Source organism: Rosa chinensis, chromosome 6 (assembly GCF_002994745.2).
Source record: "Rosa chinensis cultivar Old Blush chromosome 6, RchiOBHm-V2, whole genome shotgun sequence".
NCBI classification, from domain to species: domain Eukaryota; kingdom Viridiplantae; phylum Streptophyta; class Magnoliopsida; order Rosales; family Rosaceae; genus Rosa; species Rosa chinensis.
In genome coordinates, this window is record NC_037093.1 from 49,361,574 (window position 1) to 49,432,380 (window position 70,807).

Sequence of the window (70,807 nt, forward strand, 5' to 3'; positions counted from 1 at the left end):
ACATATGCATTGTTTATGAACCCAAATCAGAAGCAAAACCAAAATAGAGAAAGAAATTCTTCACCTCCTTTGCAAAAGCTCAGCTCGTCCAAGCACCAAAGAGCATTAATAGAACACTACAAAAATCACAAAGAGAGTCAATTTCTTATAACAATGTAACCTAGTTTCATCAAAAACAAAAACCCAAAAACCAACTTAATTACTATATCATTTATGGACTGATGAAATCACAAACGGTTTCAGTTCTTCTTCTCACCTTCCGAACAACTGACGAAATCTATTATCAAACCTAATAACTGAAAGGTATCCCAAGATATAAACTACAAATAACTGAAGAAGGTGAAAACCAACATACCAAATCGATTGCTTCGAGAAAGCCCTAAATCGAGTTGCTCAGAAATCCCCAAAATGAAGAACCCTAGCCTAATCCAAACCCCTTTCTCCTCCACCTTCTTCCCAATACAAACTGAGTTGAACTCTAATCAAACTAACGACAATCGAACCCAAATCGAACCCAAACCTATGAGTACAATCGAACCGACATCGATGGATAGAATCGAACTATCCATACGCAAATTAAGGAGAGGTTGGACGATTCGGTGATGGTGTTTTGATGAGAGATTACGGTGGTGAGTTGAAATTGGTGACAGTTTACTGTGAGAGGTTGCGGGGCTACTGAGAGATTATGAGTTTTTGGTTTTGCGGTAGAGATTGTGAGGTTTCCGTTTTGGTAGAAGTTATTTCTATGTCAGAAAATTGGTGTGTTATTAATTTGTCTAAGTCAAAACCCAACACTCTTTTATTTTTTATTAATGCATCACACAACAAACACATCCCATTATGTTGTCTGATTGTCTACAACTTAAATTTCAGCTTAGGTTCCAAGGAGGGAAAGTTCCCGCCCAGCCGCGCTATGTACAATGATTTTGGTGGTACGATAAACAAGTTTCATTCAGACAACAGAAATAAGGTTTTTACGTTGTAGGATCCTCAAATCATGACCTATAAGTTCTCCAAAATTGTACGTTTTGGGGTAGAAGGAGTAGCATTTGGGGGCACATCCAGAATTGTCAATAATATATAATTTTATCATACAACACAAGTCTAAAACTGTTGTATGATAAATTGCAACCTAGTATCACACAACAGGTATAACCATGATGTTGTGCAATGTAGTACATATTTGGACCCAAATTTGTGTCAACCTAGGCGGGAAATCTGCCACTCTTTTTTTAATCATTCACACAACAAAATATTCCTGCCAGTGTTGTGCAATCACCTTCTCAATGAAAACATCAAAATATTTACGGCCTTATACAACGTATGGTTCTTAGTCATGTTGTGTGATTGACTTTCCATCATCACACAACACTTTTTTTTTTTTCGTTGTGTAAAAAGTGTTGTATATTGAGGTTATTGGCCTAGTGAATTGAAAAGGAATGTAATAAAAAGAATTGAAGAATTGAGATTAGAGAAATTATATTTTTATAGTAAAAATTTTCATTAGTCGAGCTTTAACAAGCGAGCTGAGTTTTAACAAGCTCGAGCTACTCATGGAAAATATGAGCTACTCACGAGCTGGACGAGCCGAATATATCCTTGCTCAAGCTCGGCTCGTTTTTTTTGTCAAGCTTAATATTGAGCTCAAGCTCGGCTCATTTATCTTACGAGCACGAGCCGAACGAGCTAAAATCGAGCTGAATACGAGTCGAACACGAGCTGTATCGAGCCTACTTACAGCCCTACCAGGAAGTCTAGTTTTCATCTCTGTTGGAACTTGCCCAACTTGCCTTTCCAAATTCTTGATGGATTGACCATGCTCTTTGAGTTGAGATCTTGCCTCTTGTATGAAGGATGAGGTATCCTTTTGGAAGGATGCGGTGTTCAGAGCCATCTCCTTCAGTAGTTCTTCCAAGGACTTGCTTGAGGATTGTTGAGGAGGATTTTGTTGATAGACTTGTTGCTTGGCCCCTTGTTGGAATCTAGGTGGTCCATTGTAGACACCACGTTGTCATTACCGCCCCAACAGAAGTTTGGGTGATCCTTCCATCCCAGATTGTACGTGTTTGAGTAAGGGTCATATTTAGGCCTTTGTTGCCCCATATAATTCACCTGTTCCTCAGACATAGCAAACATAGGACATCTATCAGTAGTATGATCAGAATAGGAACAAATAGAGCATACCTGAGGTGTTGCCTTAATGCCATTGCCTAAGGCATTCATTAACATGTCAAGCTTTCTTTCTACAGCCACCATTTGGTTCCTTGAATCAACTTGATACACTCCACGTCCTCTTGTACGTTTATCCCTTATGTAGAATTGTCTATTGTTGTTGGCCAAATCATCAATCAGATTATATGCTTCTTGACCGGTTTTATTCATGAAAGTGCCTCCACACGCAGAATCAACGCTGCCCCTATTAGATATGTCCAACCCATCATAGAAAAATTGGACAAGGTCATTCAGACTGAAGTTGTGATGGGGACGCTTCCTTTGCAACTCTTGAAATTCCTCCCATGCCTCATATAGTGTATCTCCATCCTTTTGAGTGAAGTTTTGAATCTCCCTCCTTAGTCGTTTTGTCAGTTGAGCGGGGAAATATTGTTTCAAAAATTTCTTAACCATTTCATCCCAAGTTGTGATGATACCTGCAGGTAACGAGTACAACCAACGTTTTGCATCATCTTTTAAAGAAAAGGGAAATAGAAGTAACCTGAGTCCTTCCGGTTGGATGTTCTGAATGGTTTGCAGCTTGCAAATATCCAAGAATTCCCTAATGTGAACATTAGGATCCTCAGATGGTGTGCCCAAGTACTTAGGCAACGAGCTCAAGAGCTGCACAGGAATAGAGAAAGCCTGATTGCCCGGTGGTGTGTAAGATATGCATGAGGGGGATTCTGAAGCTGTCGGAACAAAAGCATCCTTCAATGCCATGTCGAGTCTTAATGGTGTGTTCTCCTCCTCCTCCCCTTGTGAGGAAGTAGAACTCACCGTTGTGTCGTCAATTGGCAAACTTGTTCCCTTCGTTTGCTTCCTATTCGACTTGCAAGTGCGTTGTATCTTTGAATCCAAGGGGGTAAGGTTGCCTTGAGCAGTTCTACGAGTAAGCATACACCTGAAAACACAAACAAATAAACACTGAGTAAGAAACTAAAACAAAAATTAAATTAAACAAACTAGTAGAAGCAATTAGAATAAAAGTAATCCCCGGCGACACGGCGCCAAAAATTGATAGCTAAATTTATAAGCTATTGATTTTCCTTATTCTCCTGAAAATATGTCAATTGTAATATAGGAAAATAAGGGTCTCCCGTAGAGGATTAAGTTAAACTAAAAGCTTCAACAAAAGTCACAAAACGTGACTGCAGTTCCTACTGAACAGCAGTTGAAAAATAAACTAAGAATCTAACCAAAACAATCCAGAAAAATATGAACATTTACAGAGACGTACTAGACACACAATTCGTCCAGCACACAAAATTTAGTGATTTTTAGAGTTCGTTAACTATATTAAATAAATACGGGAAAACAGAGAACAGAGCGTAAAACAAAGAAAAGCTGATTTGAGAATGGTTGAGATCAAAATGATGAAACTAGCTAGGGAAGAAGTATCCACCTCTAACAATCACACACAACACACTTTGTCCAATTTACTTCTAATTAACTTAGTTGAAGATGCTCAGATTGGCTCGGTATGCTTGAACACAACCTATTACTCTTTCTTACTTTGTTTGCTAGGCAGGAAGTGCTCTACACCTAGACTATTCCCAAGCAATGCAACCTAAAGGTATGTGTATTAGATTAAACATGCAGAGATCATTGAGTTTGAAAAGAGTTTGAGCAATCACTAGGCATCGCAAATAACTTAGCGCCTCGCTAAACCTAGGGTTTTGTATACTTGCTAGTGAAAACTACCAATTACTTCTCTAGACAATTTGAGGAATCCAACTATTGATCCAGGCATCAAACAATCAAAGTATTAGAACCCTAGCATGCATACTAAGTAGGCCTCCAAAGCACACAAACATAGAAATCATCAATGAGAAATCGGTAAGCAAAACCTCAACTTTATTAATTGGAAAACAAATTGAATGTCAAAGCATGTTATGGATCATGTCTAGGGGCTTCAACTGCCCCCTAACAACTGGAAATTTAGTTACACATGATGGGAATCAAAAACACAAAGGAGTTCATGGAGAAAGAAGACAACAAAAATCAGAAAATTGGAAAATACGAATCGGCGATCGATCTCGGAAATTCCAACGATCGATCGTTTCTGGTGTGGTTTTGCAGTCTTGCTTCTTCTTGAGCTCTGGTGCGTCTCCGCTTCTTCATATCTGAGATGATCTTGTTCTTCAACGTCCAAGGAGAGATTTTATTCAGTTTGTAACTCTTTCCTTCTTTCCTTTTGGGACTCTCACCCCTTGGCTTCAACGGTAATCCCCTTAGTTATGTTCTGATTGATTTAGGATTAATTGACATCATTCTATCCAATAGGAGCAGCCAAGAGAATTAATTGCTGAATATCTTTTTCTTCATGTTGCCTTAAGCTTCCTTGATTCATCAAGAGTCCACAATTCTCCATTATTTGCACATATCTCCTTCCTTTTGCTCTTATTTCTTTCCTTACTTCGGAAAACCTAATAAACATAAAAACAACTAAATTAACCAGAAAATAAGATAAACTAACAAAGTAAATATGAGAATTAACAACATTATTATATTATTATCGCATTATTATGCTCCTATCAATTGTGGAAGCCGACTCCAACACATTAACTGATTGTATTATGGGAAAGGCTACTGTGCCATGACAACTCAAGACGATAATTAAGGATATTATACAGATTGTACAAAGCTTACAAAATATAATATTTAGGCATGTATTTAGAGAAGCTAATTTTGTGGCTAATCATTTGGCTAGTTTGGCATATAAACATCATGAGTTTTTCTATTGGAATCTTCAAATTTACTCACTTGACCTCCTATGCTTTTAACACCTCCCATCAACTTTGCAAGTACTAAATTTACTCACTAAACCTCACTAAAGTTCCTCAAATAACCTCATTCATATAATTTGCAAACAAACTATTATGTTTAAAATAAAAAACTTAGTCATTTCAATGATTTAATTACTCTATAAATCTTAATTACATATCAATTCCTTAATCAGATAACATAAATCTCTTTTTCAGTAAAAGAAAATCAAACACAAGGTATTGAGTTTCAAAAATTAATTTCTAATCAACAAGAAAATAACATGAACTATTATGTGGCTTTTTTTTTCTTTCTGTTTTAGCTGTGCAAAAAAAAAGAAAGATTAATAATTTTTTCTTAATGTTTATTTTATTTTCTCTATTTTATGTATCTCATGATTAATTATTTAAATATTTATTTAGTTTTTAATAATTACTAGCTCATTTTTTGTTTTTAACAAATACAATGGATAGACTTGGATTTAGATCATAATATGATTTATTTTGTTTTCTCTCACCAATATGAGTTCAATACGTATATCATACATTTTTATGTCACATGATCTTAATCATAGTTTTAATTCTTATTAAATATAGATGAATACTTTAATGAGTATGTAGTGAAATTGGAAAATGAAAATAGATAAGGAAAATAATAAAGAATACAGTCTAATGTCATTGAATTGGAAAGTCTAGAGAAAATTAATATAATATTTCTTTGGTATAATTATTGTCCTTAGTAGTCATTTTATAGTAGGTTATATATGTTATTTAATAATTCAAAATAAAGTGAGGTCAAGTGAGCAAATTTGGAGGTCCCAATAGAAAAACTCAAATATCATAGTCCTAGAATTTGGTTTTCTTGTTTGCCCCTTTTCGTGTGTCTAGCGTTCCATTTGGATCAAATAGGAGGGGGTATGGTTAGAGGTTTTTGTTTTGTTGTGTACTGTATTTCTGTCATAAAAAAGAAGAAGATGATGATAATAAATCTCTAATTATTTTTAGTTAAACTTTTTTAGAACAACGCTAAGCCTAGAGTTCTGTGATAGCAGCGGCTTTTGCTTAACCATGCTCAGAGCCATTTCCTGTTAGGTGAGATTGTTGACGTCGACCTTTGGTGGTTAGCAATGATCGACATGTTAGAAAGTAGAGCAGAACTCGTAATGCTATTTCAGGCTAGTGCAGTGGTTTCGGGTCGGACTTTGGTGAAGCAGCGACGACATGATTTCGTGGTAGTTGTGGGTGTCGAAGGGATAGTCTTTGATCTCCCTGATTCTGATCGGCTCAGCATTTTTCTGAAGCAACAGTTTCAGGGGGCGAGGCGGTGAGCTTCTGTTCAACGTACATATGGTGCGACCAACAATCAAGGTAGGATCAGGTTGCTGATATATTTTGGCCGGGTGGTTTAGTCACATGGCAGACTGGGGTGGTCGGCCACTGGATCTAGAGGCTTTGATAGTGGCATAAGAGGCGGTATAAGTCAATGACCTCCTGGGCTATTGGTTTTGGGCCTTTGGTTGTGGGATGTGCGGGTTCAACTTTGTTTGGGCCCATGTGATTGGGTCTGGTTCTCTTGAGAACTGGGCTAGGCAGGAAGGTCGCTTGACACCCTTATCCATTACTTAGTATTTTGAGTTGGTCTGGCCCAAGAGTTTGACCTACTTGGGCAATTTTGGGGCCTTTTATGGTCTTTAAGGGCTAGTTTCAATTCAGATCATGATTCTGGTAGAATTGGTAATTATCTCAAGTTTGACCGGTGTCCTTTAGCGGCTTATGCATAAAGATTTGGTTCATATTTATTTACTAGGAAGCAGCATTTTGTTTCGTAGCACAATTGAGTGTAGGTGGATGGACAGCTAATCAATGATTTAGTCCTAGAAGACAAGAAGTTATTCCTTGTTTATAGGTTTTTTTGAAAAGCGAGCTCAAATAGATTTGTAATTAGTATGCAGTGCTTAGATAGGAACTTGGTTGTTATTCTGCCAATTTTTTTGTCTTTAAAAGTGTTTATATACTTTGGCCTTTTGGCTGTTGATATAATGATGTCAACTTCTATTAAAAAAAATTATTTAAGAAGATTATTATGTTACTTGAACTGTGAACTATGTAGTCACACACAGAAAAAAAAAAAAAAAAAAAAAAAAAAAAAAAAGTCCAAATTACTCTAAATTTCGTACGCCTTTTGAGAGCGAGGAAAGAAATGGTTGGCTTTGTTTGACCTCATCCATAATGCTACAAATGTTAAATTTGCAACACAGAAAATAACTGAGTCAAAATAGAATTACAGTACCAGTAAAAAAGGTAAAACATTAAAAATAAAAAAAATAGAGAGGAGAAGCCATTGCGGTGATTAACTGGGGATCCACCCTAATCCGTCGGTTACAAATTTAATGTGATTTAACTTTCAGTTACGAGAATCTTACTTAAGAAAAAATAAAAATACTATTCGCACACCCATTTTCTCTATTCACACATTCCCTTTATTTTTCCATTACTTTAATACAATTTTTTTTACAAATTACCCTAACTACCCTTTCTTGTAATTATGTTTCTTTTTCTTTTTTCTATTTGGCAAGTCAATCATGAATTAAACATCATTACACAATAAACTAATTTTTGTCTGGTGAATGTCATTGTTGATTTAGGAAAAAAAAAATGATGGGCATGACAAAGTGCAATATATCAAAAATTCTGCAATTAGTGTGGCAAAGTTTAGGGCTCAGATGAAAAATCACGATGTAACTGATATTGAGGATTTAGATATGTCATCATTGCAATACAAAACTGGAGAAATTTTTCAGTGCTACAGTAGAACCATGTGGCAATTTGACGTGGTGTGACGTCCCTATAATAATATGACACCTGTCTTCTTCTTAAAAATACCCCTCAAAACAGAGACATTTCTGGGTTTTCTTCCTTCATAGGCTCCATGGCTCCATGCAACTCTTCCTGAATAAAATTGAAAGTCTAATTATCCCAATTCGTTTTGGCAAAAATTTTATCCTACTTCCAATCGACCATCCAAATAAACAACATGTCTTGAATACAGTTGGTAGACATGAAACCTTGATCAAGGATGCGAAATCTGGACTAACTTTCAGGTGTCTATCTAGATGCATCCATGATAGGAGAAATTAATAAAGATAAATTTGAGAAGCTTTGTCCAACTTCAACTGCGATTGGTTGGGTTTTCATTAATAAGTTTCACTTCTTGATTCCAAAATTCATGAAATTAATCAATCAATAGGATTATAAATTTCAATTTCAAGAACCCAAATTGAATTTGTGAGATTCAATTACTTATTGGAGGCTTTTGAGGACGAGCTCGGTCTCCCGACGACGAACAATGGAGTTATGAGCGAGGAAAGGGAAATGGAGGCGGCCGATTTCACGGTGACTCCTCCGGCGGCTGCATTGGGGGGAATGCTTTGCAACTTCCAATTTCAGAATTGATGGATCTCTTGAAAAGTTACTCAAAGATACAACAAAACTAAGACTTATTATCCTAGGAATTGTTCCACTCGCAGAAAGCCAGAAACTATAATTGATGAATCTGCAACAAGATGAACATGCTTTAGAGCTCAGAAGCCACGGAACGAAGACCCAAAAAGGTCTTTTCTGAAAAAAAAATAAACATAATTGAATTTGTATTATATTTATTGGAAACCAGCTGTCATATTATTATAGGGACGTCACACCATGTCAGATTGCCACGTGGTTCTACTGTAGCACTGAAAAATTTCTCACAAAACTGAAGAAATTTATAAGCATATCACTTAAACTAAAGGAGATCCAAAACCTCTCATATCTGATTAACCAACGTTGATTCAAGATACCAGTCTGATTGACAAAGAATTATGCAGAGTGATGATATGACTAAAGTCAAAATGAAATCAAAGAGTCAATAATTATTAATTTCAAAATTATCAATCAATTCAAGTCAAAACCATGATTAGCAAGCAAGCCATACCAAAATCAAACTAAGACGAACAAAATGCACAAATTTAAAGCTCCCACTCCACCAAATCGTTGAGAAATTGATCTTTTTAGCGGAGAGCGATTAGTTGAAATACACCAAATAATTTTAGTAGAATATTATCAGGAATGAGGGATAGGGGCTCGAATGTTCACTAAACTCATATTTTTCTTTATGTCTCTATCGCAAATCAGATGTAAAATTTTCTCTAAAGATGGGTCTAAGATTACTTCAACTTCAAAGCATCATGTTAGAGAGATAGAATGACTATGCTAAAGAAGTTTTTGATGGAAAGAAAAGAGAAAATTGTAAAGAGTCTTGAAGTTTTTTGTGTCTGCAGGTAAATAAGGGTTTAAGATTTAGAGATGATTGACTGATTGACTTGCCCAAAAAAAAAAAAACAAAACAAAATTGCAAGGGAGATAGTTAAGGGTACTTTGTAAAAAAAAAAAAAAATTAAAATAATAAATAATAGAGAAAATGAGTGTACGGCAGCAGCAGCACCCAAAATAAAAGATGGATTTTATTATAAGCGCCAAGTTCCAAATTGCGCGCGAAAATATTATTATTAATTAAAAAAATCACACAAGTTCCAATAAACACAGACTGAGAGGCACGTGCAACCTAGGAGGATTTCCCGCTGGCTATTTATTAATTTAAATTGAACGCCCTCGAGCGGACGGTCAGGATTTATGGAGCTTTTAGCGTCATCGCAAAACGGCTTTCCTGGAGTGGGGCCCGCCTCCATTTAAAACACAGTTCGTCAGGTGGTTTCTGCATGCGACACGTCGGATTTAAAAGTCAAAAAAGCCCATTCTCGCCTTCTCGTTATTGGAAGTTATTGCGATTTTTTTTATAAAAAAAATTGATCATAAATTTTTAGGCGGTGAGGCTTCCGGGGTAAAATATCAGAAGCAGTCCCATACTTTGTGATTTATGTCCCCTGCGAGCTCTAACCCAGGGAGGTTGGTGCTATTATCTAAATTATCTTTTCTTTTCTCTTCTTTTCTTTTCTTACGTTGTCCTGACTTCCGTTCATTTGCACCAAATCCCACTCTCCCTATATTTAGCAACTTTCCATCTCTCGCTCTCTCTCTCTCTCTCTCTCTCTCTTTACTCTCCCCATATCCCAAGCACATTCCTCTTTCTTTCTCCTGAAACAATAACCATCTACAGGTACTAATCATCTTCAAATCCCCCCCTCCTTGTTTTCCATGCTTTGTTTTTCAAATAAATGCCATTCATTTTTCTTGTTGCGGTTGTAATTTTAATCTGTTGTTCATCTTCTGTTGCGGTTACGAATCATGCATGATGACGTTGCCAAATGTGAAATAGGGAATCATAAACACTTGGTCTCCCTCTCCTGCGTTATTACACTTAATGCTTTAGAAGCTGGTCACATTTTATGTTTTGCTTCCCATTGTTTGTAATTTTCAGGATATTTGTTTTGTTCATGGTATATAGGTTGGAAATTGCATGCAAATAGTGGAGTGCACGTGACGAGGAGATGAGTGTTCTGATTGTTTGAGCATATTGAGTGTTGATGTGATTCGGGTGTTTTAGGAATTGAGGAACAAGCACATTCAAGGAGAAAACCCGATTCAAAATATTTGTGTTATTTGCATTTGGGTGTTTTTGTTAGGTGGTATGTTGTACAAGTTGTGAGACATGGAAATTGGTGAAATTGGGTGAAAGCTATGCTGGTAAGCTGGGTTCTGGCCACATGTAAGCAATGGGGTGATGAAGTGTATTCGATCATTTGGTGCGTGAGCATTTACAAAGATGAGCTTAGTGTTTGAAATGGATGCAAAAGAAGATGCTGAAGGACACGAAGAAGGGGGTTTGTCCCCTATTCAGGTTATATCTGAGGAGGCATGCACAGTGGCAGGAGAAGCCCCCAATAACTTGGCCAGTCCGAATATGCCGCCATTGGCACCGGGGAATGGGCATAGGCGGACCCAAAGTGATGTTTTGACCACCAAACACAGGCGCAGTCATAGCTTTCAGAGATTGAAAAACCAAATGCAGAAGGCTTGGAGATGGGGGACCAATCATGATTCCCGGCTGGCTTTCAATCCTGAGGTTTTGGCAAACCAAAAACGCCAGTGGTATCAGCTTCACTCCAAATCAAAGGTGTTCTTTTCTACAATTTGCATTTAGCCTTTATCCATCATGCTGTTACTAGCTATAGATTCTTTAGTCATGTTTGAAAGGGGATGGCTGTGTGGCTGGCCCCTGTCACTGTTCAATACACTGTTACTTATCCAGAAAGGAAAATCTGAAGAAAGAATCATACTATTTGAGGGATTCATGCTCTTGAGTTATAGCAAGCATAGGGTTTGTTCTTAGTCTATTGTGTAGTCGAGTTAGTTTTGTTTAAGCTATTTTCTTCTTCAGAGGAAAAATCAGTTTCAACCTTTCCTTTTCAGATTTCATTTTCTTAGTTTTATATGTCAAACTTGTCAAAGGGATATATGATATATTAATTGGCTTATCAGACAATGTAGAATCTAATATTGGAAAACCCCCTCCCTCTCGTTACTGCCTGTAATGTTATTCCTTAGAGATCAATTATTTATGAAGTTATTAGCTAAAGTTTATGATGATGCCATTGTAGGGTCATGTAAATTATCAGGAGCCAACTTCACTCTTTGAGCATTTTATAATTGCGGGGCTTCATCCAGATACTAATCTTAAAAATGCCGAGGCAGCATTCATTAAAAGAAAGAGATGGGAGACGGACATGATAAGCTATGGAATTACCGACCTTAAATTACTGCAGCAGAAGGGACCTCCAGCCCCAATATTAGAACCTCAGGTTGAATGCATGACTGCTTATGAAGCTTCCTGCAAACCTCTTTCCTGTTTTGTTTTTGGTGTAAAAATCTATTTTCTATTTTCAACAGTGTATATGAATGAGTGATGGATATGTGGTATTTTCTCAGATTTAGTTGTCAACAATTATGAAATATGTAACGATTATTCTAGTACTCCTGAAAACTAATTTTTGGACCATGTATTTCAATGATTTGTGCTTGTAGATACAAAGTTTTATTTTCTTCAATGGAAAGACATTGTAAGCTAGCATGAAAAAGAAAATAGAGGATGGTTTTATTCATTTCTGAATATTTGCAAGAATTTTACATGCTACGTAAATAGACAGTCCTTTCTTGTCCTCTTCTGGTGGGAGAAGATAATATACCTATTTTTGAAATATTTCTTTTTGGGTTCACAGGTACTTTTTAAATATCCTCCCGGGAAGAGGCTAGCAATGCGTTTGAAAGATTTAGCTTCCTTTTGTTTTCCTGGAGGTGTTAAGGTTTGATATGCCTTTTTCTTTTGATACTATATTCTCCCATTAATCTTATAATCATATAACAGTTGTTATACTGATGTATGCTGTATGATCCCTTGTGTGAATTGCCATGATACAGGCACGATTAATGGAGAAGACTCCATCACTAAGTGACCTTAATCAAATTGTGTATGGACAGGTACGGCATCTCACCAAGATCTATATGTTTCATTTTGAAGTTACACAACTTATTGTCTGTTGGATTGGTACCAGTAACAAGATTGTAGTAGGGTGTGAGCTATTATCAAGTGTGTGTATCATATATAATCATGTCCACATATATATACCTTAAAGACTTTTAGCTTTTCATAGTCTTTCTCCTTTAATTACCCTTATTACTTGATTAAACAAAACCAAGTGAGCGACAAAAGAAAAATACAATGTGCAACAGTTATTCAACGATGGATATGTACAAGCTATAGATTATCTTTCTTTTTGTTTCATTGCGCTCATATACGTCGTTGTTTTAGTGCAGTGTCCATTTAAAACAGTCCAGTATGTGAGTCAGAGTTTAGTGCTCAATTTAAGATGTTTAGCAACCACTCTGTTTCTTGGAAAGTAACAACAACAAGATGTCAAAAGCTTAGATATTTATGGAATAGACACAGATTTATACTAAGCTGACACCCTTTCCATATGCAGTCCACCCTGCATGTTGAGTGGCAATTATACCTGAAAAAACAGAGAAACATACCTGCAGCCCCAACCTGCAATTCCAAACTAATAAGTTGGGGAAAAATATGAGGAGGCCTCTGATATAATGTTAAACAGGCAATATCTTCAAAATCTTAAACTGTTAAGAGAATGAGCTCACAATGTATGACAAATAACTGAGTTAAGATGATCTCGCCAAAACTGAGCCAACAATAGTTTTGAGGGTTGGTTTTTTTTGAAGCTATTTATTTTTATACTAAACAATGTTAGGAAACTGATCTTGAATTGAAATAGGTCCTAATAAGTTTCATCAATCATATATAGCTATGCAAGAGTGTTACTGTTAAGTCATACCCATTTGTAGCTTTGGAAATAGTCTTACCACTTCATGACTATATTTTATCTCATTGGTTGCTGATTAGTTAATTTATTTTCTTTATGATTATGTAACACATAATAACACTCCAATTATTTATATCCTCAACAGGAGCATTTAGGCAAAGATGATTTAGCATTTATCTTTTCACTCAAGGTATTAAGCATTTATCTTTTCTGTTTTGAAGATTTATACTATCTTCTTTGTAGCACATGTGGTTACAGAAAATAACTTTTTGTGCCTTTTGATCAGGTAGCAGACAATGCAACACTTTATGGTATTTGCCTACATGTGTTGGAAATAGTTCAGAGGCCTCCTGCTATCTTAGGCATCACATCACCTCTTCCTCATTCATCTGAAGGACTCTTCCGTTTTTTGGTTTCTGCACCTCGGTGCTACTGTCTGTTATCCAAATATCCTTTTTTTGAGTTACATTACGAGATGTTGAACAGGTAAGAAGTTATCATAACAGTTATATAACTTGTAGTTCTAGTAATTGATTTTTCAACATTGCCGTTTTAAGAAAAACATTTATAAAATTCAAAGCAATGCACCATCTTTTACTTGGATGCAGTATCATTCAACAGGAGCGCCTGAGTCGAATAACACAACTTGCTAATGGAATGAGCCTCAATGACCATGTCCCTTCAATGCCCAAAATAGATGATGAAATGAATAATAATGAGGAGTCCCCTGAGACAGAGTCTTTTGATGATTGGATGAATTCTGCAATCCCTGTTGACAGTGCAATAGCCCGTACAGCTGTTGCTGCAGGAATTACACCTGATGATGAGACTTCAACTTCTTCACTCAAGATATGGGAACCACAGTCCCCGGAAAGTGCTTCTGCTAGTGAGGCTCCAGATTTTATTCAAGTACGCTATTTAGATAAGGATGATAGAAAGGATTCACAATGTTTTGATGACTGTGGTTCCTCAGAAACTTCAGAAAGAATATATGGAAGTCACACAAATGGCCATACTTCACGCGAGAGTCTTGGGAGTTCTGAATCTCTATTTAGGTGGTAAATATACGAGTATCTTACCATCTAATATGTCAGTTTATGCTGAAAATATTATCTAATAGATTATTATCACCTTTTTTCTTTTGTTTTTTTCTTTTTCTTTTCAGAAATTGTCATACTTCTCCAGAAGTTGGGACATCTTTCTCCTCCAGGAATCGCACATTGGAGCGTTTTGGGAGTTCTGAATCTCTATTCAGGTGATTGTTCATTTGTTTCTCATTTTATGCCTAAAACATAAAATAGGAGAACCTTCTTTCTGTACTTTCAGTGTATATATGCTGTTACATGAGATCACATAGTACTTGGAAAATCTTTGCTACTCTGACATATCTCTGAATTCTTCTAGTCTTTGTTGTATCGTACTTAATAGTTCTTATCCTACTTATCATTCAAGAACAACTTCAGTAAACTATTGTTATCTGTGGCAGTCCAGCTAGAAGCATGTCAGAGGATGATGATGATGACCTTTCCTCAACTTGTGAGCAAGATTTTAGCGATGACTTGATAATGGCATGGGCTAGGGTGAGTCTATCAATGTTGTAGATTTTGATGAAATTCATGTTTTAGGTGATATTTTGATTTCCATTTGATGTTTTTTTTCCCTCCATGATAGGAGAATAAAAACGATTTGCTACAGATTGTATGTGGTTTTCATGCTCTTCCTCTTCCCGAACGAGGAAGTGAGTTAGTTTTCCAACCTCTTGAACATCTACAGGCAATCCAGTATAATCGACCTCCAATTGCTGCCCTTGGTTTTGATGAAAAAAATTTAGATTCACCTGAAGATCCGGGGGTATTGTTTGATTGCTCTTTGTTCAACTGTTGTTGGTCCTTTTTTTCTTTTCTTTTTAAATACTCACTCAATAGTTCTCGCTTTGTTAAAGGTTGATGCAAAGTTGGCTGCTGCTGAGGAAGCGCTTTCACTATCACTGTGGACAACTGCTACAATTTGCCGAGTTCTCTCTGTTGAAAGTGTAAGCTCAATTGTTCAGTCGAGTCCAGCTGTGTTAAATCATTTTACTATGTTATATTTTTCTTTCCATGGTAAGCAATATTTATTCTCATCATGTGAGGTAATGGTTTCTTTTTCACCTTCCTATGATCAATAACTTCTGAATGAAGGGTTCACAGGAATGTGCCTAAAGATCTGACTTTGAAAAGATAATCTGATAATAGGAAGCCAATAATAGAATTGATGTGAGCCTTCCTGTAGTTAAGACTCGAGTGTTCTTTTATCTTTTTCAAACTGGAAGAGCAACAAGTATGTTCTCATAGCTCCTAGGATCAGACAGCGAGGTACTTTACAAATAAAATTTCTAAACCTTTTGAGACAATACAACTCTGAAAAAAGTCCATCATCATCATCTAAATATTTAAGTCAGTGTAGTGATAGAATGGTACTGCCACTGACAGTGATGTTCACGCTTCAGTTTAAGACTTTTTGTGATTTACCTCTCAATAACTTGGTAGATAAGGTATTGAGATCCAGAAAATTTGTGGTAAACTTTGTAGCAACTGAACACTTTAACCCTTCACGTTTTACTTAAGACTCTGGGCTGACTTGTATGGTAAGCCTGCACTGAATTTCTCCCAGTTCCCCTCCCCACACCCTAAAGTAGTAAACCTTCTTGTGTACTTTTGTTAATTAGTCAATGGTGCTTTTGCCAGATTTTGGCATTGGTTGCGGGAGTACTACTGGAAAAGCAAGTGATATTAGTATGCCCTAATCTGGTAAGTTTAGTGTTTGTATCGGAACAATATTATTATTTCTGAGGTCAATAATATGCTTTCAATAATATATTTGTTTCTTTCCTTTTGACTAATTTTCAGATTTTTATTATTTGACACTTCAACCATTGCAGGGTGTTCTATCAGCTACAGTGTTATCTCTCATACCCATGATTCGTCCATTTCAATGGCAGAGTTTAATGCTTCCTGTAAGTAGATATTTTCTTACTGATGTATTCAGTGTCAATTTCAAAAATTTTTGATAAGCTAAGTGTAAATATATTCTGAAACCTCTGTGAACTCAGCATAAACTATGGCAGGTTCTTATTTGTAAATAACCGTTTTTGACCTACTAATTTCTCTGTTTGACTTTGCCGTTTCCTTGTACTTATAGCCACAGTTTGGTCTTTGATGATTTTGTTTTGTAAGTGCACTGTTATGTACTTCTGAATCCAGTGTATGTGATTCTCTAAGTTCCTTCAATATTCTTCAGGTTCTACCAGGGAAAATGCTGGATTTTCTTGATGCCCCAGTTCCCTTCATTGTAAGTTTTGTTGCATTGTAATTCTAGTTTATTTTCGCTAAAACCATGCTAGTTAGTTAAGCTTCATTGAAGTTTATTTTTTCGTTGCCCTTCAAAGATCCTTCATAAGATTTACAGATATTCCAATACTGAGAAATTTCTTCTATCTATTGCTTATTAGTTGACTATGCTTCTGTTTTTGCTGGGGTCAATTTTTGCTCTTTGATTAGTTTAGTCACCTTATTGTTCAGTTTTATTTTATTTTTTTATATTATATATATATATATATATATATATATTTTAATTATTGACAATCATGTACTATTAGATTATGCTTCAAACTGTGTAGCGTTCCATGGAACTTATAAATTCTTGGAATTCTATTTTATGCCAAAATGTTATATACACTATGTAATGTTTCTATCGTGTTGCCATATTTTGCATGCAAGGGGAGCTTGCTCGATTCGATTTATGTAACTATGTTTTAACTTATATTTCAGGGAAACTTGTAAGGAAATGATCTCACTGTTTTAATCTAATTATTTTGTCCTTATCATTATGCAGATTGGGATAGAACAAGTTCCTGCAGATCTAAGGAAGAAAACATCAGATCCTGTTGTAGTTAACATGCTCATGGATCAGGTATTTTTATTTTATTATTTATTATCTCTATTAAAGTCTCTCTGCTTACCTTATCAGACTTGGGTAGATTGTCTCTTGCAGAAAATGGTGAAAGGTTTATTTTATATTTTATTTGCTTGCAGCTACTTTGGTGGAATCAGAAGATTTTTGTTGATATATGCTATAAGTTTAAAGTTGTTCAGTGATTTTCTGGACTTTTTCGTTGTATAATAATTGTACTTTATGGTTTATGCAGGTGAAACTGCCTCATCACTTGCCAACATTACCACGATATAGGGATCTTGCCCTTGAACTCGCGCCAATCCATTCTAAACTGTCACTCGAAGGTTCATTTGCTAAAAAGCATCCTGTATATAGGTGCAACGAAGTGCAGGTTTTTACTTTCATACTTGCATGCTTATTGCTTCTGCTCAGGTCTATGCGGGGTTTTACAAATGGAAACTTCATTTCTCATTCAGAGAGACATTGTTGATATTGCAAGTGTCTCAATGAGAGCTAAAGAGTTCTAAGTGAGAGTTTTAAGTTTATCAAATAATCTCTTTGAAATTTTATAAGCAGTTCCAACTTCTAAGGATTTTTTTTTCCCATTGTTTGTGCACAACGAATTTGGATCCTTACCGCTTGTTATGATATGAATATCTTATGTTATTGTGCTAGATGATTTGGGAAGCTGCTGATGTGTAATACATTTGCAGGCTGAAGCTGCAGCCCAGTTTTTGAAAGTCATGAAGAACTACATTGAGTCACTTTGTTTAGAGCTAAGGTCTTACACCATAACAAGTGTACAGTCAAATAATGACAGGGTAGAGAATCTCATTCCAGGGCTTATTATACATACTGCAGAAATCACAGAAATCACAGATGACCTGGCTCATTATACTTCTGTAACATGCAAATTTTCACTGTGTTTCAGGTTTCGTTACTTCTCAAAGATAGCTTCATTGATTCCTTTCCTAGTAAGGACCGGTCATTTATCAAGGTAACTTTCTTTCCAAAGAAGCGTTGATGATTCATTTTCTTTGGTGATTTAATTAAGTTGTAACTGAAGGCCAGTACTTTGTCACCTTTCATTTGTTTTGCAATTTCTGACTTCTGCAGTTGTTGGTAGACACACAAATGTTCACAGTTCTATCCGACTCTCGTCTGTCAAGCTTAGAGAATGGCAGCCTTTAAGTTAAATGCCGACCATCATGTCCAAACCTGTTACAACTTAATGCACCATTTTAAGATTCCAAGTTGCATTTCAACTAGTCATCTCACGCGTAATGGTTTTTATCACTGTCAGCGATGGCGATGACATGTTGGTGGATCATGAGGACAAGTGAAAGGGTAATGGCTTCTGTCCCTGCTGTTCATAACCTCTCAAGGAATCCTGTTAACACAATGATTTGGAGCCCCACATTTGCCATCTGCTAAGAAATCTTGTGGCAAATACTCAATTGCGTTTTGTCAGTCATAGATGCAAATCAATCCACACCAGTCTATTTCATATTTTCGTCTCAGAAATCTTGTAAATGTAAATAGAAAAAATATTGTATCAAGAAACCTTTGTTCATAGTATCAGAGGAAAGATGCACTTTCTCCTAAGTCACATATGTCTTAGCCTCTGATGTTTATTTTTTTTTTTTTGGATATATCCTCTGATGTTTATTTGCCATTGCATGAGATGTGCATTACGATACATTTCCCTGCATTCTATCGCAATACATTTCCCTTTCTTGGCAGAGAACTGAACTAATGGAACAGAGAAAAATGAAACGGATATGGATTAACATCTAATTTAGGCAACACAAGTTGAAGCTAGAATACCTAATTTCAGTCATAAAGTACTACAAAACTTTACTGTCACAAAGTTTTAAAGAAATGTTTTAGACAAACCTGCACCACTTGCTATCACACTTACATTTACATTGTGATGGCGTAATTTTGGAGGACCACATCCATTAATATAGCAAATTCAACGTATCACATTTCATTCTACCAACTACCAAGTATAGTTCTAGCATTTTTCCTTCAAGAGTTGAATCCTCAGTACGACCATTAGTATGGCGCTCACATTGTTTCTGCAGATGCAACGCTGCGGAGCTTTTGGTTTCATCCTTGGTCAAGCAACAGTCACATTCCAGTAATGACTATCATCGGAGCCATAATCAGATCATTTCTCCTCGTCCTCAGAGTCTGATTTCGCAAAAACTGTTTCAGGCTGGGTTTCTGCATAAGCTGGAGCTATGTACTTTGGATCTTTTGCTGCAACATCTGCATACTTCAGTATGGCTTCTCTTGGATCTTCGTCCATCCACGTCTCCTTGATCATACCACCTTGCTGAGATGGGAAACAAACGATGAGAACTGTCTTCATTTCTTCAGTATATTAATTTGAAAAGGAAAGATGACTATTGAATTGGACAAATAGCATACCTTCATTAGGTACTGGGTCAATAAGCTTCCTTTACTTGCACCAACTCTTCCACCAAAGCCTGGTCCTGTCATGGGAAGGTCAGGCTTATGGGATTTAACTGGATCCTTCAATGTTTTCTCTCGCTCACGTTTACGGCTTGGTTGATCTCTAAATAAGGGTAGAGCATGAGGGTTGTGTATGACTGGGTTTGCCACAAAATCATCAACAGATTTTTTCCTAGGGGCACGTGCAACACAGACAAGAGCTCCTCTTTCACTAAGAGTTGGATCATATAGTACATGAGTTCCGCCTTGGCTTTTATCTCCTGATGTTGCAAAGATCTTCAGGGATAAAAGAAGTGTGCTTCTCAATAGATCAACAATGCATGGAAGACTAAAGAAAACGATTGATTAAACAAGGATGTTAGCAATGAGAGTATTACCTGATTCAATTTTGGGTGCCAGGCACATTGCACAACACTACAAGTAGCGGATATCCCAACTTTAGAAACAAGTTCCAGTTTTGCTCGATCAAAGAAGCATAGTAAACCTCCAGTTGTGCTCTCCCTTTCAATTGAGGTTCCAGTCAGAAAGAGTTGCTCATCAGGACTAAATGCGACATTGGTTTGTGCATAGTTATTTGGGAGATCCTGAAACACCTTCAGAGGATCTTTCATCTGACGTAAGTCCCAAACCTGGTACATATTTCAAATGTTAGAAGGTAAATCCACCACAGAGAAAATCCATAGAGGCACCAATTTGTCTGGTAGTGGATGGCAATATACTACACACATTACCTTCAAAGTGCCATCACAGCTTCTTGAGAGTAAGATTCTTCCATCCCTAGAAAACTTAAGCCCAGTAATATCATCTGAATGAGCTTCCTGAACGTGTATGTCCGGCCTACTTCCCCATCCGGGCTTAATGTTCCAAACCTAATAGAACGATTTGAGTTATGTGAGAATAATCCGAGACATAAGAGTATTAATTATTCATCTAGGAAATCAATGCAAACTTCCCTCCAAAAAAAGGAATAGACAAAATGAGGTTATTTAAATAAGAGATATTCAGACAAAACGTACTTGTATAGAACCATCTCCTATACCACCTGCAATCCGTTGTCCTTCATGATCCCAAGTACAAGTGGTGACTGGAACTCTTCCAGGCCTAGCAAGTTTTGGCTTGATTACCTAGTTATAGAAGTATTGCATGATTTAGTCGAAAACTCTTGTTCAGTGAAAACTATTCTCAATACTAAAAGCAAAAAAAGGTCTCCACATTAGAAATCAAATCTGAATAGCAGACAATGATTGTGCATCAACATAAACCACGTCCAAAATCTCAAGAGAACAACACACAATGCAGTGCTGGCAAGGTTATGTGTGATACTTAAAACCCATACATTCCTATGAAATTGTCTTGCAAGTAAAACCCAAAATTTTTGTTTACCTGTTTCTGAGTATTGAAGTTATTAACATCCCAAATGCGCAGTGACCCATCCTCCGATGATGTCAAGATTTCGTCTTTCTTTCTAGGGTGCCACTGTCCACAGGTCAATCCAGTAATATGCCCCTTGGTATTCTTAAGATCACGAATATACATGTCCCCTTTTACAAACTCTCCTAGCGTAAGTCCGTCACGATCATAAATCTGATAATGCAAATGTTTTCACTTTTCAGAAACCTTATAACAAATTCAAATTGCAAAACAAAACACACAACCATCATATAACAAATTGCAAAACCCCTCAACCCCATACAGATAAAAACAAAGCTAGGCAATGCACACAATAACAAGATGAAGCTAATGGGGATTCACCTTTGCCTGAGCTGAGCCGGTGACACACAGAAACCGGTCGCCGGTGGGGCTCCAGCTTATAGTTCTGACCTGATGACCTTCAGACGGCTCCAGCTGCCGGAAAGATTGCAACTTTGCATTCATTCCTTGAAAATCGTACATTCTCACAGAATAGTCATAGCTACCAGATATAACTCTAGAACCAGTGTGATCAATGGCGAGGGCCGAAACCACCTTGGTGTGTCCCTTCAGCACAATCTCATTGCTCACCGGAATCCGGTACTTGTTCTCCTCTTCCGCATCGGAATCCCAATCGTCTCTATTGGACCTCCCCGGCGCCGGCGGTCCAATCATCTCACCATCGTCGTCGCTCTCGGCACTCCCGGGAGGCGGCGGCGGTCCGATGAGGGCATCGCCGTCGTCGTCGGAGGCCGAATCAGGCTGCGGTGGACGAGGCGGTCCGATAAGGGTTGCATCCGAATCGCTAGGGTTAGGGTTAGGGTTGGGGGTTTTGGCGGTACGGAGGGAATTGAGCCAGGTTTTGGAGGAGGAGGAGGAGAGAGAAGGGAGGTCGGCGGAGGAGGGTGGTGGTTGTCGTTGCTGTTGTTGAAGGTTCTGGTTACGACGGGTCGTATTGTGGATGGCTTCGAGAGGGGTTTGAGATTTGGATTGCTTACCGAATGTGAGAGGAAATTCGGCTCTGGCTCCGTCGTAGATCTCCGCTGCGTCGTCCGCCATTTGTTCTCCGCACTGTGATTTTTGTTCTTCGTCGTTGGCCGGAACCAGATTGGGTTATATATGGCGAAGCTCTACCGCCATGGAAGTTTGAACATGAGCTATTGAGATAAACAACTGGTTCGGGGTAGTCCATCCCAGCAGGCCCAACTACAACTGAGCCCAATTATTGTGTTTGGACCCGAAATAAGACGTGAATTTAACAGGTGGTCTCGGGTCAACCCGTCAACTTTCAAATGACACAATCTTCTATTTACTTTAGAAGGGTGAAATTTGCACCCCTCAATTTACAAACCACACTCCATTTTATTTTTTTAATAATATTTCTTATCATCTCTTTTTCCACTTCCTAAAACACCCTCAAAGTCTCTATCTCTCCTCCCCCCTCTCTCTTCCAGACCACCACCAAGGTCCCTGTTCTTCTTCCCACTGTCCGCCAAGTCCTCAACATCCACTGCTGAAACCGCCGTCAAGGCCGCCGCTGCCGCACCAAAATCGAAGGCAAAGGCGAAGCCCAAGAACCTTTTCTTCAAAGCAAAGCAAAACCGAATCATAATTTGGGTCCATTGATTACCATATCAAGATCATGAAGAACCACACAACCAAGCGCTTACATACATATTCTGTGATCGATTCGTTAGGTAATCTTTTTCGCAAAATTAAAGCCGTTTAAGCCATAATTCGGTGAAACTCATTAAAATCAAGCACCCCATTTCCATAAGTATCATAAACTTGGATCATAGTCGCACACTCATCATAGGACTTGGTGTCTCCGAGTAAGCAGACGCCGACGCGATCAAGCCCAAGAGAAACGTCAATAGGAATGTTGGCATTCTGAAGCCGATCTTCGCCAAGGACTCCGCCGCCACCGCCATTATCAACCTCCACCACCTCGCCACCTCACAATAACCTCTCATTGACCGTGAAAACCTTAAGTCCGAGCATTCTCATCATCATCTTCGTCGTCACCATCGTCGCCTCATTCTCCCTTTGCCGAATCCGCCGCCGCCTCGCTCCCGGTCTTTGCCTTCTCCACCATCAAGCACCGCCGAGCCTCCTCCACTGCCGTCGTCGCTTCCGACCTCGAAGTTCGAGCAGGACGATCAGCTCCGGCTACTCCCTCTCTGCTGTCACGTAAGCCTTCCCACGTATCATGCATCGACACGTGGCTCCACTCCCAGCAGACCTGCCCGCTCTGCCGGTCCCCGATTTCCTCGTCCGACTCCGAGCTCATGAAGATCGGGAAGAAGAGAGAGAGAGAGAGAGAGGACCTTGGTGGTGATCTGGAAGAGAAAGGGGGAGAGAGAGACTTTGAGGGTGTTTTAGGAAGTTGGAAAAGAGATGATAAGAAATATTATTAAAAAAATAAAATGGGGTGTGGTTTGTAAATTTGGGGGTGCAAATTTCACCCCCCTTACTTTAGCGTGTTTGGACTTTGGAGGAGGGAAAGATGATGGAATTTTTCTTTTGCGTTTTTTTTTTTGGCAAAAGAAAAATGTATTAAGTGAAAGAGAGAACAAATATCATCAGGGGAAGACATGAGACCAAAACCTCGTATAAGGAATAAAAAAGCAACAAGCATTACCAAACTATGGATATGGTTGAAGATAAACCAAAGTCCAAAGAACCAAAGTTGAGACGCATCATGTGTGTTCTATTGCGCGTCGTGTACCTTGAACTCATTTGACATTGTTTTGCTTGAATTCTTTGTGTTCAGGCTTTGGAAGAGTGCGAAGAAGATTCTCATCTAAAGCTGCTTCACCCTCATCAAACCAAGTTTCATAATTAATCTCAGATTAAGCATAAAGTGTATGACCAAGAGGTACGGTTCTTCTTTTTCCAAATCACCCCAACAAATCTTTGGAACATTATGTTCTACTCAGTGTCAACCAAAGTGTTTAAGCAGAGTCCAACTATCTCTTGTTCATTTGCAACAATGGGCTCATCTTGTTGCACTTGAGTAAGGATCTTAAAGTTGTTACTAGTCGAAACATTGTCATTACATGTAGATCTTGTTGGAGCCATGCTATCCTCACGCATTTTCTTTATTAATTTTTGGGTTAAATACTGTTTACTCCTTGAACTTTTACCCAAAAAATATTTCAGTCCCTGTCCTTCTAATTTCACACGTTTACTCCCTATACTCTCAATTTTGAATCAATAGGTCAATTCCGTTACCCTCCCTCCAAAACTTCCGTTAAATAGCTGACGTGACAGTATTTTTGTGGTAAAATGACTATTATACCCTTATTTACTTTTTTTTTTTTAAATTTATTATTGTATTTTTTTTTCCTTCTGTTTTCTTATTCTTCTTCCAACTCTCTCAACATTCAACCTCTCATATCCGACTCACCATCCAAATTCACTAAGCCTCGCCTAAATTCAAGGAAGAAGCTCTATCTGTTTCTTCAAACCATGGATGGCCGGCCATCAAAGAACTGGCTATCGTTTTTCAGTCGAGAATTTCAGCTCTCCTGCTTGCTATGCTCTCCACCATGGCCGCAATTTACATCACCGATTGGTGAGTTTGGTTTTTTATGAATGTTGGGGTGCTAAGGAAAATGCCTCATGATCTCCACATCACGTCTTACATCCTCGCTATCCACATCAGTCTAAGTTGACTTTGAAATCCATTTGCTGGAGAATTTCTCACCTGATGACAAATCTATGCAGAAATAGGTGATTCCAAATTCTCCATGGCCGAGCTCCCTACCCAGATCATATTGGGCCAAAATATCTTTCCCCATCAGGTTTTTCAAAACGCACAGCTTTCCCCACCCTCATTGCCATTAACAACACTGAAACCAGTAGCAAATAAAGCAAACCCAGAACTCAAATCAAGCTACACAAACAGAATATAACCCGAAAATAACTCCTCAGTACCAAGTAATGTTCTGGGCCGATAAAGTGTTGAACTTGGGCATCTGGGTCTTCTTCTTCATCCATTTCTTGCTCATGGGTTTCTGGGTTTGAAGCAAACAGAGATCTTAGAGCTATGTGTGACTTGAAACTCATTCAATTTCAGACCCACACTCTTCCAATTTCAGACCGAAACTCCTTCTATGGTAACCGAGTACGAACCTCCATCTTTCTCTCTCAACCTTGATTTTGGGTTCAGATTGGCAGTGTTGGGCTGAGGCTTCTGGCCCAACGAGGCCAGTTGGGGTTCACTTGAAATTGGCAGTTGATTAGGGTTTAGGGTGAGCGAGATGTTTAGGGTTTTGAAGGAGAAGGGCTTCGTTGCAGCCCCATCTCGTGTTGCTCATGTTGAGGTTTCTAAAGAAGAGAGAGCTCGAAGAAGGAAGAAGAAAGAAGAAGAGATGAACATATTGGGAGAAGGAAAAAAAAAGTGAGGGTATAATAAGCTTTTTGACGCGGAAGGAGTGCCACGTCAGCAAGTTAACCGATTTTTTGGACGGATTGTAACGGAATGGACCTATTGGTCCAAAATTGATAAGTACAAGGATTAAACATGTGAAATTAGAAGGACAGGGACTGAAGTGTTTTTTGGGTAAAAGTTCAGGGAGTAAACAGCATTTAACCCTTAATTTTTTTTTTCCGTGATCTTAAACTACCAGTGTCATGCCAACATAATTTGCCTTATCCCCATTGACCTCGCTTGGTGAGGCAAGTTTTGAAACTGTACCATGATATGAAGTTTCCAGTCCTTTCGTGAGGTCAAGGGATTGATCACTTGATCTGCAATTTCCTCAACTTACTGCTAAGAACTATGACTACTTTGTGATGCGCTACATGAGAGATACATTTGAGGATAAGGATTTATCATTTGCCAACAAGGTACACTTAATTATAAGCTATACACCTGTTTTCATTCACTTAGTATTCTATATGTGTTTGAATGATCTGTTTGGTACTGTTGACCTACACTTTATATAACTTGGGTTTGTTACTTGAAATCGTTTCAGTGGGAGATGAGAAGCAACCTTGTGTATTGCCAAGAGGACATTGATGTGATGCGGAGTGAGTGGCCAAAGTTTTCGTCAAGTCATATATGTAGGAGCTAATTAGTGGTAGGTTGAAGGAAACATATCACTTTGTTAAGTTCTGCTGATACATGCATATGAATGATTGTAGCAGATGCATGTATATATGCATATATGGTTTTGGAATAAGTGGAAGTCTTCTGCTGTTTTCAACGGTGCATCTAGAATGGTTTCTTTACTTATAGAATGCAACTATATGTGTGTGTGTGTGTAATACCATGGTGTTCTATTGTGAAATGGTATATTAAAGTGATGAAAGGAAGACCGAGAATTACTTTGTTGGTTAAGTTTTTGACTAGGACAAATGGTGTTTTGAAGCATGCATTGTTTTGACAGACATGTGCTTTGGGAATTCCGTATTTCATATCCATTTTGGTTCCATTAGCTGATCTTAATGTTTCTTTAGTTTTTTCAAAATATTTAGAAGGTATTAGACCTTCTTATATGTAGTTGAGATCTGCACTTGAATCAATAAGTGTTGTTGTTATTAATTGAAGGTCTTTGATTTTAAGGTGTACTTCGGCATACCATTTTTTGAGTTGGATTTGATGCATAATACTAAGGGTTTTTTGCTCAGATGATTCTGCATCGTTTTACTCAGATAGTTCATTGTTGTAGGGTTTTTGGTAGGATGGTGTATTTTAAGGAATTGATTATCTATTTTAAGAATATTTAAATCATGTTTGATTTTGTTTGTTGTCATGACTGATTTCTAAATTTAGTTTTTTTGTAATGATTGTATTTGTGTTTTAATTGTCTTTATTTCTTGTTGTAAATCTTGAATTGTTATTTCTTTTTTTACTAGTTTTGAATTTGTCAAAGGTGGAAGTGAAGCAAATTCTTTACTGAGGAATGTTAACAATATTTTCCTGTGTGATTAATTTTTTCAACTTCTTGAGGTATTCAGATTTTAATTCTTGGTTATCGATTTTTGCAATTAGGTCGATTAATAATGATTCTTGTTCTTGTTTAGAAAGAACATTTATTGTTTTGCAACAAGTATCTTTGCCCAAAAGTGATATCTAGTGAAAAATGTTCATTAGAATCAGCTGAGATGAAAGATTCTATTGATGTAAAATTATTTTCACTATGTTCATTTTCAGAATCAGTGTTTCTTAATTCTAAAATCCAGGTAAGATTTTCACATTCTTCATTACTTATTTTTAATTGTTTAATAGTATTTTTTACCGGGCAATTATTTGCAAAGTGACCTGTTTTGTTACATTTATAACATTTGGTTTTACTTTTGTCAGAAAATTTTCTGTTTGGGTGGCCAGGGTTTTCGGAAATTTTTTTAGAGTAAAATTTGTTTGGTTTGAAATTATTTTTGTTTCTTGAGTAAAATTTATTGGGAGTAAATTTTCATTTTGTATGATGATAATCAAATTCATTGTTTTTCTTTTTATGTCGGCGTGATGGAGGTAGAGGTAATAGACCATATTGTTCACAAAAGTTGCCTAATTCATATTTGGCTGTTTTCTTATCTGATTTTACTTGAGAATTTAATTTCATGTCTATGCACATTTTTAATCCTATCTTTTTGAATAATTGTAATAATATTTCCATAAGTAAGGCTATCGTAATTAATGTGCCCTATTTCATTACTCAGGACTTGTCAAATTTTGTGAGCAAATAGTTGGGGCAAGCTATTTATGAATTTTTCTTTCCAAAAGGGTTGGTTACTATCATCTCTAAGCATAGCTCTAGAAATGAAAACATCTTTATACATTTAAAATCACTTAAGGTTGAACATCTGGGATTGCTAAGTTGATCATGGATTCTAGAGGTGATGTGGCTAGGTCTGCCTATGAAATGTTGAATAATTGTGAATGGCCGACTAAGTGTACTTAGTTGAGGGTTTATTTGAGGAACAACCTCAAAGTCAGTAGCTTTGGGAGATGTTTGTTCCTCATCTAAAACTTGTTAAGTTTCAGTTTCTACATAACTGGGGTAACTAACATGAGAGGTGGTTTTAATATTTTTAATTTTTAGTTTTTGTAATTCTTCCTCTAATTCTTTTATTCTAATATTCTTTACTTCTTTATCTAGGTCATAATCTTGTCTTGACATAGTTTCGGCGGAGGTGGAACAGGCAAAAGAATGCCTTGAAGCTGTGAAAGAATGCCTTGAAGATTGTCCTAATTCATGGATCCTAAGATTTTGACTTATTGACTTGGTTCATATACTTTTGCAAGCGTACGAATCGTTGTTAAGTAAGGGAAGTATTTGGACCTTGATTATCGTACTCGGGGATTAGGCGTTGGACCTAATCAAGGTAATTGGCGCTAGAATAATTTAAAAGCATACAATGAAAAATAAAAATAAAATAAAGCAAAATAATATTCACAAGGCACCAAGCCTCGACAATGCTCGGCTTAGCTCACACTAAGCCTAATCAAAGCCACTAACTTGGAGCCCAAATGAGTTATGCACAATGGAAGGTAGAATTTTGTTTGGGAGTTTTGAATTGAGAATTAACTAAATTAAAGTAAACTAAAATAAAAGTAAACAACTAATTATCAAGCAAGAAATTAAATTTCGATTTTCAAATTAATGGGAACATGGGAGTGTCGGGTGATTCATACTAACTATCTTCAAAATATCGATGCCAATTTCACAAATGCATGCATTTCCTATATGTGTCGAGTCCCGTATCTAGTACCGGTCAAGGCTACTAAACCAATTATCCTTTCGGTGTATCGATTATGCCGGTTAGGGCCACAATCAACTCTCTAATTTGGGCATTACGCCGGTTAAGGCCGCAATATTCAAAATTAGAGGCCTAGAGAGCAAGATAATAGAGACCCAAGCAATCTTAGCTACAATTAAGCTAGCTAATGGTTACCACACTTAAATCTTAGATGCCACAAGATTAATAAGTTGTCAATTTATCAATCTATTTATCACAATTGCCCACAACATAATTTCAAAGGGTGACAAAGCCTAGAAACATGCTTCTAAGGACTAATAAATTCGGATTTAAAGCATACACAATGGAAATTGCATTTATTTCATTTAAAGCATCAATATTTACACAAGATGAGTTAGGGCTTCACAACCCTAACTCCCAAAATTAAACTACTCACAACCCATACAAGAATCCATCAACAAAAGTATATAAAAATTATGAAATAGATAATAAGAAAGAGAGGGGAGAGTTAGCTTGGTCACTTCTAGCTATGAGCTAGTATGAATCAAGCAATTTTTTCACCCAACTACCCAAATTAAGGTATGGTACTTTTGATGATGATTCCCTTGAGGCCTTAAGTGAGTCCCAAAAAAATGAAAATTACAAAAAAGAAGAGAGTGAGTGGTGATGGGTGAGAGAAATGAGAAGGGATAATAAATGGGGTGGTGGTGGTGTGTGTTGCTGCACTGTTGAAAAGAAGGAAGAGAGAGGAAAGGGAAAATGGGGTCTCTGGCTTTCGCTGCACAAGAGAGGAAGAGGAATGGGTTAATTCAACTGAGTGGCTGGGATAGTTTCGTGAGAAAGAGGAAAGGAAATGGGACAAATGGCATGGTTGCAATGGTTGAGGGGGAGGGAGTGACGTCATGGCTGGTTAATCACAAATGGCATGGCTACAAGGAAAAGGGAGAAGCACGTGGAGCTGCTGACTTTACTAAGCTTGATTAATCAAATAATTGGTTAATTAACCAATTAGTTAATTGGTTAATTAATTGATTATCTGCCAATTCATTTAATTATGTCTCCTTTGCTTTTTCTTGTTTTTTTTTTTTTTCTCTTCTTCCTTTGCTTTTCCCGAGCTCAAGCCAAAGATTTTCACGTATTTTCTTGCATTGACTCATTGACCATTGTTGACTTTTCGTCTTTTTTTGTCGATAACTCCAATTAGCTCCATTTTTGCATAACTTCCGAAATCCGCAACTCCGCTTATTTACTACAAAATAAATAAAAATGGATTAATTACATAATAATTGATTTGAGGATTAACTTATTTATAGTGTTTTAGATACAATTATATGCATAAAAATGCATGTAATCACACCCCCACACTTGAACTTTGCTTGTCCTCAAGCAAACTAAAATGAAATTTAATCCAAAAATATACTAACTCACAAACATAAAGATAATGTAGTATTAGCCTTTCCAACCATAGCCCTCAGAGAACTAATTATGTACATGACCATGAAGTAGACATAAACACAACATAAGATTTTTGAATTTGTAAGACAATTAAGATGCATGTGTAATAGATGCTCAAGTATATGCATATGTGACCATGTGTCAAATTAATCCACCATAATTAAATAGGCATATAAAAGACCCAACATAACCCGCTAAACACACATAGGTTCACTAAATATTACCGCTCAAGTGTTTAGGGGCTATATGTGTTTCACTCAAAAATGATTTCATAACATGCGCTGCCATATGCTTGCTCTTCGATCTCATCTCCGTTAGGTAGCTCACAACATTCAAGATTAAGAGGCCTTTTATTTGGTTGTAATGGGGCTAAGGGCAAGTGGCTAATAGAAATGAAGGATAAGGAAATACAAAGTCCATAGAAATCGGTGAAGCAGCTCTCTCTTGTAGAGATTTAAGACTTTTGCTTTCGAATGCTAAGTCACTCACTATAAAACCCAATGTACAACCCACACAATACTACGTAATACTTTTTTTTTTTCTTTTCTTTTCTTCACACAACTTACTTTTTTTTTAATTTTTTAATTTTTTTTTCCTTCTACTTTTCTTTTCCTTGAACTTTCTTTCTATTTTCACAAACTTTCTTCTCTCTTTTTTTTTTGAGAACTTTCTTTTCTATACAAATCACCCCCATACTTATTCTTTTGTAACCTCACACTTTTTGACTTTTTCTTTCTTTTGAAGCACTCAAACATAAAGTCATTCTCTCGAATCACTTCACCAACTACCATGGAAGGGTGGGATAAAAGTTTTTAAGCTAGGTAGGAATTTGTGGTGCGAATGAACAAAAAGGCTAACTATATACATAGGCTCAAAGTGGCAATCTAGTGGTAAATATCTTTAGGCACATGCTTCTTTGGCCCTGGTGGTATTAACCTAATTGCCTCAATCCTTTCTATCCTGTCGTAAGCTAAAAGTAGCCTCGAGAGATCTCAAGCAAGTTCTAGATACGCAATGTCATGAAATTGTACACACATGAAAGAATAAGTGAATGAACGATGCATACACTATAGATATAGGCAGTGGCGGAACTAGAAAATTATATGTGGGGGGGCCGAAAAATGATGAAGTATTTTTGACAAAAAAATCTATTATAAAAATTAATTTAACATATGATATATTTATCAGTTGTAAATCAAGCTTTAATATTTTAAGTTACGTATTAATGTTTTCTTTTACAGCATTCATTTAGATCTTCTTTTTATTTTTTCACAAGCATTTATTAATAGATTAGATAAACAAATTGTGTGAAATATATTATTATTTCTTATTGCTTTCATCAGTTCATGCATAGCTGAGTAATTGAGGGAGCCATGATTATGGTCTCAATCTCATTAAATCCACAACCAATTACATATGCACACATGTATATTTTCAGAAGTTTGGGGGGGCCAGGGCCATCTCCCGCCCCCATGTAGTTCCGCCTCTGGATATAGGCACAAAAGCTCACAAATAAGGGCATGCAAGTCAATCAAATCATGTATATGCTTCTCTAATTATGATGAACCAACCTAACCATAGGCTATGTGCACACATATAGTCAAGCATAGATCACATATACGCTTAATCACAAGACAAATTCAAAGTCCTAGATCATGCTCAATCTACCCACAATCACAACAAGTTAAGTCTACGGCTCGTCATTGGGGTTGGAAAAGGCATTAACCACTAAAATATAATTACAAAAAGCTAATCTAAAAAAAAAACAATTTTTTTTTCATAGGCACACAAATTAACTATGAAAATGAAAATCTAAATGATTTAGAAGAAAAGATACAGAAAACCCCCTTTGTAGACACCTCCATTGCTCACGACCCTTGGAGAAGACCAATATGAGACACCAACCTCAAGGCACAAGGCCTTGACTTCCTTAATGTATGCTCCAAGCTAGCTTTAGGTGCTCATGAAAAGATCAACTCCATTTAAAACATAAATGTCCTTGAGCAATACGTCACACAACAACCACTTCAAAGAATAAGGAAAAGAGTCCTCCATTAAGCACATGGTCTTGACCACATCCAACACACCTCCCAATAGCCCAATAATGGCCTCCACTGAAGAATTGAAGTGCAAGAAGTCCAACCAACCCGAGTGAACAAAAACTAGTGAGTGCAGAAAACTTCTAGCAGTGACCTTTCTGTCTTCATATACCCATATCTCAAAATCAGAAATAGATAAGTATGTGAGACTTCATGGAATAGAAAGTAGACTTAGAGAGCTTTGTATCCATATAAAGTAAGCCACCTATATCCAAATGAGATGAAAACCAAAGCTGGTCAAAATTGTTGATCTGTCATGAAGTCTTTTGCTGACCCTCAGTCACCAAAACAGAAATATCTGAAGCTCCAGAGGCGAAAAGAGGGTGAGACGAATGGCAGATGAAACTAGACTCAATGACTTATCTTTTCCTGGAATTTCACAGAAAAATAAATTCTGAGTCAAAAATCATTGGCCTCAAAATTCACAGATCTTTTATACAGTTTCTGCTGTGCTCTGTTTCTAACCTCTGCCACTTGGAACACAAAATATGAAGGTAGGAAGGTTCAAATTAAAAACCGTTGTTTCAACATATAGAAGACATGTGAAGATATATCTCTAAATTTTTTTAACTCCAAATAGCTTTATATGTAAAGGGTGTAGCTTCTCAAAGTCACTCTACAGTAGCTATCTCTGTTCTGACCTTCTTGCATTGACCACTAAATAACTTGAGTTCCAGTAATCCAAAGAGACTCAAATTTTGGCACAAGATAGAAGACACATAGAGTAATAGATCCAGAAAATTTCAGCTCAGAATAGCATGTATAATGGAGACTATAGTCACCCAAATTCAACCAAATATTTTGGACAGAAATTGCTCACCACCAAATTAATTCTCCTTCACATTTCAAAGTCCGGACACCTCCCATCCTCCAAAAAGATGGCTAAATAGCCTTATTGATGCAAAATGAACAAGAAAAAAGATATTTCAAAACTACCTAGGGTTGCCTCCCTAGAAGCGCTTGTTTTTAAAGACCCCAAGCTGGTCTATAGAACTTGGTCTCTTCAAGGTGGCTCTTTCTTTCCACCTCCACCCACACAAGCTTTAGTACTAGAACCTCCACAAGATGATGCAAGAAACTTGATATTCACCGGAGTGTTCCACTCAGGATATCCTTTCTTCTTCTTCTTTTTCAACCCACAAATCTCCTCTATTGTCTTGATTTGATTCTTTTGCTCCTCACTCAATGCAAGATCCTCATTCACATATATCTCATCAAGAGTAGAAATTGCAAACACTTGGCAAGGAGAGGAAGAATGAGAAACCAATGGCTCTTGGTTGTAGTGTGGGACTTGGTTCAATGGGCCCAAAATTCTATCTCTCTTTGCTTCATTGCCCTTGACCAAGTTAATAGAAAGCACACTTTTTACCACCTCCGGAGGGTAAATGGGTTTAAGCCTCTTGAGTAATACTTTTTCGCCCAATACCTTCATTTTGATAGTGCCCTTTTGAACATTAATTTTTATCCCCGCGGTCGCCATAAAAGGTCTACCAAGAATAATAGGTATGTCTTTGTCACAATGAGGTTCATCATCCATATCTAATACCACCAAATCCGCCGGTAAGTAGAACTTATCAACGTTGATTAACACATCTTCAACAATGCCCATAGCTCTAATAATGCTCTGGTCCGCAAGTTGTAAGTATATAGGAGTAGCGTTTATAGGACCAAGGTCAAGTTTCTGAAAAGTCTCAAAAGAAATAATGTTAACACTTGAACCAAGGTCCATCAAAGCTCTATCAAAGACTTTCTCACCAATAGTGCAAGAGATAGTAAAGCTTCCCGAGTCCTTGAGTTTTTAAGGGATCCGTCCTTGCAAGATAGCACTAACCTCCTCAGAAATCTCAAATCGCTCATCATTCTTTATCTTCCTTTTGTGGGTGCACAAGTCATTTAGAAATTTTGCATAAATCGGCATTTGTCGAATGAGCTCAATCAAAGGTATATTGGCATTGACCTTCTTCAAAATATCATGCACTTCGGACATCAAACCAACTTTCTTCTTCTTCCTACCCTTCTTTACATTTTCCTTTCTTGGCACATTAGGGTAGGGAAGTTGAGGTTCCGGTGTGCTCAAAGCAAGAGGTGGATCAAAGGTGAGACTCCCGGTGGTGCCCCTAGGGGTTGTCACGGTCCCACTAGGGTTCTTAACCCTCAAGGCCTCGCCTAGTGATGAGTAGACATGACCACTCCTATTCCTAGAGCTACCATGCACATATAGGTCTTCCTCCTTATTTCTCTCCTCTTTTTCGGTTGAAGTAGATGACTCAAACTCATAGGATGTGGGTCTAATATCATCAAGAACGTCCCTAAAGGTGTCATCGGCCTTAGATGGGTCCCTAGCCTTCATAGACTCACCATCTAATCTTGAGGCCGAGATATCCTCATCCCTAGAAGTGTTCTTTCTCAATAAAGCTCTTTCCTTGCCACTATCAATCAAACCATATTTTCTCGCATCATTCTCAAAGGATAAGAAATCATAACCACTATTAATAATAGCTTCTCCAGAAGGTACATTTTCTTCCCCTCAGGCTACCTTATCCACCCCCTTATTTCTTTCTTTTGCATTTAAAGTCACATCACCCACTCCATATTTACCAGAAGGTACATTTTCTTCCCTTCCAGTCCCATCCTCCTTATAATAAAAAGAATCATGATGTTTATGCAATTGGTCATCAACAACATGGCCAAGAGGTACATTTTCTTCTCTCTTGGCCCCATATGAGTGCAAATCATCATCATGCACAAATAAAGGATTTGAATGGAAACTAGAAGATGAGGGCATGTAAACATGATTATCATATACCTTTCCCGAACGTAAAGTGGTGACGGCATTGCATTCATGGACTTTTCCTCTTGGGTTTGGCTCCGGTTGTGAAGGTAGGGCTCCTTGTGGACGTGCTCCAAGCTCTTTTGCCATTTGACCCAATTGAATCTCTAACTTCCCCACACATTGTGCAAGTGAACTTTGACCTTGAGCGAGAATACTAAGAGTTTGATCGGTCTTTGCTTGGCTTTGTGTAAGAGAAGTATGACTTTGAGCTAGGGTGGCCAATATATCATCCATATGAGACTTCTTTGGTTCCGGTTGTGGTGCTTGCCTATTTTGAAATTTGGGAGGAGCATTTTGTGTAGGATTGGCACCTCCAAATGAATGGGAACTTTGACCAAACCCTTGAGTATCATGTGGGGCTCTTCCATAAGCATGTGCAGCACCAAAAGATGGCCCTTGGCCTTGAGAATTATAACTACATGCTTGCTGCCCATAATGATTTTGTCCACCAAATTGTGTGTTTCCATGACTGTGAGGACCAAAAGATGAAGAATTAAGGCCTTGATTCTCTCCATATGAATGAGAACCACCTTGGTGTGCATTAAAGGACCCTCCACCATCTTTCTATGAGAAATTTGGGTGGTTACGCCAACCCGGATTATATGTAGGAGAATAAGGATCATTTTGTGGTAGCCTTTGATAAGAATTAATAGCTCTAACTTGCTTCTTAGCAAATTCCGGAAATTGTGAAGCCAAGTGACAATCATGAGTAGAATGATTAGGGGACTCACAAATCAAGCAAAGATGTGAAGAAGACCTACCATTACCCTTTTGTGCTTGAAGAAGCATCTCAAATTTCTTGTCAATCTTTGCTTCAAGCCTTTCAAGTTTAGAATTCATAACTCCATCATCAATCTCTAGAAACATGAGAAACATCATATACACCTCTACCACGAGGCTCCATCATATACACCTCTACCACGAGGCTCCATACCAACTCGGCCTCTAGATGTAGTGTGGTCATCTCTACCTCCTCTTCTCCTTTGATGATTATCCCATTGACCGGATTGTGTAGCCACTTCTTCACAAATATCCCAACTGGCATTAGGACCTTTCTTTAGAAAATTTCCACCCGATGCATTATCCAATCTCCTTCTATCATCAATAATCAACCCATTGTAGAAAGATTCACAAAGAAGCCACTTGGTGAGTCCATGATGAGGGCAACCTAACTCAATATCTTTGAAGCGCTCCCATGCATCATAAAAAGTCTCATTATCCTCTTGAAAGAACTTGGTCAAGCTATCCCGCATATAAGTAGTCCGATGATGTGGATAATAAGCATTCAAGAAGACTCTTTGCATATCGGCCCAAGAGAGAATGGATCTTGGCTTAAGCTTATGAAACCATGTGCGTGCTTGATCTTTCAAAGAAAATGGGAACAATCAAAGCTTCAAACCTTCCAAAGTTAATCCTCCCAAGTGCATAGTGGAACATATGGCATCAAACTCAATTATATGATCATATGGCCTCTCACTAGCCATGCCATGAAAAGTAGGTAGAAACCGTAGAATAGACAACATGTTAGGCTTGATCTCAAAGTTGGCATTTGTCGGAGGAAGCACAATGCAAGATGGAGCATTTACAATGCTAGGACATGAATAATGGCTCAATGAAATCTCATCCTCATCTTGTGGTTCTTGACGCTCGTTGGCCATATCTACTACTCGAATAGGAGACCTAGAAGGTGCTTGTGAGCGATGTCTTGGTCTCCTAACTCTCCTTGTTGGTCTTCCTCCAGGTAGTCTTTGCAAAACACAACCACTTCTCAAATTGATGGGTAGTAGAGTATCGCTCATATACCTACAAAGGACCAATAAGAAATCGAGTATCTTAATGACCAAAATATAAGCAAGATAAGCACCAATTCAACCCACGAAAAATTGACAAGTAATTAGAGGGGTGAAGAGAGAATTAAACACAAGTAGTACTAAATTTGACTAAACTAACCAAATCAAAATGAAAAATAAACAAAGAAACAAGATATATAAGTAAAAATAAAAATAAAAGTATGCTAAAAGTGACCCAAAATGCCAATTACCAAGGGATTAAGATCCGAAGACCCTAATCCCCCGCAACGACGCCATTGACTTGTTTCATATACTTTCGCAAGCATACGAATCATTGTCAAGTAAGGGAAGTATTTGGACCTTGATTATCGTACCTCGGGGATTAGGCATTGGACCTAACCGAGGTAATTGGCGCTAGAATAACTTAAAAGCATACAATGAAAAATAAAAATAAAATAAAGCAAAATAATATTCACAAGGCACCAAGCCTCGGCAATGCTCGGCTTAATCAAAGCCACTAACTTGTAGCCCAAATGAGTTACGCACAATGGAAGGTAGAATTTTGTTTGGGAGTTTTGAATTGAGAATTAACTAAATTAAATGTAAACTAATATAAAAGCAAACAACTAATTATCAAGCAAGAAATTAAATTTGGATTTTCAAATTAATGGGAACATGGGAGTGTCGGGTGATTCATACTAACTATCTTGCAAATATCGATACCAATTTCACAAATGCATGCATTTCCTATATGTGTCGAGTCTCGTATCTAGTACCGGTCAAGGCTACTAAACCAATTATCCTTTCGGTGTATTGATTATGCCGGTTAGGGCCACAATCAACTCTCTAATTTAGGCATTACGCCGGTTAAAGCCGCAATATCTAAAATTAGAGGCCTAGAGAGCAAGATAATAGAGACCCAAGCAAGCTTAGCTACAATTAAGCTAGCTAATGGTTACCACACTTAAATGCTAGATGCCACAAGATTAATAAGTTGTCAATTTATCAATCTATTTATCACAATTGCCCACAACATAATTTCAAAGGGTGACAAAGCCTAGAAACATGCTTCTAAGGACCAATAAATTCGGATTTAAAGCATACACAATGGAAATTGCATTTATTTCATTTAAAGCATCAATATTTACACAAGATGAGTTAGGGCTTTACAACCCTAACTCCCAAAATTAAACTACTCACAACCCATACAAGAATCCATCAACAAAAGTATATAAAAATTATGAAATAGATAATAAGGAAGAGAGGGGAGAGTTAGTTTGGTGACTTCTAGCTATGAGCTAGTATGAATCAAGCAATTTCTTCACCCAACAATCCAAATTAAGGTATGGTACTCTTGATGATGATTCCCTTGAGGCCTTGAGTGAGTTCCAAAAAGATGAAAATTACAAAAAAGAAGAGAGTGAGTGGTGATGGGTGAGAGAAATGAGAAGGGATAATAAATGGGGTGGTGGTGGTGTGTGTTGTGGCACTGTTGAAAAGAAGGAAGAGAGAGGATAGGGAAAATGGTCTCTGGCTTTCGGCTGCCCAAGAGAGGAAGAGGAATAGGTTAATTCAACTGAGTGGCTGGGATGGTTTTGTGAGAAAGAGGAAAGGATATGGGACAAATGGCATGGCTGCAATAGTTGATGGGGAGGGAGTGACGTCATGGCTGGTTAATCACAAATGGCATGGCTGCAAGGAAAAGGGAGAAGCACGTGGAGCTGCGACTTTACTAAGCTTGATTAATCAAATAATTGGTTAATTAACCAATTAATTAATTGGTTAATTAATTGATTATCTGCCAATTTATTTAATTAAGTCTCCTTCTTTGCTTCTTCTTGTTTTTTTTTTCTTCTCTTCTTCCTTTGCTTTTCCCGAGCTCAAGCCAAAGATTTTCACATATTTGCTTGCATTGACTCATTGACCATTGTTGACTTTTCGTCCTTTTTTGTCAATAACACCAATTAGCTCCATTTTTGCACAAGTTCTTCCAAAATCCACAACTCCGCTTATTTACTACAAAATAAATAAAAATGGATTAATTACATAATAATTAATTTGAGGATTAACTTATTTCTAGTGTTTTAGATACAATTATATGCATAAAAATGCATGTAATCATTTATTCTAGGATTATTAAAGTTGATTCTTACTGTGTCATCATTGTATTGTTGGATAGAGTTTAAATCAGATAGATTATGCTATATATTGATAGGTTGGTTCTCACTAGTGAGAGACCATTCAGAAGGGAAATGGACATCAGACCATCTGATTATATGTGGAACTCTAATATTAGCATTTTCTCGACTACTTTGAATTAAAAAAGTTTGATCTTTTGGGCTTTTACTTATAGCTTGAAAATTCATATTTGTACCAGTAACTTTATAATGGATTCTATAAATTAAGGCTAAGGGTTGGATTCCCTCTAGGACATGGTATCCTAAAGTTTTAATATTTAAAATTAAAGCTTTTAGGACAAAATACTATTTACTCCATATACTTATAGAGTCTCGATGTTTCAATTTTACATAGATGCTCACTAAACTCTCTAATTTCACACAAAAAGTCCCTGCCGTCAATTTTCAATCCAAAATTCCGTTATCTTGCTGACGTGGCATTCATTTCACACTGAAATAACTATTATTCTCTCACCTTCTCTTTTTTTATTATTTATTTGTTCTCTCTTTTTTTGTTTATTGTTTAAACATTTTCTTCTTCCAGCTCTCTCTCTCTCTCTCTCTCTCTCACCCCTCCTTTTGCCTCCAAAGAAGAAGCAGCTGTAGCAGCAGCCCAAGAGGCGGAGCTGCAAACCCCAACTAGCCTTTTCAAGCCAGAAGCCTCAGCTCAATTAAAAAAACTAGCCTCCTCCATCTGACATTCTGATAAACCCGAGTTAGATAGAGAGGGGTGCTGGTGCTTGTCGCCATGACGGGGATGATGGATGGATGGTGGGATGGCCAGCACTTGCTTGGGTTTGCAGTGAAGATGAGTACAGAGACGAGAGAGATGGGAAGAAGAAGAGGTTAAAAGGAAAGAGAGGACAAAAAAGAAAAAGAAAAAAAAGGAGACCGACCTCTCCCCAACCCGTTTTGCAACGACGGGCGATCCAACAATTTCTCCATCTTCTGGCCACGGATGGATGCCTGACTGGTCTGGTTGACTCGTCTTGGTGGTACGATGCGTATCTCGGTAGTCTCTGCTTCAAAATACCGGTGATTGCGGCAAGTGGAAGCCTGAAAAGTTTTTGGGATCACCAGCGGGTTTTCCGGTTCTAGCCAAATCGCGATGCCGTACCTAATTCAGAGTCTTCCTCTCGATCTCACCGATCTATCCATGGTGTTTATTTGTTCAGATGATGATTCAAGCGAGAGAATTGAAACGGGGAAGCTTTTGGATTATTACGGCAAGTTTCCTTCCTTTTCTGGCAGCTCCATGAACGGCGACAAATAGGACATCATACACCATCACCTCATCGAGCTCTACATACTGGTACTCTTAGTTTTCACTTTTAGTTGGGTTTGCAAGAATTGAAGTTTTGGGGTTTTTGAGGTTATTGCGGGTTCATTGTTGGTAGATTTTGAAGTTCTTTGATTAGTTTTTTTTATTACGGATAAACTTTATAGCATAAATATGATTGTTGATTATGTTTGAATTTGAAATTGGAGAACTCAGATGATCTCTCTACAGAATAGTTGATGAAAGCAGGACAATACGTACTATTGCTATGGTTTGTGTGGTTTTGATCTTATTTCTAAAGCCTAAATGATGAAGGAAAAAAAAAACAAAAAATGAGAGAACAAATAAATAAATACTAAAAAAAAGAGAAGGTGAGGGTGTAGTAGTCATTTCAGTGTGAAAGGAATGCCACGTCAGCAAGATAATGAAATTTTGGACGGAAAATTGACAGCAAGGACCTTTTGTGTGAAATTAGAGAGTTTAGGGAGTATCTCGGTGAAATTCAAACGTCATGGACTGAAACATCGAGACCCTATAAGTATATGTAGTAAACAGTATTTTATCGAAGCTTTTAATAAGTGAGGTTCACTAAGGCTTATTGTAAATTTTGGATAGCAATCAAAATAGATTGGACCGTTGAATAGGCTTGACTCAATTATTTCGAGGGTACTATCATTGAAGTCAGTAAACCAGGAATCTCTCAGTTATGGAAGGATAGAGGCATTGAGACCTTTTCGGGTTAGTGGTTTGACGCCTATTTGAACCAAGCCTATGTGTAGGAAATTGTGACCATCTTTTTTGTGTTTTTTTATTGACCCAGGGCTAAATAATTGACAAGTTTCATGTTGTTTACTAATAGCATAAACTCAGTTCTGATAGATTATCAATGTTCCATTCGTATGTTTTATCAAAAAAGAAAGAAAACTGATTACTGGGATATGTACTGGGTTGAATACTGTTAATGTCTAAAAGTTCAGCGGTAGCTGAACCTCAGTGAACACGGATCCGATGGGCGGACCGCTACTTATGATATTCAGAGCTTTCGTTTACCTGTCAAATAAAATACAGAGGGCGTCAAAGGGAGACTGCGCTGGGCGGTCTTCTCTTCTCCGATGCCTAAGTTAGTCAATGTATTTATGTTGACAAAGTAACAGTAGCTAATTAGTTAATGAGTAATTAATGAGGAGAGAACCTTTTATAGGTGAGGAGGGAACCGATTTTCTCCATGTAATCGATGTGGGACTGATGTGCTTCAGTCCCCAGCTTCTGGAGCTTCTGATGCTAACTTGGCGCGGCGCGTGGCGGTGCGTCAACGGTGATATGGGGGTGAGCTGGGGCTTAGGCGGTAGCCTGTTTGGTTGTGTTTCCGTAGGTCACACAGTTGGCAGTAGTTGGTACCGCTGGCGATATCATGAGTGTGGCTCATTATAGCTAATTATGCTTGCAAATGCTCATGTAAGTACAAGTCCCCCAAGTCCCCAATCAAGGAGGGCAATCTTGGTTGGGGAGTTACATAGCGGTTCGAAGTATTACTTCCGCTAGACTTGCAAGAGCATACACTACTAGAAATATGGGCTATAAGGACACATTTTTATCAAAGTGTCCTAATAACCTTATGAGGACACGACTAAAAAAACAGGACCAAACTTTGTTGACCCACCCATTTTCATTTGCCAAAAGTTAAGGTGGCGTTCGGTAACGTTTTCAAGTCATCTTTTTCATTTTATAAAATGAAAATGGCTTGAAAATGCGTTCGTTGGTCTGTTTTCGAAAATGCGTTCGTTGGTCTGTTTTCAAAAATGCAGAAAATAATTTTTGAAAATAATTTTTTATTTTACTCGTAAAACAGGAAAACGACAAATAGACGTTTTCACATTTTCATTCTCATATTTTAGAAAACACGGAGATATATTTCCAAAACAAAGAAAAAAAAGATTGCGCTCTCTTCTTCCATATTCTCACGTCGCTATCTTCTTCTTAGGTCTCTCTCTCATCTCTAATCGCAATCTTCTCTCATTTTTTAAAATTATTTTCGGAATAAGCTACCGGACACATTTTCGGATATCAAAAATCCAATCTTGTTTTCTCGTTTTTATTTTCAAAATCGATTTTTGAAAAATCATTTTTAAAAACGTTACCGGACAAGCCCTTACTTCCCACCTTTTTTCCCCCACACAAATTTGCACTTTGGCTTCTATTTTTAAGTTGACCTACGACCTACCCTCTCTCTGCATCTCTTCTGGTCGAATTCAGTCACCACAGACGATGGTATTCTCTCTCTTATCAATCTGTGTGTTAGGGTTCTGGGTAACCTAAATTAATGGAGCAGCGCAGAGAAAATGGAGAGAGATGGAATCACCGTTTAAGGCGGATGCGTTGAAAGGGAAGGTGGCTTTGATAACGGGAGGCAGGTCGGGTATTGGGTTTGAGATTTCGACCCAGTTCGGGAAACATGGAGCGTCTATTGCAATTATGGGGAGGAAGAGGCAAGTGTTGGACTCTGCTGTGTCTGCTCTCCGTCTTTTAGGATTCCGGTACTTTCTTGGTTTCAAGCACTTCATTTTTGCATCTACTTATCTGGGTTGTTTTTATTTATTTATTTATTTTTTTACATAATTGTGTTTCTACTTTGTGCATTTGTTATGTGGTTGATTGGTTATGGGTATTGAATTTCTGGGGATTGCTTTGGTGTTGACTTTACTGAAATGGATCATATATTTTGAGTTGAAAAGGTGTGCGAGTAGTTTTAACCTGGGGATGGAGGAGGAAAATATTATGTCAATGGACTGAAACCAACAGTTCAAAGTTGGAAGGTCTGCAAATCAACCAAAGAAGAATCTGTCTTCACTGCAACATTGACTATCTCTGCTGTATGTTTTAGTATGAGGCTCTTTTGATATGTCCAGAAATCATTATGGTGATATCTCTCTGCTCTGCTTTACCACAGACGGGTATTTCGCTATGCTCTGCTTCTCGATCTTGTTTTCTTCATGATTCCCCGTTGGTTTGCTTTCACCAGGATCTAAGAGTTTTCTCCGATCGAAGTGTTGATGGGCGGTGGCTTTCTTCTCTATCCAAATCAGAATTAGGTGGTATGTCAGATTTATATTCATTAATTATGTGGATGAGATCTTAGAGGTTTAATTTTGTTTTCAACTACTCTTCTGCAGATGCCAAGCCTCATCGTCCCGGAATGTGATGATTGAGAACATTGACAAAGTGTTGGAGGGAGGTGATTGGTTGGAATTGCTGGTTGATAAAACTGCTAATATGCAAGGCAATACCTTTCGATTCCAAAAACAAGCTCGCTGTTTCAGAAGCACTGTTTGGTGGAGAAATGTTAAGCTCATGTATACATTCTATTCCAATCTAAAACCTTAGTTTGCTAAAGTTATACCTTGGAGTACTATGGATAGTGTTTTTTATATAGTAAGATAGAGCCTTGAGCTTTGTTGCTGTTTTAGAACTGTGAATGGATTTGAACTAGTACTGTTTGTGCATTGCCTGTGTAACTTACCAAATGCTTTGGATTTTGCAAGATTGCATTGATATTCCTTGTGAGTGCTTATTTATAGGGTTGTTTTTGTAGCATTACAGATTCGCTTGGACAACAACTTCAACTTCAACTGTTATTTGGTAAGTTTATTGTTTTTTTTTTTTCCTGATGACATCTATGTTTGCTGCAAGTTTGTACAGTTTGAAATTAGTTACCAGCTTTCCTATTCAATCATGAAGAATGTATGCTTTTGGTGTTATGACTTCAAATGTGGAATGAATATTTAAGGGATTATAGATTATCTTCTTTGTTCATTTTTAATTACTTTTAGAGTCTAAAAATTACCTTAAGTATTCTGATATTTAGTTTGATATAAGTTTATGATTTCTAAATGTTTTAGTTGACTGCAGGGAGGTTGCAGGGAGAGACATCGGCAGCAACTAGGAGAAGATCTGAGATTACTCTTGAGCTGGACAAGCATAATAACCAGGTAATTCGAACTTTGTCTAACACAATTATGGCCTTTTGTAAATTATGTTTTAGTTAATTTATCTAAATCCCTGTGAGTTCCTTAACAGCTAGGTTGAGTTATGTTATGTTGTTCAAGTGCTTTTAGGTGGTTTTAAGTTAGGGCATTATTAATCAGACAAGGTCAGGTATTTAAATAGGTAAGAAAAGGATTGTTTTATTTGTTAATCACCGTAGATATGTTGATGATGTGCTACTGCAGTGGTATTGCATGAAGTATGAGGATCACAGATTTGTGTAGAGATTTGTTAGATGAATTTTTGGACTAAAAGCATATATAGTTATATATATTGGGTTACGTGAAAGCAGCTGCACTTTTTCATTGATATTGTTGTAGAGTTTTTGACTTTGGAATCAATTTGTATGATATTTCTACTCTTTCAGTATTATTATGACAGTGACTATTAACTGATAGCAAATAGTAATTATGGAGGCCTAACATATTGGTGTCTTATTGAATTGGAGAAGAACCTGCAATGCATAATTTTGGTCATTATTCAATATTTGGAAGCTTAGCAAATAGTAATTCTATTTGCAGTTTTTGTATATGGATGAAGTGAAGCTTGCGAACTACTCAGCCTTAATGATGCTTTCGGTTGTGCAGATCAATACTATAAGGATAAATTCTCTTTGGAAGTTGGAGGTTATTGCAGTGATTAGAATGAAAGTTCAGTTTAGTAACTGACTAACTGTTAAATTAGGACAGAAGAGGTTTGAATCATAAACTTTTTTCCTTCTTTGTTTTGTTGATTTATAGGAAATGGACAGATCTAGATTTATGTAGCTGTAGGATTCTCAAAAGTGCTTATAAATCTTTCAAGTTCTAAATTCTGTCATCGGTTTGCCTGTTTCCAGTTTATGCTAATGGAAGCATTTGTTTGGACATCCTACAAAATCAGTGGAGCCCTATTTGTGATGTAGCAGCTATACTTACTTCCATTCAGGTATTCGATGTTGTTTCCATTGCTTGGTAATAATTAGTCATTTGATTTTTCGTCTCATGTTTAATTGTATCATGTCATAGGCTTGTAAATTGCTAAGGCACCATTTGTGAAATCATGGTTTATTATCTTTGAGTTCTGTTATTTATTTCATATATTCCTGAATCCTTCCTTACCTTGTTCAGTTGAATCTATAAGCAAAAGCCTTTGTAACGCAATAGCCTCTTTACGTAACTACATTAGGAAGGCAACGTTGGGTATACTAATTTGAGTCTCTCACTTCAAAAAAAGAATCTGAATTATCTGTGCACTTTTAAACATCTTAAGGAGGCCATAACTATTAAAAATTTCAAGTATATACACTCTGCCTCATTATCTCATTTAAAGAACAAGGGCTGTAGAAGCATGTAGATCATTGAGAATGGAAATAGCATTTGACACTAAACTACCACCTAGTTGATGGAAGAAGTTTTTCTAATTCATATTGTTTATCTGATTGCAGTCATTGCTGTGTGATCCAAACCTGAACTCTCCAGCAAACAATTAGAATGCTAGTGTAGTCTATCCCAAATACTCAATATCTTGAATTATTCTAATTCGTAATTGAGTATAGCTGGAAGATTTGAGATTGTATTGAACTGAATATTGCTAGTTTGAAAATTATTTTGGTTGACAAAGTCATATGTATTGTGATATGAACTTGAATCGGAGTATAAATCATATTTTTAATATATTTTTTTTGGACAATTTTTTAGTTTTAAGGACACGGTTTATGCGTCTTCTATTATATTTAAGGACATCTATTTTTGGATGTAAGGACACAACTCAAGTGTCCTCTTATACATATAAGGACATTGTTTTTGATAATATAAGGACACAAATCAAGTGTCCTCTTATAGTTACAAGGACATTGTTTTTGATGATATAAGGACACAATTCAAGTGTCCTCTTATAGATACAAGGACACTGATTTTTTACTTTTAAGGACACAGTTTAGGTGTCCTAGTAGGGAAAAGAGGACTCTTTTCCAGTGTCCTTGTATATGACTTACAATGACTGTTGGATAGAGGACTCTCTAAACCTTAAATGTATTAGATGACACTGTTCCAGTGTCCTTAAATGCAATTTTTTTAGTAGTGATAATTAGCATCAGTGCGTTGTCAACCATGGACTTACTGAGCAAACGCTTTGTACCCTTTCGGGTGGGTCCCTGCTAGGCCCCCCAGGGAGTCCCCCACTCCCCCGCTAAGATAGACCTCCGTTTGGTCGGTATATTGTTTGTTGAGGGGACTGAGCAGAGGGTGTTGGGTAGCGAGCCCAAACTTTGGTACCCAAGTGGCGGGGGTCAACGTGCCTGATCAGGGCTACCGTAGACTGTTGAAGTGTCCCCGTGTCCCGGAGAGACGCAGCCTGATTGTAAAGCCACGTAGTGGTCGTCGTCAAGACGAGGCATTGCCTTGGGAATCGCAGTTGGTGGAAGTCCCTCCGCTGATAGTAAGCGGAAGCAGTATTGCTGGGACCAACCTAGTGGTGGTCCAGTGAACGCAGTTGTGCTCCATTGCAAGATGCAAAGGGAGAAGTTCCGCTAGCAGAGTTGTGCTTAGTGGAGACTGCCTCACTTGCAAGATGATAAGGGAGAAGTTCCGCTAGCGGAGTTGCGCTTAGTGGAGACTGCCTCGCTTGCAAGATGACAAGGGAGAAGTTCTGCTAGCGGAGTTGTGCTTAGCAGAGACTGCCTCGCTTGCTGTTGACATAAAAGAGAGGGAAAACCTGGAGGTTTAACACTTTGTACTTTGTCTATTATCGTCGTCCTTAAGCCTTGCTCTGAGTTCTGAGAAGGTTCTGCAATCTCCGTGAAGCTGTTGATCTTTGGAAGATGAAGATCTCCTGAAGCGAAGACGAGCACCTTCGAGCATACCAGAGTTTTTGTCGTTGAGGTTGGTAACCCTAAATCTAGTTCCTGTTTTATTGGTTTTTTTTTTTTTTGCTTCTGTCGATTTCTGGTTTTTTATTGTTTCTCCAAGTGGTTTCTGGCACTTTCTGGTGTCCCTAAGGGTCTAGAGTTGTGTTTGGGGGTTGGTTTTGGGTGTTTGATAGGAGGTTGAGGATTCTTGCCCTGCTAGATGGTCGAATCTGGGTTGGAGTGAGTGCGTTTTGTTCTTGTTTTGGCACTTTCTGGGTTTTCTGGGGATGGGTATTCTTGATGTTCTTGGCTATAATCTGACATAGGCACAGTTTAGATCACTATTGAACTAACTCACCTGGGTTTTAGGGTTTGTGATGGCTAGCGTCATAGATATCTCGAGCAGTGAGGATTCCGGGTCTGACGTGTCGTTCAGCGTGGCAGATATGGTATTTATTAACTCGTTGCGTCCGTCTGCCCCTGCAAGAACCTCACTATCCGAATCGCTAGATATCGAGCTGCTACAAACCATACCTTGGGAGGTGGCAATGGGTCGTGTCGGTCGTGCGGAGAGCTCTAGGGTGGGGGAGGAAGCCGTGGCTCACCATAGGCTCGAAGAGCGGTTAGCGAGCAATAGCGCCGCTAGTGGTTCCGTTTATGGGGGAGAGACTGTAGCGTCCCGTATCTTAATTTACCCTTTTACTAGTCATTTGGACTGTAAACGACAACTATTTTCACTTTTACTGTCGTTTCAATACTTTTAGTGGCCCTAAAAGTTGACTTTTTGTTCGGGTCAAATTTGAGAAAATTTCCTTCATGAAAGTTGTAGAGGACGTTAAACCGAGCGCGTGCATATGTGGTACGTAAAAATCGGAGTTCGTATGTGAAAGTTATAAGTGAAAAGGTGAATTTACTGTTCATGGTAACTCTCTATATATAAGGAAACTTACCGAGGTAAGTTCCCATTTTCAGAACTTACCCCTACCCTCTCTCTCTCCTCTCCCTCTTCCCCCTCGTCGCCCTCCCTTTTTCTTTTTCCGATTTCTTCACCGTCCGGCGTCCGATTGACGTGATTCCAGTTGTCCTTAGACCGTCTCTTCCTCCTCCATACGATGGTATCAGTGGGTATCGGTGATTTGGCTGGAAAACCCCGAATTTATGCAATCATTGTTACTGTAGCAATTTGCTTTTCCGGTGAAATTCTCCAGTTTTCGGCTATCTCCGGCGGGGAAATCGGCTCTATTAGAAGCGTCTCGAGTCACTGATCATCTTCCCTCAAGACTTCTAGTTGAAATTTCCACGTTTGGAAGGTGAATTTGAAGGATTTCCAAATTGGTGGGTTTGTGTTCATCGGCAAAATCGGAGCACTTCAAGGTATTTTCTCACTTGGTCACAGTTATGAAAAATGCTTAGAATGTTGAGATGATTATGTGGTTGAAATTTGGTGGCCGGAGGAGGAGTTGACTGCCGCATGAACAGTGTCAATCGTGAATAGTGCGGTGCGTGAACAGTGGTGGCGTTTAAACAGTAATTTAAATTCTATTTTTTTTAGCTAGTTAAATCCTATAATTTTTGTAGAGGTTGAATATGTGAATTTGGTTGGAATTGGAGAAGTTTTTAATCGATTATGAATTTCTGAAAATTTAGGATTTCGATTATCGATTTACGAGAATCCGACTGTCGGATATCTCTCGGTTCTGCCTTGGAACTTTTAAATAAACGAATTGGTATTAGTGGTATAATTTGGGTTGCATCCGAGGAGAAGTGGAGATATAATTATGAGGAATTGATTTAGGAATCGTATTAATTTGTTGAATAACTATTCACGGAATATAATTGTGTACAGGGCGATGTACCGAACTATTGCTCGACGAACGAACTCGTATGCGTGATCGCCTGAATAGTACTGTGAGTGGACTTTTGTTTTAAATAATGATGCATGCGTTTATTTTCTTGAATTAATGCTTTATTTAATTAACATATTACTTTCCGAGCATATGAATTGATTTCGGAATTTGATTTCGATTTATCTCATGGATTTGTTTTCAATAATGATTTTCATGAAGTATTTATGATTTATACCGGTTGTGCATTACGGATATTAATTTGTTATGCTCGGATTTGAAATTATGATTTATGTTGTTTTTCAATAAAGTATTTTCCAGGGTATTTTCCAAAACGTAATATTAGTTCATTATTGAACTTCCTTGCTTATTCATTATTGACCCGAGAATATTTTGGCGTGTGGGACACGCCGTTGATTTATTGATCTTTCCTATTTATTTATCGACTTTCGATTTTGGCATTGGGAATGCCTTGATGATGATTTTAGAATTGGTTTTTTTTCGGTTTACGGGGATTACGATTTATTATTATTTCTCGCCTTTTTGCTATTGATTTGGAGATACTTTTGGCGTGTGGGACACGTCGTTGGAAATTCTTTTACGAGAGATGGGGGAAGCCTTATGTATTTTGGATTTACTGGATTTTCGGTTATGTTTCCCTGTGCTATACTGAGGGGTGATTTTATCATGCTAGCATTGATTTCCGCCTTTGTGGCGCGGTGATGGGATCACCATAGCCCTTCCGCCTTTGTGGCGCAGATTACTGTCTCTGTGACAGTGATTCTGTAGCCCGGTATCCTATCGCTACACTTAGTGGCGTAAGGGTATATTACGGGAGTTATGGGAGTATTTTAGCCTGGGAGGCTATCACCTGAGCCTGGGAGGCTCATTCGTATGGCTATCATCTTCCCCTACTTATACTATTTTTGACAAGCGGGGACTAGTCTGAGTTTTCTTAACCAGCGGGGCTGGTCTTATATTTTCGATTATTGAAATTTCAATCTTTTACTCTGTTGTTGTGGCTAGCGGGGCTAGTTGGTTTTTTTAGAGTTCCACGTTTTTCGGATTATTTTCTTAAGTGTTTTATAAATGTTGCATGCATCCGGATTTTATATATATCGAAAAATGTGGGAAAGTATGAAGTTTTATTTTGTTTTATTCATATTAAATTATTTATTTTTGTCCACTCACGCTAACGTGTTTTTCAATTACTTTCCCCTGGGCCCTTCGGTTTCAAATGCCCAGTTTGCAGGCGAAATTAATTGAGGTCGGGCGTCCATTAGAGTTGAGGCATAGACAACAGCGTGTCTTTCGCGTTTTTATTTGATTTAGGTTTTCCTTGATCACCCTTGCTATTAGATTTGCTCTGATTACCTGAGGAAATTAATGTTATTTAAGTTGTGTTTTGTGTCATATGATTTTGGTTGATGTTGTTTGGGGGAGTAGGGTGGCTCCAGGAGAGTAAGGATGTGTGATTTAGAAGTGTAAATTTTCTTTCTACAGGTTTTGGGTTGTCCACTTTAGGGGAAGTTCTGTCAAATTTTGGCAAAATTTCTTCTAAGGTGGGCCCCGCAGGTCCACTTCGGATTTCAGGGTGAAATCCGGGGCGGGTCCTGTCAGAGACTGGTGGGGAGGAGATCCAGTCAGCATGGGTTCTCTGTGACGGTACCCCTGTTGACGAGGCACCGGGGGAGGGAGGGGAGGCGATGACCGTTGCCGCCATAAACCAGTTGAAGCGAGTGTTTCGACTGCCAGGCATCATGAAGCTGTGTCCGTCGCTGAAGGACGAGAGATTGTCAATGCTGCCAGCGGGGCATGCTGCCATGCATGAGGCTATCTTCCACCAAGGAGTGACATTTCCCCTCCTGCCAAATCTCCAAATTTTGGTATGCGAGTTTGGCCTCGCCTTTGGGCAAATTTGCCTTATCATGTGGTGGTTGTTGATGACGATCAACTCGTTGTGGTGGTGTACGTAAGGCGCCAAAGTTGTAGTGGGCAGGTGAATCTGAGTCGCAGTCAGTGGCCGCCCAAGTTGATCGAGAATTTGAAAGATTCCATGTCTTACTGGCGGGGGATTTTTTGTGTTGCAGCCGCCGGATGGGAATACCAAACGGGGTCGAATGAGGGGGAGCTGACGTTCAGGATTAAGTCGAAGTTCCAACCTATCCGAGGTTACCGCTGGACTCCACTGCTCTATTGGTTTTGTTTGTACAATGATTCCTTGTGCTAATGAGTTTTGTTTTGTTTTGTTTTTTTTTTTTGTAGCGGCCTTGCGCTATAACCTGACTCGTGAGGAAGAGTGCCGCATGACAAGGATCCGAGGCTGTTGGCAGAATCGCAACCTGCTAGATCTCCGCCTACTCACCGAGTGAGAATTGTTGGTCGATCTACAGTTGACACGCTCCCTTGGTAAGTGACTTCCACGGATCCCTGCCGTAGCTTTGGTTTTGTATTAGGCTAACCTGTTGTTTTTTTTTTTAGACTCTTCGCCTGGTAACAAAGCGAGCAGCGACGCTTTCGCCAAAGCGATGAACCGTACCGAGATAAATAAATTTCTTGAGAGCATGTACGCCGCCGGGTTGGCGACCCAGCAGACGATGGTGAATCTACAGACATTGGAGGTGAGCCAGTCTGAAACCCCAGTGGTGCTGCCGATGCTGCACCACTCTCATCTCGGTGCCGACGGTCTGCCAGTCATTCAAGCTAGAGCTGGCGGTGATCACAATGTTGTCGGTGGGAGCCCGACTCCGACTGCCCCTGCTCAGCGGAAAGAAAGAGTGCTCGCCACTCGGCGGGGGTCCCAGCAGGAGCGGGCGGTGCCCCCGAAGGCACCAGTTACCATTGCGGGGTTGGAGCCGCAGATGACAGCGAGGCCTGTGGCAGTTAGCACTACACGGGCGGCTTTGCTGAGGAAGCGGCGGTAGAAAGACGTCGATGAGGAGGGTGAAACTACTAGTATGGAGACCATCGGGGTTCGCCAGCAGAAGAAGGCAAAGCAGGCTCCGCCCACGGTGATTGCGGCCGCCAGCGGGGATGTGCAGATGAGTGACCTGGACTCGTTTGCCTTGTACGCAGAATTCCTGACTGACCCAGAGCGGGAGTTTCTATTCCACCTCTGCGAGAGGCTGGGATTTGGCTGATTGGATGGAACCGCCAGCCCAACGGTGCTACAGCAGTAGCCGTTTCGCTCGGCCTTTGGCCATCTATCCGTCGGGCTGCACGAGCTCTTCCTGGAGGTTTTGAGGCAACCAGAGGTCGAGCTGCAGTTGTAGGAGGAGCTCAAAGTCCTGCGGGGGGAGTTGGCGGATGCTCAGGCCAGATTGGCAAATAAAGAGCGGCAGCTGACCAAGGCGGAATGCGATGCCTCGGATGCTCGTGGCAAGTTGAAAATCGCCATCGAGCAAAACCTTGAGTGGAACGACCACATAAACAGGCTCCAGCAGGACATAGTTCAGCTGAAAGAGCATATGGCGGCCAAGGTTAAGAGGATCGACATTCTTCAGAAAGACTCTGCAGCCAAATCCGCTGAGGTGAAGAGATTAGAGGGTGTAGCTGCTTAGCTGGAGGCGGAGAGGAGCGATGTTGAGGTCGCTATTGTGAATGCCTTCAAGGACTCTATGGCGTACAAGCAAGCTTTGACGGAGGCAGCGAAGGCCGGTGTTGCTGCCAACGTAGAGCTTCTGAATAAAAAGGGCGCCATTGACTGGGCGAAAGCGTCCGGGTCCGTTAGCACACCCATCCAGCCGTTAGCCCCAGGGGGCGGGTCCTCGGTCGTTCAGCCTGCCGTATGCTTCTGCTGTGGGGAGAGTGATCATGACCCGGTGGAGGCCTCCCAGCGGACTCTGGTACCTACCCAGTCTGAGGTCTCTAGGGCCAATGTTCTGGCAGCTCGTACCAGGCCGGATGAGACCATCATGACCCCAAGCCCGACTGCTCAAGGCTCCGATCAGATAAGCCGTATGGGCTGGTACAACCGCCGACAGAGGGTGAGCAAGGCGGTGCTGAAAATTGTTGAAGATGTTGCCTTCCGCCACACTTTCGTATTGTAATGCCTCTAAGGCCTGCATATATATTATTTTTTTTGTAATGACTATTTTTGGGCTAGGAGTCCTGACCCTGAATAGATGGAAGTGTGCTTGAAAATTTTTAGTGTCGTATGCCTTTCGATTATTGTTGTTTGAATGTTGCTTTTACCGCCAGAGTTTTGACTTGTGCTTTTGTTAATCATTGAAACATTAAAGGAATTAAAATTGTTCCAAGTGCACAGTGTAGCGGACGTGGTCCGCCGAATATTGTTGGCGTTGCCACTTGAACCTGTGCCTGGACTTGGTGACAATGGTTTGAATAATTCCTTGTTTCATTAATTAGCTGACTTATCAGCGTTTACAAAAAGCGACGTTTTACCCGTTGGGTAGCTTCCCTTAGCTAAATATTGAACAAAAATTCAGCTAAGTCAAGATGCTCTAGGGTAGCGGCGTGGCTACTTGTAATAATACCGAAGGTGTTCGGTATTCCAAGGGTGGGTAGTTGTGACGCCATCCTTGTCCATTATGTAGAAGGTGCTGGGGCTAACGACTTCCACAATTTTGTATGGGCCTTCCCAAGTTGGGCGGAGTGCCGTTGGTGGCGGAATAACCTCCTTCATTACGCAGTCCCGCAGCTGGAGGTTCCGGGCCTTGACTCTAGCGTTATAAAAACGTGAAACCCGTTGCTTGTTTTGCAAGTAGTGCAGATGGGCTTTGTGGCGTTTTTCCTCGAGGAGGTCTTTGTCGAGGTTGACACCTTCGCCGTTGGTCTCGGAGTTGTAGCCTTCTATTCTGGCGGTAGATTGTGTGACCTCAATGGGTAGGACAGCCTCAGTATCGAACATCATGCAGAATGGCGTTTCACCGGTGGAGGAAGTTGGAGTAGTCTGGATGGCCCACAGAACTTCCAGGAGTTTTTCCGCCCATAAACCCTTGGTGTCGTCGAGCTTTTTTTTTGGCAGCTTTTTGATTATCTTGTTTGCTGCTTCGACTTGGCCGTTGGTTTGGGGGTGAGCGACGGATGCAAAGCTCATCTTGGTGCCCAAGTTAGCGGTAAAAGAGATGAGTTCCTTGTTGTTGAACTGTGTGCCGTTGTCTGTGATGATTGTGTGGGGAACGCCGTAGCGGCAGTAGATGTTCTTCCAAAGGAAGTGAGTTACCTTGGCGGTAGTTATTGCCATCAGTGGTTCTGGTTCGATCCACTTGTTGTTGTAGTCGATGGCGACAATGATGTATTTGAACTGACCTTTAGCGGTTGGGAATTTTCCCAGTAAGTCTAGGCCCCACATGGAATGGATCCATGGGCCGATAATGATTGACAGGGGTTCCGCCGGGGCATAGGGGAGGTCAGCGTACTGTTGACATTTGTGGCAGGACCTGGACACCCTTCTAGCATTGTCACCGAGCGTGGGCCAAAAGTATCCCTGTCGCATTGTGCGATTGGCCAAAGACCTAGTGCCCGAGTGGTTTCCACACTCCCCGCTGTGTATCATTGTAAGCACGTCTTTTCCCTCATCTGGGGTCAGACATCGGAGGTTGGGATAAGTGAACCCCTGGCGGTAAAGTTTGCCATTTTGTATGTTGTAGCGGGTTGCTCTTTGCTTGAGCTGTTGTGCTTCTACTTTATCCGCTGGTAATGTCCCATTGCGCTTGTACTCGATGATTTCATCCATCCAATTGGGCCTGGTCTCAATGTTCAAAATCTCCGCCAGGGTTTTTGTGATGCTTGGCTTGTCAAGGCGTTCCACCCTTGTGTCCCCTGGACATTGGTGTGGTTGAGTAGTTGCTAGCCTCGCTAGTGAATCAGCCTTGGTGTTCTTTTCCCTAGGGATTTGTGTGATGGTGTGAAATTTGAATTTTTTGAGGAGTGTCTTGACGTACCCCAAGTATGCCGCTAACTGTTGGTCCTTGGCCTGGAAACTGTCATTGACCTGGTTAACGACTAATTGGGAATCGCTGAATATGTTGACACTGTCAGCGCCCGAGTCGATGGTGAGGAGTAAGCCGGCGATGAGTGCCTCATATTCCGCCATGTTGTTTGAGGCTTTGAAATTGAGTTTCAACGCGTATTCTATGTTTAGTCCCCCCAGTCCTGTGAGGATGACGCCGGCGCCACAAGCCTTGGCGCAAGCGGAGACATCAACGTGGAGGTTCCAGTCTGATTGTTGCTGGGGGGCTGGTTCCTCAATAGTTATCATTTCCATGCTAGCCTCTTGTGTGCCCTGGGTGGGTTCATCCTACCGCTCGGTGAGCTCAGCGATGAACTCTGCCACTGCCTGGCCTTTCATGGTGGTTCTTGGTTTGTAGTCGATGTCAAACTCGCTGAGCTCGATGGCCCATTTGCTAAGGCGCCCCGAGTGCTCAGGGTTTTGCATTACCTGCCTCAGCGGTTGGTTTGTTAAGACATGAATGGTGTGGACTTGAAAATATTGGCGGAGGCGTCTAGCTGCAACAATAAGTGCGAGAGCGAGCCATTCCAGGGGGCATATCTTGTTTCTGCCCTGTTCATGCCTCTGTCGATGTAGAATACGGGGAGCTCCTCCTGGCCCTCTAGCCGGATAATGGCTCAGCTTACCGCTGATTGTGATACCGCTAGGTATATGTACAGTGTCTCCCCTTGCATAGGAATGGAGAGAAGTGGGTCTGCTGCCAAGTACTCTTTCAAGCTCTGGAATGCCGCCTCATAGTCTGGGTTCCAGTTGATTACCTTCTTGTGGGTCGTCTTTAGGACTTTGAAAAATGGGAGGCATCCATCAGTGAGTTTGGAAATGAACCGAGAGAGAGCGGTTAGCTTGCCCTGGAGGCTCTGAATGTGCTTTTTCCATTATGGAGCCTTCATGTTGAGGATGGCCTGCACCTTGTCAGGATTGGCCTTTATGCCCCGTTCACTGACTATGTAACCTAGGAATTTGCTGGCGGTGATGCCAAAGAAACATTTTTCTTGGTTAAAGTGTATGCCATAAGTCAATAGAATGGTGAATATGATGCGGAGGTTGGCCACGTGTCCGCTAGCTTTGATGCTTTTGACTAGCATGTCGTCCACGTATACCTCTATGATTTTGCCCATATGTTTAGCGAACATGGCATTCATCAACCGCTGGTAAGTTGCACCGGCGTTCTTCAAATCGAAGGGCATGACATTGTAATAGTATAGGCCCTTGTCGGTCGTGAAGGCGGTGCACTCCTAGTCACCAGGGTGCATCTTGATCTGATTGTAGCTGGAGAAGGCGTCCATCATGCTCAGTAGCTCGTGTCCAGCGGTGGCATCGACCAGTTGGTCTATGCGGGGTAACAGGAAGCTATCCTTGGGGCATGCCTTGTTGAGGCCCTTGAAGTTGACACACATCCACCACTTTCCGCTTGGTTTTTTGACCATGACTAGGTTGGAAATCCACTGAGGGTAATTGACCTGGCGGATGAACCCAATGTTCCGTAGCTTGGTGACTTCCTCCCCTATTGCACTATACCTTTCCTCATCGAAGGCCCTCCGCTGTTGTTTGACAGGGTAGAAGGATGGTTTGATGCTCAACTTGTGTGTGATGATCTCAGGGGAGATGCCAGGCATGTTTGCGTAGGACCACGTAAAAACGGTGGCGTTGTCACGTAGAAACTGGCTGAGTTCAGCCGCTACCTCTGTGTCTAGCTGAGCGCCGATGCGGACTGTCCGCTCAGGGTGTTTGTCGGAGATGTTGATAATCCACAAAGATGTTTCTAGGTTGACAGGCTCCTTTTTTACATATTTCTTCTCGTCGTCTCTAGGGTCCTCAAAGATGTCTGGTGGTGGCACATTGTCTCCTACTATTAGTATCTCATGGCGGTGTGTAGACCGTGCCACGGTTGTGGAGTAGCATTCTCGTGCCAATTGTTGACTTCCTTTCACACAGCCTGTCCCATTGGGCGTAGGGAACTTCATAAGAAGCATGTATCCGGCTATAATGCACTTGAGCTTGTTGAGTGCCGGTCGACCGATGATGGCATTGTATGAACTGAAGCAGTTAACAATGATGAACTCCGTATGGATTTCCTCCATAAATGGACTGGTGCCGATAACTAGTCGCATGTAGTCAGAACCCAATGGTTGCGTGATGTCTCCGGAGAAGCTGAGCAATGGCTCATGATCCTGGAGTAATTTTCTATTCCGCTGGAGTTTGCCATAACAGCCATTGAAGATGACATTGACAGTGGATCCACTGTCCACAAGAACCTTCCCCCTGACCATTTATCGAGTATGGCGTCGATTAAGAATGGATCGTCGTGGGGTAGACGCACTCCGCGCTCTTCCTCCTCTGAGAAGGTAATGGGTTCCCAACCAGACCTTGGGAGTTTAGCGGACCTCTCGTAGCAGATATTGCAAACTTCGTTGGAGTGGTTAGCGTGCGCATATCGCTTTTTTGCCCTGTGGGACATGTTGGTAATTGGAGCACCGCCGTCAATGGTATTGATGCAGCCCATTTGTTCGATGTTGGAGACCACGGGTGGCGGCTAACGTATCTTGAATTGCTCTATCTTACAATCGCAGTACAAAGTCTCAACAGCTGTCTTGAGATCATTGCAATTGTTGGTGTTGTGGCCGCTGTCCTCATGGTATTTGCACCATTTGCCGATTGTCCTGGGCTTTCCTACCCTAGGGTATTTTCTTAGGGGTGGTGGCGGAATCTGGTCTTTGCACTGGTCCTATATTTCTTCATACGAGGTTGTGAGGACTGTGAACACTGCATACAGCTGGGAGGACTCCGTCTGTTTATTACGGCTATCCCCATAGGATGAGCGGTTGCCCTTGTTGTAATGCTGGTCCTTCTGCCGCTTTTTCTGGTAGGTGCCTTGTTGCCATTCTTTTTTCTTATCAGTTGGCGGCGTAACAGAGGTTTTTCTAGCAGTCTCCTGATGGCTGGCAGAAGGTTGAATGGATTTGGCAGGCGTTGGCGGCAGTGGGGGGGTTTCACCATATGTGATGAATTCTGCCTGTGCATTGATCACAGCCTCGCTCATGACATAGTCATATGCGGCATTTGGATGATTGTAACTGAGATGATAGAGAAATGGTCCCTTGAGGAGTCCCTGCTTGAAGGTTGCCAGCGCCATTGTTTTGTTGAGATCGCGGCACTGAGATGCCGTCGCTGGACACCTGGTGACGAACGCTTTCAACGTTTCCGCTGCCCCTTGCTTTAGGTTGAACAACTGAGTTGTGTTGTGATGCCCGGCGGCCAACAGGATGAACCGCGAGAGGAAAGTGTTTGACAGTGCGTGGAATGAGTCGATGGAGCCTGGTGGGCATTCGAAGAACCAACTCATTGCCTCACTATCCAACGTTTTGCTGAACAAGTGGCAGAGGGAGGCGTCATCAAATCCCTTATTGTTAGTGACTTTTTTGAAGGTGTCCATGTGGACAAAGAGGTCGGACATGCCGCTGTAGTGTGACATCTTTGGTGTCTTTGCGTGTGCTGGTCTGACAGCCTGCAGGATTCTGGCGGTGAATGGTCTTGGTCTAGATGTAAAGAGCGGATTTTGAGTTGGTGCTGGGACGCCTGCCTCCGTCCGGATTAGCCTTTGCTCTAATTGTTGCATCCTTTCTGGGATTAAGGCGGTTGCGTCGCCAGCGGGCCTTGCCTGGAGGTTCCGCTGAACCAGCTCCTGCCTGGGAGTAGGTGGATTACCTTCAGTTCTGGCCCTGGCTACAGGGCGGTTGGTGTTTGGCTATGATTCTGCATCCTGCTCCATCATTAGGAGGGGTAGAGGAGCCGGGCCCATCATTTCTGGTGGGTTCAGCGGTACTTGCATATGTATGACTGGTACGGGTACCATTCCACCTGTATTGGGTCGATTGCGTCTAGTGCTCCGCGATTGCTCGCTCTGTGCTGTGTTAGCATTTGCTTCCAGCGACTTTTTTAATTCGTCGAACTTTGACATTAGCGTGGCCACCTGCTTTTGGGCCTCGGCCTTCTCTATGCTCTCATGTTCGAGCTCCTTGTTTGCCTTGTAGAGGTCCGTCAATGCCAGCTCATACATAGCGGCGAGGTCCCGGACCGGTGGGCGACTGCTGCCCTGCTGGGTCTCCGCCGTAAGGTTTGATGGGGTATTGAATAGTGCACGATTAACGTTTACTACTGGGTCAACGTTAGCTGCTAGGTTTGTGGGGTGGGGGTCGGCGGACTAGTCCGCTTGCTGTTGAATGTTTACCCCGCTACCGCTAGTCATGGTAGTTGTGGTGGATCACCTTTTGTTCAAGGATTCCCATAGACGGCGCCAGTGTTAATGTCTAAAAGTTCAGCGGTAGCTGAACCTCAGTTAACGAGGATCCGATGGGCAGACCGCTACTTATGATATTCAAAGCTTCCGTTTACCTGTCAAATAAAATACAGAGGGCGTCAGAGGGAGACCGCGCTGGGCGGTCTTCTCTTATCCGATGCCTAAGTTAGTCAATGTATTCATGTTGACAAAGTAACAGTAGGTAAGTACTAAATGCGTCATTAATGAGGAGAGAGGAGAGAACCTTTTATCATGAGTGTGGCTCATTATAGCTAATTATACTTGCAAATGTTCATGTAAGTACAAATACCATCGTGCTGCATGCTACAAATAAAGAAACCATTCTGGCTGCACCATTGAAAATAGCAGAAGACTTCCACTTGTTCCAAAATCATATATGCATATATACATGCATTTGCTACAATCATTCATATGCATGTATTAGCAGAACTTAACAAAGTGATATGTTTCCTTCAACCTACCACTAATTGGTTCCAACATATATGACTTGACGAAAACTTTCCACACTCACTCCACATCACATCAATGTCCTCTTGGCAATACACAAGGTTGCTTCTCATCTCCCACTGAAACAATTTCAAGTAACAAACCCAAGTTATATAAAGTGTTGGATTAATTTCAGTTTACCCCCTTGAGGTGATGTCACCCCCTCCACTCTCAATTTTGTGATGTCACCCCCGCTACTCTCAATTTTGAATTTTTAACCCCCAAGCTTTCCAATTTCAATCAGTCTTGTCCAATTTCTCAGATTCCATCCAAATTGGACGTTAATTTGACCCACTTTAAGGGATAGAATGGTCATTTCAAAGAAAAAAAAAAAACCCTCTCTTTCACTTTCGGGGGCTTCTCTCTCTTCTCCAAATCCCTCTCTCTCTCTCTGATCTGCAACTCCAAAAATTGAATTTGCATGCATTCCCTCCCTTCGCTCTTACAGTATCCTCAATTGCCACTAAAACATCGACACGATGCTAGTAGTATAGATCAATGTAGTCAACATCTAGCCGCTTTAGACTAGCTTCATAACATGCTCTTACATATTCTGGGCTCCCATTTATCTAGAGTTGTAAGTTATCCGACTTGAAAATGCCGAATTTTGTAGCCAATTGAACCTTTTCTTGAGGAAGCTGTTTCAAAGCCTGAAAATACAAGACAAGTGAGAATTTCAATTTTCTACCAAATTCTTCCCACTATCATAAATAGAATGTTTCTAAAAAAGAAAGTTTCAACATTTACCTTCCCAACCATGATTTCATTATCATGATTATGACCATAATGATATGAAGTGTCAAAGAAGGTGATGCCCCTATTAATTGCTTCCTTTATTACTGAACACCCAGCTTCATGAGAGAGAGGAGCTTTGTATATTCCAGATAGTCCCCCACATCCAAAACCTAATCTAGAAACCTGCAGATAGAAAGTAAAAGCCAACTTCCATTTAAGTATACATAAGACCAGATAAACAGAAGTATTGTGTCTATCATTACCTACAACTATAAGACTCAAATTGTTCAAAAACACCAAGAAAACTTTCAAAGTTGAAGATCGCGATCATAAGGTCTCTCTCTGGTAAATTAGTAGTGTCATAGGCATTAAGGAAACCAAAAACAAAATTTTGTATATGCATCCGTTGACTTGCAAAGCTTTCTGATTAAAGACGCAAACATCATATAAAACTCAAATTACTACAGAGAACTGATCACATCATAAACTGAACAGTGTTTTACCCATGGAAATCTCAGCTTGATGGGAATGATCAGCATTGAGACTGTTCAAGATTGATCAGCATAGTTTAGTTGACTTTCAAACGAACAGTATGATAAAATTGATAAACTTACCTTTAATCCCTGACTACCCAGTTGAACCTCTGGGATCTTCCTCCTCATCTCTCAGATCCTCACTCTGATCCCAATAACCAATCCCTCATTCCCAAAACCCAGGTCGACCCAAAACACCACCTCTCCTCGAAAATGGACTGACCCAGATTCATAATCGAAGCCTCAGAGGCCTAGTCAATGGCCAAGCAGAAAGGCCTTACCGTCGTCTAGCTCCTCCAGTCCTTCGTCGAGCCCGCCAATGCCCTCGCCCTGGTCCCCATCTTTAAATTCCCTGTTGGAGCCCTTGGGTACGGGTCCTCGGGTTGGGTCTCCTTCGGAGTCAACCTCGAGTTCCTGGGCCTCCCCTTCCACTACTCCATCCACGCCGAGCAGTTCCTCATCACCAATCTCTCGATCTAGTTAAAGCCTCGCCTCAAATACATCGCCGTCTCTGCCGCCCCATGCGGCCATTGTTGCTAATTCTTCCAAGAAATCTGCCGCGCCGAGGACATCAAGATCCTCATCACCTCCGTCGGAGGAGACAACGATGACAAAAACGACGCATTTGGGTTTCGATTTCCATGGTGGTGCCCTTTGCTTTGTTTGGGTTTCGATTTCCATTTTTGAGTTGCAAATCAGAGAGAGAGAGAGAGAGAGAGAGAGAGAGGGATTTGGAGAAGAGAGAGAAATCCCCGAAAGTGAAAGAGATAGGTTTTTTTTTTGTCTTGAAATGAACATTTTATCCCTTAAAGTGGGTCCATTCGTCAGAGTTAACGTCTAATTTGGACGGAATCTGAGAAATTGGACACGGCTGATTAAAATTGGAAAGCTTGGGGGGTAAAAATTCAAAATTGAGAGTAGAGTGTCACCCCCAAACCTCAGGGGGGTAAACTGAAATTAATCCTAAAGTGTAGGTCATGGTCAATAGTACCAAACAGATCATTCAAACACATATAGAATACTAAGTGAATGATATATATATATATATATGTACATATATTTTTTGGAACAAGTTTCAGCTTTTGCTGTTTTCAATGGTTAGGTTTGGTGCAGCTAGAATGCTTTTTTTGTTGGTTTTATGGTCTAGAAACTTGAATTATGGATGATTGACAAATATATTGGAGCATTGTTTATACAAAAATATATATGGAGCATTATAGAATTGCAAATGGAGCATTATTTTTGTGCAAATATTCTAGGCAAAGAATCGATAATGAACAAACAACAATTCATAAATTGCATTGTATGAGTACTTGTATGTTGTAAATCACACAACAAACCACTTATAAATCACCCAACGGTTGCTAAAACACTTTTTCGTCAGATTTGAACTCACACAACATAACAAACAAAAAGCAGTTGTCCAATTGTTAAATCACATAACCATATAGAAACAATGTGTTGTACAAATGGTGCAAATAATCTCTCACATACAACAGTCATTGCTTGCTCACAGATAACAACTATCACACCACAATTATTTAAAAACATCTATAGTGGTAATGATAATCCAACAACATTTTATTACATTTGTTTTCAAGCCCCTGATTTTTAACACAAATAAAAATCAATATATATAATCCCATAATTATACATGCGTGATGGTTCAGCCATCAATAAAATACCTGGAAAACTTTTTCCCTTTTAAACCAAGTAAAAACTTATGCATGAACCCACAATATGTGATACCCCGGAAATTCGTAATTATTTTCTGAAGATTTTCCGGAATTAATTTTATGTTTATTGGACGGTTTCGTGGCTCGTTGATGGAGCAGAAGTGTTTCGGATTAATTTTCATTTGGAAAATATGACTTTAGGGGTGGCGCAAAGGTTGACTTTTGATATGTTGAGATTCTCCAAAAACTTCCTTCACGAAAGTTGTAGTGCGCGTCGATACGAGTTCGTGGACATGTGGTTCTTGTCAATCGGAGTTCGTATGAGAAAGTTATGACCATTGGAAGGAATTTCCATTTAGGTGTAAATAGAAGTTTCCCAAGTTGGAAACTTACTATTTTCATTTGGTTTCCATTTCCAGAAAATGATATCTCTCTCTCTTCTCTCTCGGCTGCACCTTCAGTATCGAAGAAACCCGTCCGACCCGACCCGGCTTTTCCGGCGAACTGCGACGGTCTCCGGCGACGAAACTTTCCAGATAGGATCGTCTCCTCCATCTGGTCGTCCCTCTGGTGTCCTCTAACGTCGATTCTCCTCCACGGCGGCGCTGCAAGGAGGCGCAGTTGAGTGTTTTCGGACCCGATCGGTTCTCCGATCTTCGACGTCTGCGGGGCTTCAAGTTGAGCATGGGGAGCCTCCTTGATCGATCCTTGGTGGTTGTTTGGATCGATTCACGTAAAACTTGGTTCAACTCAGATTGGATGACTGTTCATGGCTTGTGAGGTAGTTTTCGACCCTTTATGCTTGTTTTCTGACTTCGAGCTAGTTATGAAAGTTCACAAGCATGCTTAGATGAAGCTTTTTGATGTTGGGAGTTTTGTGAAATATTGAGTTTTGGCCGGCACCGGTGCGCCACCATCTGTGGCGGCGTTCCGGCCACTTAAGGAACTGTTTTTGGTATTATATATGTTCTACTCATTGATACGAGCGTTTCGATATACAATATACAAATTGTGGAGTTCGTATGGAATTGTTATGATTTTTGTAGTTTCATACCGACCGATTTATTCTATCCTTGAGGATTCAAGCATCCGATCGACTTATGGTTTGGTCACATCGATCGTGAACGTCACATCGATCGTGGACGTATTCCGGAGACTTTGCGAGGTCTCGGATGTGGTTTTGCCTCGATTGGCGCCACTTTGGGGATTTTAGATCAAAACAGGGGTTTCGAACTTAAATCAAATGTGAATCGTTACTGATTTGAGATCATTGGTGAATAGGTGCTTCTAAAAGGTGAATTGGACAAGTTGTTGGCGAGAGTGTTAGTTCGGTTCTGTATAGAAGACGCAGCGGGAGTTTTGAGGTGAGTAATCTCACAAGGTTCAAGGTTCATTAATGAACGGATTTCCTTTATCGTTTTGAGAGTTATTGATTTAACTGCAAACTATAGTTGATATTAGTAGGCATTCCTGAGCGGATGACTACGTATATATATATATATATATATATATATATATATTTTCGTGAAATATATATGTTTTGGTGGTTTGTGGATTTGTGAAAACAATATGCATGAATGATGCTTTTTATTGTTTTGGGTTGTGGCTTTTGGAAAACAAATGATTGTGGAAATAATTGATTTCGATTTGTTTTGAAAAGCGTTGAGATTTGAGAAAAGCGTTGAGATTTGTGTATGAAAACAATAGGCATGAATTGATGCTTTTTATTGTTTTGTGTTATGGCTTTTTCAGAAAATAATGATTATGGAAATGTTGATTTCGATTGTTTTCAAAAGCGTTGAGATTTGTGTAACATTTTGGGTCTAGTGCGACTCCTTTAATGTTTTGCTCCAAGGGACAGTGCGGCCCGAGGATTGAAGGTCTATGACCTTGGGCAGAATATCAGGTAATCACGTCTTTGGCCGGACAAGTGGTTACGTTTTCAGTTAGAGCTCTAATATGTCTGCCATATAGGTAATTCATGGGGTAACGGGAATTGGTTATTGATAACTCATGACATTACGTATTTTTAGGGAACAAGGTGTGAGTTGCTTCATTATTAATGGTTTTTAAGGGGACAAGGTGCAAGTTGTTTTCCTTATTAACGATTTGATAGAAGTCAAGGTGTGAGTTGCTTTCTATGGTACGATTATGGTATAACTGATAAAAATCAAGATGTGAGTTGTTTTCTATGTTTTACTGATAGAATTCAAGGTCTAAGTTGTTTTCTATGTTTTACAGATAGAAATCAAGGTGTGAGTTGCTTTCTATGTTATATCGATAGAATTCAAGGTGTGAGTTGTTTTCTATGTTTCGATTTGAAAGGAAATTAAAGTGTGAGTTGTTCTCCTTTATGTCGTCTTTTAAGGAAATTAAAGTGTGAGTTGTTTTCCTTATTTCTGGTTTGAGTTGTGTTAACTGTTTTGAGTTACTCATACTGGCTTGCAAAAGCTTACCGGGTTTGTTGTGTGACAACCCGGTACACTATTCAAACGGTGTAGGGGTTAATCCTGCAGGTTAGGATAATCGCAGTTGAAGCGGAGGTAGCGCCTTGCAGCCTAACGGTAAGAAGCCATTTTTGTGACTTTACCTTTGATAAGGACTTCCGTTGTATAGTTAACTCTGAGCAGCATTTACGTTTTATTTTGTTGTTGACAATTTAATTCGTAAGCTTATGTAATATATGACTCTATGGAGCAAGTCAATATTGACATAGTGGGTTCAGGGCATCAATATGTACTTGGGTTAAAAGGGAAAACGTTTCTAGGTATTTTGTATTGATGGCTGAACGTTCACGCATGTATAATTATGGGATTAATATCGATTTTCTTGTGTGTAAAAATCAGGGGCGTGACACAATATCAATATATACTTGCTACACAGGTTATATATTATACGTGTTTACAAATTAAATTGCCGCAACAACATAATAAGTAAATGCTCCTCAGAGCTTACTGCAAGCGGAAGTCTTAATAAAGGTAAAGTCACAAAATTGGCTTCCTACTGTAAAGCTGTTAGCACGCTACTTCAATTTTAGCCACGATTACGCTGACTTGTAGGATTAACCCCTACACCATTGAATAGTGCACCGGGTTGCCACACAACAAACCCGGTAAGCTTATGAAAGCTCGTATGAGTAACTCAAAACAACTCACACAAAATCACGAGATAAAACCCGCACGTTTCAGCAAATCACAGGATAAACCCACACGTTTAAATCAAAGAACAACTAACGCAAATCACGGGATCACTACTAGAAATCTGTTCATTTACATCACATCATTTAAATCGGTCAGACTTGCACATGATGTAAAAAAGTAAGTTAACATCGTTTTAGAAAAATAACGATTTAAATGTATGTCATTAACATCAGTTCTTAAAATAACTGGTGTTAAAAGTTTAGTTCGAAAATTTGCGGGAACCTATTTTTGCAAAAAGCGCTAAGTCTTTTAAGTGAAATGAAGAAGCGGGGACTAAAACTTAAAACTTTTACACTTAGAAAAAAAAGAGCGCCCGACCCAAAACTGAAACATAAACCCTAACCTCAGTCTTGACCTCAATTCTCAACCCAGATTTGAGCTCCTCCTCCCCAAACTCGAGCTCCTTCTTCTCACCGTAACAATCATTCCTCCTCCATTCTCTGGCGATATCTGAAGCACCGAGAGAGTCAAAGAAACGTAGACCCCGACAATGTCGTTGAAACCTCAGCTCCCTCCCAGTGCCCACCTTTCTCCGCCTCCGACCAAGATCAATCAACTTATCATCTCAGGTAGGTCAGTTACATGGAATTATTGTATAGATCTGTGGGCTATTTATAAATTAGCTGAAGCCTCTATCCGATTGCAGCAACACTGACACCGTCACCGTCACCGATAGCACCGCCGCCACCTTGACTACCAAAAACGTCGCAGTTTGGAACCCTGGGGGATCTGCTCCTTCTACTCCTCTGGTTTCCTCCTTCATTTCAAGTAATTTCTCTGCTCCGCTTCGTTGTTGTTCTTCCTTTACGAATAGAGAGGGCTGGGTTTTTTGTTTCAATTGTGAAGTATTCAGTTTTTGAAATTGAATCTGCAGATTTTGGGATTAAGCTGTGAGTTGTTTGATTTATCTGCTCGGAGAGCAGTAGTTCAAGGAGTTGAAAGCTGAGTTTAAGGGGAAGATTTGGCATCCTATACACCTGGAAAGTGTGAAGGTTAGGCTGATTGCCAAGGATATTATTGATGCGTTGAAGAGAGGGTTGAGGCATGATCAAGAGTAGACTGACATGGGGGATGCATCGGAGGAGGTCAACTGGAATTCGAAGGCCGGGGGAGTAAGACTGTGCAGTCATTGATGGAGGGTGAGAAGGGGAAAATGGAGGGGAATTGGTCAGGTGAGGATGAGATTCTTGATGATAAGTGGATTGAGCATAGTAGGAAGAACGGTAAGGATAGTGGTGTTAAGGATGCCACTTAGCATTTGGTTGATTTGGATTGGGAGATTTTGGTAGTGGATGAGCCGAATGTCAATGTGTTTTGCTTGTCGGGTGGGAAGATTGTGGTCTTCATAGGGTTGCTCAAGCATTTTAGAAGTGATATATGCCGATATAGCTATGATAATTGGTCATGAGGTATGATGAGTTATTGTTTAGTTTTTTGGTTCTGTGTAGGTGTTAGTTATATGTTGGGGATTTGATAAAACTTGTCCTTTGTGTTGTGATTGAAAACTAGGTTGGGCATGCCGTAGCTTGACACTATCAAGAGGGCATCACAAAGAGCCTGTGGGTTGCAATCCTGCAACTGGTTCTTTATCAACTTATTTCACCTGATTTTGTCAACCCATTATCCAATCTTTTCTTAAGGCTTCTTTTTCCCCGAAGGTATGTTACTGTTGATTATCATTTGCTTATGGATAAAGGATTATGTGCTTTATGACTCTTCTTAGTGTTGGTTCATTTTGATAGAGGAAGATGCACACTGTAAATGGTTTCATATGGCTTCTTGTTTTGTAGTAAGGTTACTTTGATGATCAGTATACTAGGACTTAACCGGAGCATGCGTGCAGTACTTGTTGACTGGCTTGCAGAGGTGATTGATCTTTGTTGATAGCTTGATGAGGTACTTTGTTGATAGCGTCACATGGCATTTGACAACAAAACTACCATAATAACTGTCAAAGAATAACAGATTTCTAGTTTTATTTCTTAATTATGAATTACAGAAATTATTTTTGCACAACATGTACTAGTTTGAGCCATGTACAGCGTGCCTTAAGTAATTTACTTTTCTTTATATATATATATATATATATATATATATATATATTACAGGTTCTGGCATCGCTGGACGGTGCCATAAAGATAGAATATTTAACTTCAAACTCTGAGACTACTGGTGAGCTGCTATATTCCTCAAATGAAAAAGGACGCACATGTTACTAGCAATTTTTCTTTTCCTGATAGCGTTGTTGTGCTTCCATGGATACCACTTACAACAGTTGCTGTGGCTCTTAGGCTCATGGAGTTTGATATATGTGGCCATCGTAAACATGCTACAGAAGAAGCTGGAGACTCAGAAGAACAAGGAATCTGAGAATTTTATAGTAAGTAATATCATATAATTTATTTTAGAAAATTATCCGGAATGGGTATAATGAGGAGGAATGAATCACTTGGTTAGTGCATGCAGATGTTGTGTTCCCTAATCAAGTAATCAGTAATTTTCTCCAAGCCATATATTAAGCATTCAAGTTTTGTCAATAAAAGATAGATGTGTGTGTACACTTGAAGTGGAAATATTGAAATTAGGCAACTGTGATCAACTGCGATATATTTGATATCCATATACTTATTTGTTGGTCAGTGATCCTGATCAACTGTATTAAATAGTTTCAAGGTGCATAAGTGAAAAGAGGGGTGGAGATTTTAATTATGGTTTTAATAGACGTCTAGAGAGAGATATATCTATTTGAGTAAAATAATAAGGGATGTTGATTGGACTTTGGGTATGGTATAAGCACAAGGCTGAGAAAGAAAAAAGAACAAAGAAAACAATTAATCACAAGGTCGTAAGAACTTACATCCTTCTTTGTTTGCAGTGTGTTAAAATTACCTATGTGTACCTACATGTGCTAGAACGAGCATAATTAGCTATAATGAGCCACGCTCATTGTACCGCCGGAGGTACCGAATCTCACCAAGGGGATGACCTGCGAAGTCACGGCCAGGCGGGCTACCGCTCGAGCCCCGGACCGCCCCCAGATCACCGCTGACGCGCCGCCACCCGCCGCGTCAAGATAGCATCAGAAGCCCCTGACGCTGGGAATCGAAGCACATCAGTCCCACATCGGAAACAAGAAGAAGATCAACCCCTTCCTCGCCTATAAAAGGTTCTCTCCTCTCTCCTCATTAATTACGCAATTACTACTCATTTATTGTTATGCTGCGCATATACAGTGACTGACTTAGGCATCGGAGAAGTGAAGACCGCCCAACGCGGTCTCCCTCTGACGCCATGTCATTCGTATTGCAGTAAGAGGAATCACCTAATCCTAGGAGTAGCGATCCGCCCACCGGACCCGCGTTAAGCAAGGAATCGGCTACCGCCGGACTTGAGCATTAACATTGGCGCCATCTGTGGGAACCCTTGAACAAAAGGTCATCCCGCCACAATCACCATGACTAACGACAGTGGGGAAAACGCTGAAGAGCAGGCAGATCAGTCCGCCATTCCCCAACCTACCAACCCAGCGGTAGGCGTCAACCGCGCGTTATTCACCACCCCGGTCAACCCTGGCGATGAGACAAACCTAGGTAGCAGCCGCCCGCCAGGCCAAGACCTCGCCTCCTTGTACGAGCTGGCACTGGCGGATCTTCACAAGGCAAACAGATAATGTGAACAAGAGCGCAAGGAAAAGGCTGAAGCCCAGAGGCAGGTGGCCACCCTGGTGTCCCGCTTCGACGAGCTAAAGAAAGCGCTGGAGGCAACCGCCAACCCGGCACGAAGTGAACAGTCACGAAGCACCAGGCATAGCTGACCCGGCACAGGAGCATTGATGCCAGCACCGGTCATACACATGCAAGTCCCGCTACACCCACCAGAGCTAGCGGTAATGGGACCCCCCATGCACCCCAGCCAATGTTGGAACAGGAGGCGGAGTCATCACTGCGCACCCACCGCTCGAGACCTAGGGCGAGAACAGAGGGAGACCTGCCCGCTCCCGGGTGAGGATCAGTTCAGCGGAGTACCCGCCTAGATCCCGCCGGCGACGCAACCGCTCAAATACTGGAGAGGATGCAGCAGTTGGAACAAAGGTTAATCCGGGCGGAATCGGGTACCCCGGCAGCAGCTTCAAACCCGCTTTTCGCGGCCAGGCCAGGACCATTTACCGCTGCAATTTTGCTAGCCGTCAGACCGGCGTATGCAAAGACCCCTAAAATGTCACATTACAGCGGTAAGACGGATCCCTTCGTCCATATGGACACCTTCAAGAAGGTCACCAACAACAAGGGATTCGATGACGCCACCCTATGCCACTTGTTCAGTGAAACGCTGGACAATGAGGCAATGAATTGGTTCTTCGAATGCCCGCCGGGATCCATTGACTCATTTCAGGCATTATCGCATGCTTTCCTTTCTCGGTTCATCCTACTGTCCGCCGGGCACCACAACACAAGCCAACTGTTCAACGTCAAGCAGGGTACGAAGGAGACACTGAAGGCTTTCGTCACAAGGTGGCGAGCGGCAGCATCTCAGTGCCGTGATCTCGATAAAACAATGGCTTCGGCGGCTTTTAAGCAGGGACTTCTCAAAGGGCCATTTCTATATCACCTCAACTACAATCATCCAAATGCGGTATACGACCACCTCATGAGTGAGGCGGTTATTCATGCCCAAGCAGAATTCATCACATATGGGGAGGCCCC

General features: G+C 40.0%; 4 protein-coding genes, 2 long non-coding RNA genes and 1 pseudogene across 11 annotated transcripts in view; 4 read left to right on the plus strand and 3 right to left on the minus strand.

Moving 5' to 3' along the window:
• Positions 1-1,899: 1,899 nt before the first annotated feature.
• On the minus strand, positions 1,900-2,934 carry LOC112171492. Its single transcript, XM_024308672.1, has one exon. The coding sequence runs from the start codon at positions 2,932-2,934 to the stop codon at positions 1,900-1,902; it is 1,035 nt and encodes a 344-aa protein (XP_024164440.1).
• Positions 2,935-9,967: 7,033 nt separating this feature from the next.
• LOC112172519 lies at positions 9,968-18,865 on the plus strand. Of its 2 annotated transcripts, none has more exons than XM_040508116.1 (20): positions 9,968-10,128; positions 10,417-11,085; positions 11,570-11,770; positions 12,188-12,271; positions 12,387-12,446; positions 13,449-13,493; positions 13,590-13,789; positions 13,912-14,358; positions 14,469-14,558; positions 14,790-14,883; positions 14,975-15,154; positions 15,246-15,335; positions 16,030-16,092; positions 16,224-16,298; positions 16,583-16,633; positions 17,177-17,254; positions 17,490-17,627; positions 17,950-18,057; positions 18,168-18,233; positions 18,353-18,865. In XM_040508116.1, the coding sequence occupies exons 2-20, from the start codon at positions 10,735-10,737 to the stop codon at positions 18,425-18,427; spliced, it is 2,496 nt and encodes an 831-aa protein (XP_040364050.1). In that variant the 5' UTR covers positions 9,968-10,128; positions 10,417-10,734; the 3' UTR covers positions 18,428-18,865. The 2 variants fall into 2 exon arrangements, with proteins under 2 accessions (XP_040364050.1, XP_040364051.1); XM_040508117.1 differs by having other exon boundaries at positions 18,540-18,865.
• Positions 18,866-19,048: 183 nt separating this feature from the next.
• LOC112172520 (WD repeat-containing protein 70) lies at positions 19,049-22,306 on the minus strand. 2 transcript variants are annotated; one of them, XM_024309901.2, is made up of 7 exons: positions 21,470-22,301; positions 21,101-21,301; positions 20,734-20,841; positions 20,449-20,586; positions 20,095-20,346; positions 19,673-19,993; positions 19,049-19,577 (listed from the first exon to the last, which is right to left on the minus strand). In XM_024309901.2, the coding sequence occupies exons 1-7, from the start codon at positions 22,184-22,186 to the stop codon at positions 19,410-19,412; spliced, it is 1,905 nt and encodes a 634-aa protein (XP_024165669.1). In that variant the 5' UTR covers positions 22,187-22,301; the 3' UTR covers positions 19,049-19,409. The 2 variants fall into 2 exon arrangements, 1 of the variants encoding a protein (XP_024165669.1); XR_002925306.2 differs by having other exon boundaries at positions 19,436-19,577; positions 19,673-19,977; positions 21,470-22,306.
• A 14,067-nt stretch (positions 22,307-36,373) lies between these two features.
• LOC112174980 lies at positions 36,374-36,486 on the plus strand (annotated as a pseudogene).
• A 6,163-nt stretch (positions 36,487-42,649) lies between these two features.
• LOC112173601 lies at positions 42,650-46,134 on the plus strand. 4 transcript variants are annotated; one of them, XR_005801296.1, is made up of 9 exons: positions 42,650-43,004; positions 43,203-43,421; positions 43,490-43,562; positions 43,641-43,820; positions 44,060-44,106; positions 44,377-44,456; positions 45,099-45,205; positions 45,350-45,438; positions 45,938-46,134. It is a non-coding gene; the product is annotated as an uncharacterized LOC112173601 (long non-coding RNA). The 4 variants fall into 4 exon arrangements; XR_002925615.2 differs by having other exon boundaries at positions 43,203-43,562; positions 45,033-45,205; XR_002925614.2 differs by having other exon boundaries at positions 43,203-43,559.
• Positions 46,135-60,345: 14,211 nt separating this feature from the next.
• On the minus strand, positions 60,346-61,766 carry LOC112174397 (perakine reductase). Its single transcript, XM_040507909.1, has 3 exons — positions 61,310-61,766; positions 60,708-60,878; positions 60,346-60,610 (listed from the first exon to the last, which is right to left on the minus strand). Exons 1-3 carry the CDS (start codon positions 61,355-61,357, stop codon positions 60,530-60,532), a joined length of 300 nt encoding a protein of 99 aa, XP_040363843.1. The 5' UTR covers positions 61,358-61,766; the 3' UTR covers positions 60,346-60,529.
• Positions 61,767-68,320: 6,554 nt separating this feature from the next.
• LOC112174637 overlaps positions 68,321-70,807 on the plus strand; it is a 12,436-nt gene continuing 9,949 nt past the window's right edge. Inside the window, exon 1 of the long non-coding RNA XR_002926110.2 lies at positions 68,321-68,484. This is a non-coding gene — a long non-coding RNA (uncharacterized LOC112174637). The remainder of the gene's footprint in view (positions 68,485-70,807) is intronic.

Excerpts from the sequence above, each read along its gene's own strand:
- LOC112171492 (XM_024308672.1), bottom strand. The coding sequence starts at position 2,934 with ATGGCATTGAAGGATGCTTTTGTTCCGACAGCTTCAGAATCCCCCTCA.
- LOC112172519 (XM_040508116.1), top strand. The coding sequence starts at position 10,735 with ATGAGCTTAGTGTTTGAAATGGATGCAAAAGAAGATGCTGAAGGACAC. Across the intron at positions 11,086-11,569 it reads AGCTTCACTCCAAATCAAAG|GGTCATGTAAATTATCAGGA; the intron begins GTGTTCTTTTCT and ends ATGCCATTGTAG. Across the intron at positions 15,336-16,029 it reads GAGTTCTCTCTGTTGAAAGT|ATTTTGGCATTGGTTGCGGG; the intron begins GTAAGCTCAATT and ends TGCTTTTGCCAG.
- LOC112172520 (XM_024309901.2), bottom strand. The coding sequence starts at position 22,186 with ATGGCGGACGACGCAGCGGAGATCTACGACGGAGCCAGAGCCGAATTT. Across the intron at positions 20,347-20,448 it reads GCTGTGATGGCACTTTGAAG|GTTTGGGACTTACGTCAGAT; the intron begins GTAATGTGTGTA and ends AATATGTACCAG. Across the intron at positions 19,578-19,672 it reads TGACCCAGTACCTAATGAAG|CAAGGTGGTATGATCAAGGA; the intron begins GTATGCTATTTG and ends TTCCCATCTCAG.
- LOC112174397 (XM_040507909.1), bottom strand. The coding sequence starts at position 61,357 with ATGAGGAGGAAGATCCCAGAGGTTCAACTGGGTAGTCAGGGATTAAAG. Across the intron at positions 60,879-61,309 it reads TGGGTAGTCAGGGATTAAAG|GTTTCTAGATTAGGTTTTGG; the intron begins GTAAGTTTATCA and ends TTCTATCTGCAG. Across the intron at positions 60,611-60,707 it reads ATGAAATCATGGTTGGGAAG|GCTTTGAAACAGCTTCCTCA; the intron begins GTAAATGTTGAA and ends TTGTATTTTCAG.